A 72089-nucleotide genomic window follows, 5' to 3' on the forward strand; every position below is an offset into this window, starting at 1 on the left:
ACTTATAAGCCATATATTAAATCTCACTGCAATTTGTTTAGAGTAAATAGCATACTTTGGGGCATTTCAACGTAACGTAAGCATCTTCATACCAAGTCAATTTTATATTACACCATTTTTTATTATTCTTTAAGACCATCATACCTACTTGTCGCAGGTTAGCCACGAACAGATTTTAGAGCTTTATATTTTGATGAGTGGGCTAATTACTTCATTCTTTGAAGAACTTTTCTGCACTTCGAGTCATGTCATGTCATAAAAAACTAGTGATACCATTGTTAGGAAACATTTTCTTGCTTCATTAGAGTTTAGAACTTTTTTACTTCCTTTAGGTAGCATACTGCATACATAGATACTTAGAGAAGAAAAACACATATCGATAGTTATTTATTTCATGTGTACAGAATTTAAGTACGTACGTATTCATACATGCATCCCTGATTGTGAATATGTATGTTATTTGCAGTTACGAAAATGACCCTTGTATGCATTTCCAGGCTAACTAGTGTGGGTGATCAGTGAAACAGTTAAATGTCAAAAACCAAATAATGCAGCATTCTTCTCTGTTCTGCTTCAAAAACTGCAGCAGCTCTGTTTTCTTATGCTAATGTATGTTACACAAAATAGAACATGGCTGCTTCATCTCTTTATTTTTCTTCCAAGTACAGGCGAATTATGCATAGTGAAGTGGGATATCTTTTGTGCAAGTACTACCTTAGTATGGGAGAAAATTCAGTATCTGAGATTCAAGTTCATCGATAACATAGAATCTTCCGATTCAGCATCCTTGTTCATTTTCTTTCCAGCTACCTCAATTGCTACAGACTCGTTCAGTTCCACAAAGTGTTGTGGACAATTTGTACGAAGATAAACCCCGGTAAATGACTCATGAAGGTGAAAGGGACACCAGTATAAATATAATGTGACTTCCAACAAGCTGTTGATGATTAAAGTCATTGGAACAACCCAAAAAATTGGTGGAACATGAATAAACATGCAATTATTTGGTGATAGCAACATTAATCTAGCTACAAGTTCTGTTTCAATTACATAAACATTTGAATGTTTATAATGAAGCCAAGTAAGGTATATTAATATTTATCGATGTAACTGTTGGTTTTGAGCACGTGTAATTAATAATAACTTTGTATTGTTAGACACAATAAACAAGACACTTGAAGACACACTAGACTCTCACTTGCACTCGCCATACACAAGCACTTAGACACTGGTGTTTTCCACATGCTCAAAGCAGAACCGTGTGGGGCTATTTATAGTTGCTTAAGTCGTTGAAGAACCAGCTCTAAATCTGTCCAGAGAGATCTCCCACTTGCACTGAATGTCTTTGCTCCATGTCAATAAGATTTTCTTTGCCTTCAAGAATGAAGAGCGTGGTGAGCAAGGAATGATTCTGGACATTGCCCACCGCCATACCACTGGAGAGAGGCAGAGTTGATTTTTAACGGTAACCACAGAGTAGTCTGTTCTGCTTTGTTTTGTATTTTATCAGGCATTAAGCACAGAGTACTCTGTTCTGTTTCATAGTTATTGTTGAAGATCAACCCCAGCTCATTACAGAACCCAACCAATATTTTGATTTCAGCCAAGTAAAATAAAAGCCCAATCCATTTTATCTTATTCCAAAACAATATAAGCTTCTCAACAAATGTGGAAGAAAGATATTTTTAGAGAAAATTGTAAAATGATATAGAAAATAGATTTTTTAGGAGAAGTGTGTCGAATGTGGTAATACTGTGTGGTTATAATTATTTCTTAATTTTATATTTATGTGGTGCAGATTGCATGGTGAGGACTATAAATACCCTCCCTTGCATTTGGGTTAGGTATCCTTCAAAAATTTAGTATTTGTATTCTTAGTTTGAGTATGGTGTCTTGAGTGTGAGTTGTGAGTTTTCTTTTGAGTGTTTGTATTTCTCTTCAAATTGTGAGTGGTTTTTGAAAAGTGTCGTAGTATCTTTTATTGTAGGTATAATACAAGTAATTTGTTTACTTTTTTGGGTCCAACATTAGTAAGTTTAGAGTTGTGTACTCTAAATTTTACTCAACAGTTATTAGTTACAACTTCAGTTGTTTCAAGTTGGATAGTGGAGCTTCAGTTCACTTTGATTGTATGAAACTGAAACTCATGACCAAGAAAGGATCTCGTTGACTGTAAATTCATTTAATGAGTAGAAAAGATCAACTGACGCCCATATAAACTAGATATCACAGAAAATAAACGTGGTTTAAGACATCAAGCAAAATAGGACTACAGTTTCTTTCAATTTTATTTCTTCCTTGAAGTATACAATAACCGAACTGGAAGAAGATCTAAAACCCTGCACATGTAAACATTAGAACATTGAAATGAGTGCAGAACATGTATTGAGAAAGCACTACCTTGCAACTGGAGATAATTCAATATTCAGGTTCAGAGTGATCACTGTTGGAGTTGTCGACTACTTCAGCATTAATGGGTAACGGAGATGAATTCGGGGGTCTCGCTGCCCGGTCAGCGAGCGGGGGTCGCGGGGGTAGCGCCCCCAAGCCCGTAGGCGGTTTTGGGCTTTTCTATGTATAACCGCTGTAGGATTTCTTTTAAGTTATTAATTCCTTTTTGGGTTGGGCTTAGGAATAAGAATCCTTGTAAAACTAGGTTTAATCTCTTAAACCTAGTATATAAACATACTTTTCTCTTATTATGAGTGTGAGAGCAATTAATTCATTGTAAACGAGAGAGGTGAGGCATATTGCAATAATATTGACTCAGCTGGACGTAGCCCACATTGGGTGAACCAGGGTAAATCGCGCGTATTATTTTTCTTTGTTTACTGTTTGTTTTGTTTAACTATTATTATTTTGTTCCTGTTGTTGTCTCTATTTCATTCAATCACTGCATTATGGTCCTTTGATTTATTGTTACTGCCTGCCTTTGCACGAGCTATCTCAATTGCTAAAGATTCATTTAATTCCATTACTACCTGATGCATGGTTGGCCTTTTGGTGGAATCCCGAGAAACACAAGCCATTGCTATTTCTACAGCTTTCCAGACAGAGTTGATGTCAAAATCTCCATGTAATCTTGGATCAACAATGTTTTTAATGTCCCCCTTTGTAAGCATGAGATTCACCGATTGACTAATATGTGTCCTCTCAAAGGATTTTTCAATGACCGGTTTGCTTGTAATTATCTCTAAGAGAACCACTCCAAAGCTGTACACATCACTTTTTTCTGTTAACCTATTTGATATGTAGTATCTGAAGGACCAAATTTAAGATATGATCCAGTCTGATCTTAATTTCCAATATATCTTGAAGCTAACTTTCTTTCATTTATGGTTGTGCAGTTTAAGATTATAATAATTTATCTACTCACTCAGGGTCAAGATATCCAGGGGTTCCAGCAATATTAGTTATTGACACATGAGTTCCACTTTCAACTAGGAAGATTCTGGAAAGGCCAAAATCAGATAATTTCGCCTGAAATTTTTCATTCAATAAGATGTTGGTAGACTTCACATCTCTGTGTACAGTGGGTTGCCTACAATCGCTATGCAAATACTCGAGTCCTACGTTCAATGCATACAAGTTTGAAATCACTTGGAAGTCTAGACTGAAAGAAACCGAAAAGAAAATTGATAATCAGGTAGTTCCTTACCGTGTGCTGCCTCTGTTGCTATTCGTAGTCTCCCTTCCCATTTCAAGACATTTTCATTTTTTTTCTTCATATCCATCAAACAACATAATTTGATGAATAGATAGTATAAGGAACCGTAACAAATTAAATTGAATAAGTTATCAAGACATATGTATGAAAAGAAATATAGTAGTAAGTGAAAATAATTTTATCAAACCTGAGAGATGTGCTTCTAAGTTTCCGTTAGCCATGAACTCATAGATCAGTCCAATATTTTTGCCCTCGTCACAATACTCAACAAGACTTGTTAAATTTTTATGATGAACTTCGAGTAAAAGTTCAACCTGTACAGAAAAGTCCATATCTTAGTATATATGTAAAATAGTTTAATAGCAAAAAAATTTGTGTACCTCAGCTTGAAACTCCTTGTATCCTTGAGCTGATGATGCCGAGAGCATCTTAACAGCTACTTGAGTATTGTCCAAGTAACCATGGTAGACTGCTCCAAATCCTCCCTTCCCGAGAACCCTCTCAAAGTTATTTGTAATTGTCACCAAATCTGAGTATGTGAACCTTCTTTTTTTTAACTCCAATGACCCCTTCTTCCCCACTGAAAAAAATTCTTAGTTAGCATCAATTCTCAATTATAATATATATATATATTTTCTTTTGGTATGTTAAGGAATTGTTACTGTTGGTACCTTTTCTCCTTCTGTGGATCCACAAAATTGCCAATATTGCAGCTAAAACTACCAAAACAGAAACAACTGATGCCACCACAGGCACAATGTTAAACTTCTTTTGCTCTTTGCATGAAACCGGAGGACAAGGATTTGAATTTCCATCCACACTAGAATCAACAGAAGATGATAAGAAATTGTTGTTGTTTATGCACTGGAGTTTAACAAAGAAAAGAAAGAGAGCTAAACTGTAATATCCCACTTGAGGTACGTATTTAAGATTTGCTGTGTTAGTTAAAAGTTTATTGTTTCAGCTTCAATTGAGTTTGTTTGTTATCATGTATGTTGATTTGGTTGATTTGTTGCCTTGAAATTGGTTGGGTTTTGGTGAAGTTGGAAATCCAATCTTCGCCGGGGAGAAGAAGAAGCTTCGCCGCGGCGAGGAGGAGCTGCACCCACGGGTAGGTTCTGCCCTGTTTCGCTGGGGCGACGAAAAGTTCTTCGCCGCGGCGACGAGCCTAATACAAAGTTTCTTGAGTTTTCTAGAGAATTCTTCTTTTGGGGCACAATGACCATTCTACCCCTAATTAGTAGGAAAAGTGAGGAGTAAAATGTAAGGAAATTTAGTAGAGATTGTGTTTGGATGGGGGTGTATTTGTAAAGAATCAAAGGATATAGATGGAATTTCCAANATTGTATTTGTTAATCGCGTACCAACTAGTGGTATTGCCTTGTAGCGTTTATCGACGTTCAATGATAGTCTTTAACCAATCGAACTTGAGTGATCGGGTGAGACAGGATAGATTATACCTAGAGTGTCAGGAAACCATTTCATTGATTTACCTTGCCTTGTAGGTTTAGGGGATCGTAGAGGGTGGAGGAGAATTGTATGAGTCGGTCTCGTGTCGAACCAAAACCGTAATGGCAACATTTTTATTATAAAGTTTTTATTAGTTTTAATTGCACTATTTCATTATTTGACTTAGTTTCATTAATCCATTGCCAATTTCATTTCCGCTACTTAAAATACATTAGGTTGTTAGTCTTGCTCCCTGTGGATTCGATCCTGCTTGCCGCTGCTACGGTATTTAGGTTTAATTTTTAGACTGTGACGATCGGTGTAACAGTCATGTCATGTCATAAAAAACTAGTGATACCATTGTTTGGAAACAACTTCTTGCTTCATTAGAGGTTAGAACTTTTTTCTTCCCCTCGGTAGGAGGTACAGATATTTGGAGAAGAAAAACACATATCAATAGTTATTTGTTTCATGTGCTCAGAGTTTAAGTACGTATTCATATATGCAGCCCTGCTTGTGAATATGTATGTTATTTGCAGTCACGAAAATGACCCTTGTCTGCATTTCCAGGCTAACTAGTGTTGGTGATCAGTTAAACAGTTAAATGTCAAAAACCAAATAATGCAGCATTCTTCTCTGTTCTGCTTCAAAAACTGCAGCAGCTCTTTTTTCTTATGCTAATCTATGTTACACAAAATAGAAAATGGCTGCTTTATTTCTTTATTTTTCTTCCAAGTACATGAGAAGGTTGGTCCAACACCTGGAAAATATAAGAACATACAATTACGCATAATGAAATGGGATATCTTTTGTGAAAGTACTACCTTAGTATGGGAGAAAATTCAGTATCGAGATTCAAGTTCATCAATAACATGCAATCTTTTGATTCAGCATCCTTGCTCATTTTCTTTCCAGCTACCTCAATTGCAAAGGACTCATTCAATTCCACAAAGCGTAGTGGACAATTTTGTACGAAGAAAAACCCCAGAAAATGACTCATGAAGGTGAAAGGGACACCAGCATAAATATAATGTGACTTCCAACAAGCCGTTGATGATTAAGTCATTAGAACAAACCGAAAAATTGTTTACTGAAATGTTCCTATCATGTGTATTCATTATGATGTGCTTGCGAAATTTCAATTGCAAATATATTTGTAAAATAAATTAATGTGACTGAGTTAAACAATGACCTTAACCTAAAAGAAAGGAAAGTAAATTTCCTGCATGATCTGTGAAGGAGACTCTTGAAAAAGATTTCATCAAGTAAGGTTTCTGTAAAAAAGGAAAATTTAAGTATCAGATTTTTTACTACCAAATAATGGAGTATATTTCAAAGTCGAGTACCTAATCTGATACCACATCAACTACAAGTTGCAGGCAAAAGATCATTATTGATAATACTTGTAACAACAGTGGCTTAATAGAAAATTATTTTCTTGAGATTGTAACAAAATTTATCCATATTTGAACTTGTCAAAGTAAATAGAAAATGTGAATTCTTAAAAGCCTGAACATTACAATAATTTTTATTGTTATCTTCTGCTTATAAGATTGAATATTTCAAATGGAAATGTTTTTAATATAACATTGTCCAACATCAATGTATGGTACTGTAGAGGTTGAAATTATTCACAGATAGTTCTTGATGATCTGCTCCTGCATAAGGCGACAAACCGACTCATGGAAGTTATAGAGACATCGATGTGATGCAGTTCAAGAAACCTCTTACTCCAAGCAAGTCAGGGACAAAATGCCAAACTTTTTGTGCAACACTGTGCTCTTGACCTTTATTAGTCTTTTCAGCTTATTGTTGGGACACAGAGTAAATAATTCTTTTAGGAGAATTGATCTATGCAAGCACACTTGCATTTCATTTTGTCATTCAACCAATTTTTGCATATAGGAGTAACCAACCAACTAAGCAACAGCAAGTTGTGTTGAGATTTTACCATTTCTGATAGTTTTCAATTGCAATGGTTAGATTTCTTCTGATAACACAGGAGCAAAATCATCCAATGTAATTCTGAATTTTTTTCTGAATAACTGGTTATTATGCAGCAAATTGGAGACTAATGAGTAAATGATGACTTAATTCTGTTATTGCAAATGTACATGTAATTTAATAATATCCTGAACACAGAAGAGCTAATCATGTAGCATATCTCTATAATTTTATATGTAACCTTAAACCGAATTGATAAGATTGTGTATGAAACATGTCTTCTTTTCATAGTTTTGTATTTTTCAGTTTTTGAAGTGGTTCAATTTTGGAAACATCTAGCTACAGCTAAGAATCACTTGCGGCCAGTGGCGGACCCAGGATTTTTGCCTGGGGGGCCCCATCGCTCCGCCACTATTTGCCAAATCAACTAGTGAAACATAAGAAAATAACATCCAATTCATAAGGAAACACAAGAAAATTTTTATGTGGAAAAACTTCTTCAATGTGAAGAGATAAAAAAAACCACGGGAATCTAACGATCCACTTAAATCCAATATAATCAAAAGAGTTTACAACAACCACAAATCCACCAAAAATATTCTACACAAATTTAGAGCTCAATCACAACTCTAATAAAACTAAAATACACAAAGGTTTACAAAGAGATGGATTACAATAACTCCAAATCCAGATCCAGACGTTAACATTCTAACTCAACCGTCTAGATTAAAGATCCACACATCCTCTGCGTATTGACCCAAAAATCAAGTTAGAATGGTATACCTAAAGATCTAAATAATATGAATATTGATTATTTAAAAATAAAAGCAAGTTAGAATAGTATACCTGAAGATCTTCAATTTAACACGATTTTCCGCTTCATTATGTTCTGAAAATATTCAATGATATCTTCATTTTGAATTGTAGCAAAAACTTCCTTTTCAATGTAAACTACTAAGCAACTGTTCATCCACTCATCTCCCATTCGATTACGCAAAGTATTCTTAACAAGATTCATTTCAGAGAACACCCTTTCAACTGTTGCAGTAGCCACGGGCAAAACCAGTGCTTATTTAATAAGCAAAAAAACTTTGTCGTAAGCAACATCCTTCTTAAACTCAACCATTTTTTTTGCAAGATCAACAATCCCATAAACATGAGTGAAATTGGCGTTGGTGCTAAAATGCTCATAATAGTTTTCAAGTTGATTATTGAGCAACCAAATATCGTGTTGAGGAAAATCGACAAGATAGAACTTTGCAAACCCAAGTAATCTGTCTTTGTTAAATGCAGCAAAAGAGTTACTTGGATCAAGAGATGCCATACATTGAAGCAGCCTCATATTTACTTCATCAAGACGATTACTGAGTTCTTCTTGAATGTTATCTAAAACTGTGTACATCAATTCCACCTTAAAATAATGTTTATTCGTAATTAGCGCAATCCCTCGTTTTGTCCTCCCAAAATTATCTTCCATGTTCTCCGGGATTGGTATGTCATTATCTTTACACATATCATAAGCTTCTTTCAATAATATGTCGAAGCAAGTGTCTTCATTTCTCAATTTATGTAATCGACACTTCGAAATTTGTACAAACTGCATCGCATTAAAAAGATCTTGATCTTTTTTTTGTAATGCTTATGACAGTTCATATGTGATTCCCAATACTTTCTTCATCAAGAATAACAAAAAGACGAATTCAAAATTCTCCATGATTCGTAATAAACTCCTTGCTTGACTTTTGTTTTGCCAATAATCTCCTTCAATCTCAATCACCCTAAGCACACCAACAACAGAAGAAAATAAGTTTATGACACTATGAATTGTCCCTATGTGTGAACCCCAACGTGTATCTCCTGGTTTTTTAATAGTGCATTCTTGATTCAAACCGCGTCCCATCAGAATATCACCATTAGAAATCAAAGATATCACATATTCATGTTGTTTATCACGTAGAAGATCTCTGTGCTTGCAAGATGCTGCTACAGTGTTTGATAACATAGAAAGAGTTTGAAAAAATTCACCCAATGCTGAATGTTTACTTGCAACTTTGACTAGCGCCAATTGGAGTTGATGAGAGAAACAATGAATGTAGAAAGCAAATTTATTTCCTCTCAATATCAAAGTCTTCAAACCATTGAACTCACCCCTCATATTGCTTGCTCCATCGTAACCTTGCCCCCGCAAACTTGTCAAACTCAATCTATACTTTACAAAAAAGGCATCTATTGCAATTTTCAAAGACTTTGCAGAAGTATTCTTAACATGCACAATCCCAATAAAACGTTCAATAACACAACCTATTTTGTCCATATNTGAGAGATCTCAATTTGAGGTAGAGCCAGCAAGCTTAACAGAGCACCTTGAATAACTAGAAGCCTCTGAACCTTAAAACCCTACACTGCCCAACAATGAGGATCAAGATGAAGAAGGGGAACAACTTGAAAACTTTGATGAAGCCTAGAATGAAAACCTGGCAGAATACTAGCTAGCAAGAGATAGAGTTAGAAGGGAGATAAGGCCCTCAAACAGGTTCAGCTATGCTGACCTAATATACACAACTTTGGTTGTCGGTGTAGAGACACAAAGGTCAGAACTTGAAACCTATCAAGAAGCCATCAACTCCAAAGACAGAGACAAATGGCTGGAAGCCATGAAGGAGGAAATGAAGTCCTTAAAGCTGAACAAAACCTGGTCCTTAGTCCCAAAACCTATTGACCAAAAGCTAGTAGACTGTAAATGGCTTTACAAATTAAAGGAAGGCATAACAAGCTTAGACCTACCAAGATTCAAAGCCAAACTTGTGGCTAAGGGCTTCACACAGAGGGCAGGTATTGAGTTTATTGAAATCTTCTCACCTGTAGTTAAGTTTAAGACTATTAGGCTAATGCTATCAATTGTGGCTCATTATGATTTAGAATTGGAACAATTGGATGTTAAAACAACATTTTTGCATGGTGAATTGGAAGAGAAGATATATATGTGCCAACCTATTGGGTTTAAGGATAGGAACCTACCTGAACATGTTTGCTTATTGCATAAGTCCCTCTATGGCCTTAAACAATCCCATAGGTAGTGGGACAAGAGATTTGACTCATTCATAGTAGGAGTTGGGTTTACTAGAAGCGAATATGATAATTGTTTCTATTTTGCTTGCATAAATAACGTGNTTCTAATGGGGTTTGATTAACCTCAATATCAGTAGAGTCTCCATCAACATTTTTTGCTAGACTTTTCTTCAGTCTCTTGAAATAATTGGATATCATAATCTTATTTGTTAATGCTTTGGATTCCAAATTCGATAAACATATAATGAGTTAGTACCAAAATGGGATCCCAAAAATAAGAGTCAAAGAGATTCCTATAAAAAAAAGAAAAAAAAAAAACTAATTAATTTAGCAACTTAATTAACTTTCTCTTGAATAAGATACATGAACAAACCATGATAAATTTAAATACATGATACACAATACATAAGATATATTTTAATTTAATACACCTATTTAACACACTATACATGATAATTTAAATATTTAATTGCATCCAATGAGAGATGGAGGCCATTCGTTTTTATAGATTAGGCGCCCATAATTTGTGTGGTTTAGAAAGGAAGTTTTCAAAGTGATAATGATAATCCTTTTTCTCACGTACAAACAAGAGCTAGGAAAACAAAGATAATAGATAAAGATTTCTTTAACCTATTCTTTGTCTCACCTCACTAAAACTTTTCACCCAAACCCAATACTCTAAAACTATAGGCATTAATAAGATTCTTCAAAAACAGTAGTTTGTCATTTTCTTGCATATTTTCATGTAGTTTTCAATATAATTTTAACATCAATCTTACATACCTATTCCTTTGCCCTTTCTCCGCATTTTATAGCTTAAAGCACCCAAAATGATTAGCAGCAAAGCAGCCAGTTCTTCATCTTCTTCACTGTTCCTACAAGGCTACAACAATATAAATATTCCTGGTAAATTATAGATTTAACCATCTAAGGAGCTTATTTAAACTTAAAACTTCAATATTTTAGTAAGCTAACCTTCAGGAGACGTGAGTGAGAGAAGTTGAGAGGGAGATTTTTTTTAATTTTTATTGAGTTGTTCTGCTAATCAACCCATTCTCTAGCCTCAAGTTTTGCTTTAACTTGCAAGATACATTGGCACTTGGATTAGATAACTTCTCTAATAATCATGGTTCCGCTAATCAATCCACTCTAATCTAATGACAGACAATATTCACATCCACTATGCAAGCTTGGAGTTTATGACTTATACAAACCAAAAGCTTGAGGGGTTGTGTTGACATGCGAATATGAAAAGAAAATATGTGACATTGATTCACATATCATTTGGACATGGAATAAGAATATATGAATTATTCTTATTCCTAATTATGCTAAGATATGATTTTCTTTGCTTTATTGTTGAAATTGTATCATTAGTTGTAATATTTTATATCCTTATACAGCTATCACACGTTTGTATAAATAGGTTGTGTATTGACAACTCAAATTGAACAACTCAGTATAATTAAATTGAATTTCCCTCATATGTCTCTCGGGCATACTCCGACCAATTCAGTTGTCTCTCTTGTCCTTTCAAAGATATCTCTTATGCATACTTCGACTTTCTTTAATTGCCTCTCTTGCCCTTTCAATTTTAACAAAAAAGAGCCAGTTTGTAGGGATGTAACAATTTTCCTTTTTTCATAGTTGGCCTAATGCAATGGTACCTTTCTACTGGTTACATAAAAAACCCAAACCCTCTAATAGACCAAGTAACTGTTACCATTATCTGAGTTCTCAGGCAACAAGTTTGCGTAATTTTTTCACAAATATGATTAGTTTTTCAATTTTTCAGGTAAATTATTATCAGAAACCAACGAATCATTTATTACAACATGATTCTTTTAAATATGATAGAATCCACAAACTAATATAGTTGCAAGTTTTATTTCACTCATAAAAGTATTTGGATGTTCAAGATAGAAGAAAATTCAGAATTCAGAATCATCCTCAGTTGTCTTCGTTGTTTTTCTACATAAATTATTTATTATGTATTTATGTTTATAAGGATTCAAAGGTTGTACATCAAACCTTTATAAAGCAACAGAAGTTTAATTTTCCACACGTGTTGTAGATAATTTGTCCTCGGAAGAACCCAAGAAAATGGCTCATGAAGGTGAAAGGGACACAAGTATAAATAAAAACAAGTTGTTGACTATCAAGTCAAAGTCAATGAAACAAAAAAAAAATGGTGGAAGTTGAAAAACTAAACAAGATCAAATTATGTAGGAATGCAACTACCTTTTGATAGTTTGCCTCACGCAATGGTACATATCTTCTGTATTCTTAGAAAAATTAGACTCTCTAAATGAAAAGGTAACAGTTACATCAAGAACTTCCAAAAGGAAATTCAGAGCAAGTTAATAAGGTCAATTCAAAGTATCATTTTAGAAGTATATATTAATATTAGTGATGTAATTACAGAGTAGTCTATTTTGCTTTCTTCTATTTGTATTTTATCAGGCACTAAGAACAGAGCATTGTGTTCTACACTGATCTGTATTGATTAAATAGCAAAATTTGAAGCATTTCAACTAAAATGTCAGCATCAGAATACCATAAATTGCATATTTGTCAAATATAGAGAAACTTAATGTTGCTCGGTTCAGGTTTTAAAGTGTAGCAATTTTTCATTTCTTCAGGGAAACTTTTAACATCCAGGAATTACTGTTCCAGGGTGTTATCATTGTATTTTTGTGTTATAATTTTGCTAACACCTGTGTTATTTAGTGAAGCCTTATACACTGCCATTTTAGCTTTAATACATCTTGCATTTCTAGCCATTGATCTCCAAGCAATCCAACAGCTGAAGACTCACCTGCTGGTCAACCATATAAAAGCTAAAGTTTTTCCCCATTCTTACTCTCTCATTCAATAGAAGTCACTCAATATAAAAAAAAAAAAGAAAAAAAAAAGACAAATTACTTTGCTAGGGTTTTCTGTATAGAGCTTTGCTATTGCGTAAATCTGTGGTTAATCCAACCATCAAAGTTGCGTTTCTGTATGGGTAGAGAATCAGGTTAGAATTCTATTTAGGATTATTGATTTACAGGTATAGTAGTGAAGCTATTGTGATTCTTGTAAGTAAGGGGTTGAAGGGAGGTTTGATTGTGTGATCTGTAATCTTTGGGTGATGGTAATAATAGTGCAGCAAGCCTCCATATTCTAGAGCTCAACGTGGATGTAACTTGTTCAATCTTGAACAAGTGAACCACGGTAAAAGATCGCGTGTTCTTCTTTTATGGTTTTTCTTTCTGATCTTTGCTTGGTTGGTTTGACTCTTGATCTTGATTAGGTAGACTCGGTTTTACAACGATGGTATCAGAGCTGAGTTTATGGTTCCTCGAATTTTATATTTTACGGTTTTCTTGATTTGGGAAATTTTCTAGGGTTTTCAAAAAAAAATTGGGGCTTTTTCAATTAAGTAGTTCCAAGAGTCCTAGGGTTCCAAATACAACAAGAATCTCCAAAAAAATCTCAGAGAATCGAGTCCATAATCATAATCTTGATTCCTTAGGGTTTACTGCTAAACCCAAATCATGAGTATCACATTCATGGATCTCCCAATATATGGGAAGATTGATTTCAACACCTGGAAAAAGAAGATGAAGGCCCCCTTATCCCACAATAAGGTGGGAATTGCTCTAGAGAAGGATGACTCCAAATGGCCTAAAGAAAAGCTGAAGAAGAAGGTAGAGGTAGACGAAGAAACGTATATTTGATCATCATGAACCTATCTGATACCGTGCTACAGAAGGTGGATGGTTTGGAATCTCTAATCGATCTCTAGGGTAAACTCGAATCTTTATATGCTCTTAAGTCTGCTCTCTAATTTAGCTTTCTTAAAAGGTGCTTGTTTTCATATAAAAGGACTTCTAAATCTTTAGATGAAAACTTGGATGAGTTCTAAAGCTGACCCTAACCTTAAAAGGTACTGACCAGAACTAGGAGACTCTAGTCTTGCCATCATTCTGTTAAATTCCCTACCAGAAGAATACTCTAGTTGTAAAGAATCCTTACAGTATAGTGGCACAATACCTGTGGATTTGATAGTTTCTAGGTTAAAGTCTAGGAACTAGAACTGAGAATACAGAAGAGAAATGGTAATAATCTATTTGTTAAAGGTAGATTGGATTCTGGGCAGTTTAATAAGAACTGGTAAGAACTCTCAAAGTAACTTAGGCACTAAACCGAAAGAAGGTAGGGGAATGGGAAACCTAAGGGAGAATCTAGGAAGTCCTTCTTTTGTAATAAAACAGACATCTTAAGAAAAATTGTTACGAATCGTTAGGAAGAACAACACAGCTAGTATTGAAACCAACCTAGCTAGCACTAGTAGTAACATTGAGATCTCTGAAGCACTTACTATTTCTAACACGGATAGAGGTAATGAGTGGTGCTAGACTCAGGCTATACTTTTCATATGATCCCAGAAATTGATTCCAAAGACTTAAAACTGTGAACAGGAAACTGTATTCATGGGCAATAACCATTCCTGTGAGGTGCAAGGCATAGGTGACATAACCATTAGGCGGAATGATGGTAAGGTGGTTTTGCTCACTAGGGTTAGATACACCTGAGCTTAAGCGTAACCTGATTTCACTTGGAACATTAGATGAATCTACTGCTCTTATAAAGCACAAATGGTTACCTGGAAGTGTCAAAAATGGAAATGTATTGATAAGGGTGTTAAAAAGAATGCCTTTATATCTTATGTGGTTATACCATCCTAGTGTGTTTAATACTGCTTTACTGTCTACTAATGTTCTACTGCAGAGAAATGACATTTGAGATAGGGCCATATAGGCCAAAATAGCATGAATGCATTGAAACAACAGGTTATTTTGGTAATGACTCTGTTTTTTATTTAAGCTTTTGTGAACATGTGTTCTTGGGAAACAGCACAGGATGAGTTTCCACAAAGGAACTCATCTTGTTGCAAATGTTTTGGACTATGTGCATGTTGACCTTTGGGGTCTTGAAAAGGTCAAGTCACATGGAGGGAACACATACTTCCTCTCCATTTAGATATTATATTAAGAGGTATGGTATACCTTCTCAAGACTAAGGATAAGTCTTAACTAAATTCAAAGGTTGAAAAATCTTGGTTGAAACCAATTAGACAAAAAAGTCAAGGCCCTTAGGACTGATAATGGGTTAAGTTCTGTACCCTAGAGTTTGATACTTATTGTAGCAATCAGGGGTATTAAGGCATAGGTTTGTCAAGGGAACCCCATAATAGAATGGGATTGCAGAAAGATGAACTACAATTTCTAGAAAGGGTTAATGCCTCTTATTCTGCTGGTTTGCCCAAACTTTATAGGGAAAGCCCTAACCACTACAACTCACCTAATCAATAGAGTCCCTCAAGTTCGATGGCTTTAAAGTTCTGAAGAGAATGGTCAGGGAGGAAACCAAACCTTAATTACCTCAAGTTGTTTGGGTGTACAGCTTATGCACACACTAGATGGGAAGTTAGAGCCTAGGTCTCTTAAATGTGTTTTTTTAGGGTATCAAGAAGGACCAAAGGCTATAGGTTTGTGGAAAGGGATCCCTAGGGGTAGGATATAATCAGTTGAGATGTATTCTTTAATGAGTTCATGTTTCCTTGCAAGATTTCAAATGACAATGCAGGTAGGTCAAAGTGATCCTGAAATGCCTGATCATGAGAGATCTCAATTTGAGGTAGAGCCAGCAAGCTTAACAGAGCACTTGAATAACTAGAAGCCTCTGAACCTTAAAACCCTACACTGCCCAACAATGAGGATCAAGATGAAGAGGGAACAACTTGAAAACTTTGATAAGCCTAGAATGAAAACCTGGCGAATACTAGCTAGCAAGAGATAGAGTTAGAAGGGAGATAAGGCCCTCAAACAGGTTCACTATGCTGACCTAATATACACAACTTTGGTTGCCGTGTAGAGACACAAAGGTCAAACTTGAAACCTATCAAGAAGCCATCAGCTCCAAGACAGAGACAAATGGCTGGAAGCCATGAAGGAGAAATGAAGTCCTTAAAGCTGAACAAAACCCGGTCCTTAGTCCCAAAACCTATTGACCAAAAGCTAGTAGACTGTAAATGGCTTTACAAATTAAAGGAAGGCATACACGCTTAGACCTACCAAGATTCAAAGCCAACTTGTGGCTAAGGGCTTCACACAGAGGCAGTATTGAGTTTATTGAAATCTTCTCACCTGTAGTTAAGTTTAAGACTTAAGGCTAATGCTATCAATTGTGGCTCATTATGATTTAGATTGGAACAATTGGATGTTAAAACAACATTTTTGCATGGTGAATTGGAAGAGAAGAATATATATGTCCAACCTATTGGGTTTAAGGATAGAACCTACCTGAACATGTTTGCTTATTGCATAAGTCCCTCTATGGCCTTAAACAATCCCATAGGTAGTGGGACAGAGATTTGACTCATTCATAGTAGGAGTTGGGTTTACTAGAAGCGAATATGATAATTGTTTCTATTTTGCTTGCATAAATAACGTGCCTATATCCTACTATTGTACGTAGATGACATGCTACTAATATGCAAATCTAAGTCACAATAGATGAAATAAGCAAAACTAACTGCTGAGTTTGATATGAAGATTTAGGGTCTACAAAAAGGATTTTGGGATGATAATTGATAGGAACAAAAAAGTAAATAGGTTGAGACTTCACCAACTACCATACCTGCAAAAACTGACTTCTAGGTTTGGAATGACTAAATCTAAACCTGTTACATACCCTTGGCAAGTCACTTTACATTGAGTAAATTATAGTGCTAAAAACTAATGCTAAAAGGCTGAAATGGAAAATATCCCCTACTCAAGTGCCATAGGATTTGTCATGTACGCCATGATAAGCACAAGACCTGATCTTTCATTTGCATATCATTATTGACTAGGTTTATGTCAAATCCAGGAATAGAACATTGGGTTTGTATTAAATGGTTGCTTAGATACATTAATGGCACAATGCATGTTGGATTATACTTTTGCAAAAGAAACTCTACATTTGATCTTGTTGGGTATGTAGACTCTGATTTTGCAGGTGATCGAGACTCAGGAAGACCACTACAGCCTACTGCTCACCTTAGGTGGAAACTGCATTAGTTGGAAATCACAACCACAACCACTGGTAGCACTGTCTACAACAGAAGCTGAGTACGTGGCAGTGACTGATGCTTTCAAGGAGGCAATATGGTTGCAAGGGATCTTAAAAAAGCAAGTTTGATGGATGGACTTGTGTTGTGTGTTTCTAACAGTCAAATGTCATTCATCTAAGTAAAACCTTGTATACATGAGAGGATGAAGCACGTGGATGTGAAGTATCATTTTGTCTGAGATCAAATCACAAAAGGGAACTTGAATCTACTTAAAATACCAACTGAAAAACCCAGCTGATATGGGAACAAAAGTGGTAACTCCTGCAAAGTTCAAGCATTGATTGAACCTACTACAAATCGACTGATTGTATAGAGCTGAGAAGGAGTATGTGAGAAGCTTGTTGCACAAGTTTGTTGTTGACTAAAAAAAAAAAAAAAAAAAAAAAAAGGCTTCAAGGTGAGATTGTTATTTAGTGAAGCCTTATACGCTGCCGTTTTAGCTTTAATACACTTGCATTTCTGGCCATTAATCTCCAAGCAATCCAACGGCTGAAGACTCACCTGCTAGTCAACCATATAAAAGCTGAAGTTTTTCCCCATTCTTACTCTCTCGTTCGATAGATGTCACTCAATAAAAAAAAAAAAAAAAAATTACTCTACTAGGGTTGTCTGTATAGAACTTTTCTATTGTGTAAATCTATGGTTATACCACCCATCAAAGTTGCATTTCTGTGTGGGTAGAAATCAGTTTAGAATTCTATTAGGATTATTGATTTACGGGTATAATAGTGAAGCTATTGTGATTCTTGTAAGGGGTTGAAGGGAAGTTTGATTGTGTGATCTGTAATCTTTAGGTGACTAATAATAGTGCAACGAGCCACGTAGCTTGTTCAATCTTGAACAAGTGAACCATGGTAAAAGATCGCGTGTTCTTCTTTTATGGTTTTTCTTTCTGATCTTTGCTTGTGTTGTTTGACTCTTGATCTTGATTGGTAGACTCGGTTTTACAACAACCTGTCTCTAGAAAGTTGCATCAGAAGTGTAATTTATGCCCATTAACTTGTCAGTATATCTAGATTTTTCTTATATTCCACAATCTATGCTATAAATCCTGGGAAAAATATGGTTCAACGGAGCAAAAATATTAGTATAACCTTAAGTTATTGAATAAAAATAGAATTATGCTTAAAATTGAGTTATAAAAACCCATTGACTCTAAACATGAACCAGCTGCGTTGTGAGAGCAACCATGCAGAGGAATTCACAGATGAATGTTTAAAATCTCTATTGCTGCTTTAGCTTATTTTAGATGAGGAAAGCACACATAATCTTCATAATTAGTGTGTCATACCATGTAAAGAACCATATATTTAAAATGTGAGTAACGACCATAGCACTATGAAAATAGTCAATTGCCAATTTGGTCTTACATGGAGACTCTTACAAAAGACTTTTAAGTCAGGTTTTACATTGATCACTCTAGTAGACGTCTAATTCATTATTGGTTAGAAAGTATCAAGGGGCTTCTGTTAACCTGCTTTAAGGCAGACTTTCATGCTTGAGATCCAATTAGATGATTAACATGTCACCACATTCATATGAAATAATTTTCAAGAAACAATATGATAAGAAAAAGGGTATGCTAATTCTACAAGCTCAGGTTAATTTGTCTTTTGTCAATAATCTTAGTCTCCCACATGCAAAGAATTTAAAAATAGGGTATGCCAATCAAAGACAAATCCATCTATGTGATCAGAATTTATGATTTATCAACGTAACACTAGTCCAAGGCATAATTTGAGTGAGTGGAGCTATCAGTACCCCATTAATGTACTAAAGAGCTCCATTTCTTAAGACATCCTATTTTAAAGTTTAAAATTAAAGTTTTTTTCTTAAGCTCCTCATAAATTCCATAAATGCCCATAATTCATTTTTTTTTTTTTTAAATTTTAAAAGAGTTAACATTTCCTATTTTTTTGACTAGTTTTAACTTCAGTTATTTTAAGTTGGTAATGTCTAGTAAGCTTATTTGGATTGTATATACTGACTTTTGGGCTTACCAATTGATATCATAGCCTGCTTGTTCAAAAGAAGACCCTTTGTAGACCAAAATTGCAGGGTCCTAGAAGAAGTTTGGAGTGGCATAGAGATAAATTATTATTTCTTAGAGTGTTTGGTTATTTAGCTTATGTCACATTGACTCTACTGTTAGAACTAACGTGATACTAAATCTACGAAGTGCTTTTTCATTGGTTATGGTGATGCTAAGTTTATTTATTGTTTCTAGATGATCAAACGCAAGATTATAAGGAGTAAAGATGTCATCTTCAATGAAGATGTGATATTAGGATAGGCTCAACATGAAGTCAAAAAATCCAAGCACTGAAGTAAGAAGCATGAGGTAGTCATTTAAAGACATGCAAGACAATGACCAAGAAGATCAAAAAATATAGCTCCAGAAGTTGAACCACAACGCTGGTGTTTGAACCTAGAAAATCTTCCAAACTATAAGACCGCCACAAAGTACTCCCTTTCGTTGCACTATATTTTACTAACTGATGGTGGTGAACTAGTAGTGGTTACAAAAGCGATACAAGTTGATGACTCAATCACGTGGGAGCTAGCTATGAGGTTGAGATGGACTCACCATTAACAAATCAATCTTGACAGTTGACAAAGCTACCACAAGGAAGAATGCATTGTAAATAAATGGATTGAGTGAAAGAGAACATAATGGTAGCAAGTGATATAAGGCAAGATTAGTTGTGAAATGATTTTAGTAGAAAGAAGACATTGGCTACACTGAAATTTTCTCTCCAGTTGTTAAGTTGACTACATAAGAACAATACTTAGGTTAGGGGCCAAAGGAAACCTTCATCTTGACATTTAGATTTAAAGACATTATTTCTTCATGGAGAACTAGATGAAGAAATTTATATGCAGTAACCACAAGGTTTTAAAGTACAAGGAGACAATGGTGTGCAAACTTCAAAGAGTCTATATGGGCTAAAACAAAGGCCTAACAGTGGTACAGAAGTTTGATGAGTTTATTTGTAGTAATGGTTTCCTAAGATGCCAAACTGACCATTGCTATTATTTCAAGAATCTTGGAAACTCCTATATCATCTTATTACTATACGTAGATGACATGTTGATTGTAGGAGCTTGTAAACAAGAAATAGACAAGCTAAAAAGACAATTATCAAAGGAGTTTGCTAGTAATGATTTGGGAGCTGCTACAACAAATCCTTGGTATGAGAATTATTAGAGATAAAGCCAAAATCTTCTCGAAGTTGTCACAAAAAGAGCATGTAAGAAAGTACTCAACAGGTTCAACATGGATGGAGCAAAGCCAATAAGTACTCATTTGGCTAGTCACTAAACTATCCAAATCAATCACCTATAATAGAGAATGAGCGAGACAACATGGCCAGGTACCCTATGCATTAGTGATTGGTAGTTTATGTATGCATCAACAATTTTTTTATTTTTGTCTTGGCAGGGTTTGCTGAAGTTGTAATAGTGACTATTTTTGTTGGAGTTATATTTTTGGTGTTTTATGGAGTTTAAGGTTCTGGATCGTTTTTTTATATAACTTGTGATGGATTAGATGAACGTTTTTATGGGAGTTCAGTTTTGTAAGTGTGGGTTGAGCTTGTGAGCTTTCAAGCTAAGTTTTGATTGGGGAATTGAGGTAATTAAAATTTTACCGAATTTGCATTGTTTTATGCATATGGTTTACAAATTGAAATAGTAATAATGATGGATTAAAAATGTTATGTGCTTTCTCAAGATAAGGGTAAAATTGGTATTTAAATAAAACTGTTTCCAACTTGTTTTGGACTTGAAAAAAAAAAAAGTTATTATTTTCGTAATATATGTACAATAATTAAATATCTTTTGGAAAGCTGAAATTATCTCTAATTTCAAAAGATCTATTGTGAGTTAATTTTAGAAATGTCCTTTTCTAAAAAGTCCCAAGTCTTCAATTTTCATCATTTTATGAATGAAAAAAAAATTAAAAAAAAATGATATTTGCAAAGGTATGTCGATTGAGAAAATGTTTGGCTCAAGTCCATGGTTAATTAAGATTGATAGTTATGATGAATGAATAAGTTACCCATGTTCTCATTATGTTCTTATTAAATTATAAAAATGCTTTTTTATGTAAGATTTTACTTACTAAGTTGATGGCTCACCCCTCATCATTAATATTTTTGCACAGTAGTTTCAGAATTAGAGATTTGGGAGTGAATAATAGCTTCTTGAGGAGTACCTCTAACAAAATCGAACAATTCCATTTTAGTTTTCATTTTTCAGTTGGAGTTGTTTTTTCTTTGTAAATTTGAGATTTGAATTTCTTTAATAAGTTTATTTGGAATCTTTTTGTAAGTACTTTATAGTAGAAGCATGGGGAGTTTATTTATTTATTTTTTTGCAGCTAAACTTATTTTTTATTTTTTTTTTTTTTTTTTTTTTTTTGTTATCTCTCCATGGGGGAGTTTGTTACCTGTTTGCTACTGCTTTAGTTTTTTGTTTCTTCTGAACTCCTTAGTTATTACCTGATGTTTTATTTGTTTTATCTACTATATGTATTCACATTTGTGTTGTTTTTGGTTATTTTTGTTTGTATTGTTGTTTGTGCAAATATGTAGGTTTATTTGGTTGATTGAAACATGTTTGTACTTGATCTCTTTTATGTTCTTTGTTCATAAGTTTGACAAAGGGGGAGAATGTGGAATATTTATATTTGTCAATTCTTGGAATGTTGGTTCCTTTGCTGATGCTGGTGTGTTGCTTCAGCATTTGAAGCTTGGTGGTTCACAAGCTGTTCTTGGGTGTGTTCTTGGCATGAAGAAGATCCCAGGAATTGCTACATATTAAGGATTCAGAGTGTGGTGCTAAGTGTAAAGTTGAATAGAGAGTTCTTTTTACTGTAACTTAGATCAGCTTTGAACTATATCTTGTAATGTGTTTTTCACTTAATGGATTACTTAGATTTGGACAAGGTCCCATGGATGTAGGCTAAAAGTGGATTTAGCCAAACCATGTACATGACTGTGTTCTTTATTTTCCGCACTCATGTTTGATGTGTTCAAATTGGAATTGCATAATCAATATGGTAAATATTCCGCTGCACTTTAAAATGAGTACCTATACACCAAAGTGAGTCAACCAACTCCAACAATAGTGATAGAGTTAAGTTGAACTGTCTTAGGTATCTCCTTGGTTTGGTGTACATTTATTGTATCTCAAGGTTGGGGCGTTACATAACATCCACATCAGCCAGACAGAAAATACACCAATTCAATTTTTTTATGAAGAAAATGTTCATAAACTTAAGTAGAAGTATAGCTGCTTTCCTTTTTAGTCATCCATTGAAATACACAATAATTCATGAAGTTGAAGAAGGGGGAAAACCTGACATGCAAATGCATATATACATATACACTGAAGGAAGAGATACAATGAAAAGTTTTACTACCTTGCAAGGGGAAATAATTCAGTATGTAGATCTAAATTGACCATTCCTCTAGGATCTCTTGATTCGGTCACAGGGCTCTCTTTCTTGCGAGCTATCTCAATTTTTAAACATTCATTCAGTTCTGCCTCAACCTGATTCATGGTTGGCCTTCCACTGGAAGGTGAAGAAACACAAACCATAGCTATTTCTACAGCTCTCCAGACAGAATTAATGTCAAAGTCTCCCTGTAATCTTCGGTCAATAATGTTTCTAATATCCGCCTTTGCAATCATTGAACCCACTCGTTTGCTTATATGAATCCCCTGGGTAGCGTTTTCAATCGCACATTTACCTGTGATTATCTCTAGCAAAACCACTCCAAAACTATACACATCAAATTTTTCGGTTAACCTATGTGAGGCAAAGTACCTGCAGGAAAAAAATTGATGACTCAGTCTAAGCAAATTTGGAATAGATTATGCAACAAAGTTTCTTAAATACAATATATTAGCCTCAAAAGTTTATTAAATCTTTTTAATCACAAAAGGATATGTATAACATTAATAATCCGGTTCTCCTTACTCAGGGTCAAGGTATCCAGGGGTTCCAGCAATATTCTTTGATGACACATGAGTTCCCCCCTCAACTGGAAAACTTCTGGAGAGGCCAAAATCAGCTACTTTCGCTTCGAAATTTTCATTCAATAAGATATTTGCAGGTTTCAAATCTCTATGAATGACGGGAGGCTTACAGCCGCTATGGAGATACTCCAATCCTATATTTTGAATTAATTCAGTGCATAGACTTATTGATCATTTCAAATCATAGAAGAAAAACAAAAAATATAAACAAACTGAAAAACAAAATGCGAAATTCAGATCATATTCTCCTTTACCTTTTGCTGCATCTGTTGCTATTCGAAGTCTCCCTTCCCAACTCAAGATACCAGCTGCTTGGTTTTCTGCATATCCATGACAAGTATAANCAAAGACTTAAAACTGGTGAACAGGAAACTGTATTCATGGGCAATAACCATTCCTGTGAGGTGCAAGGCATAGGTGACATAACCATTAGGCTGAATGATGGTAAGGTGGTTTTGCTCACTAGGGTTAGATACATACCTGAGCTTAAGCGTAACCTGATTTCACTTGGAACATTAGATGAATCTAGCTGCTCTTATAAAGCACAAAATGGTTACCTGGAAGTGTACAAAAATGGAAATGTATTGATAAGGGGTGTTAAAAAGAATGGCCTTTATATCTTATGTGGTTAATACCATCCTAGTGTGTTTAATACTGCTTTACTGTCTACTAATGTATCTACTGCAGAGAAATGACATTTGAGATAGGGCCATATAGGCCAAAATAGCATGAATGCATTGAAACAACAGGGTTATTTTGGTAATGAATCTGTTTTTTATTTAAGCTTTTGTGAAACATGTGTTCTTGGGAAACAACACAGGATGAGTTTCCACAAAGGAACTCATCTTGTTGCAAAGTGTTTGGACTATGTGCATGTTGACCTTTGGGGTCTTGAAAAGGTCAAGTCACATGGAGGGAACACATACTTCCTCTCCATTGTAGATGATTATAGTAAGAAGGTATGGGTATACCTTCTCAAGACTAAGGATAAAGTCTTAACTAAATTCAAAGGTTGAAAAATCTTGGTTGAAACCCAATTAGACAAAAAAGTAAAGGCCCTTAGGACTGATAATGGGTTAGAGTTCTGTAACCTAGAGTTTGATACTTATTGTAGCAATCAGGGGGTATTAAGGCATAGGATTGTCAAGGGAACCCCACAATAGAATGGGATTGCAGAAAAGATGAACATAACATTTCTAGAAAGGGTTAGATGCCTCTTATTTACTGCTGCTTTGCCCAAAACTTTATAGGGAGAAGCCCTAACCACTACAACTCACCTAATCAATAGGAGTCCCTCAAGTTCGATAGGCTTTAAATGTTCTAAAGAGAGATGGTCAGGGAGGAAACCAAACCTTAATTACCTCAAGTTGTTTGGGTGTACAGCTTATGCACACACTAGAGATGGGAAGTTAGAGCCTAGGTCTCTTAAATGTGTTTTTTTAGGGTATCAAGAAGGACCAAAGGCTATAGGTTGTGGGAAAGGGATGCCCTAGGGGTTAGGATAATAATCAGNTAATGCCGTTAAAATGACAGAAACTGCAGCAACTGATGCTACCACTGGAACAATATACTTCTTTTTCTCTCTGCATGATGCTGAAGCACAAAGATTTGGATTCCCATCCAGACTAGAAACCAGCAGATGATTATAGAATTGTAAAACTTGAAACAAATATCAACAAATAGTTTTTCACTGATGTAGACATTTGACAATTTTCTTATTGGCCTATGAGAAAAATTTATAAGGGAATGAACGAGAAAGAAAGAAAGCAAATCGTCCGATGCTATGTCAACAAAAGTCTTAACATAGTTTTGGGACTTAAATTATACCTTAATGACAGCAAACCATTCTTCTCTTTTTCTTTGAGTCCAGCTGGGATTGAACCTTTGAGATTGTTTCCTGCCAAGTTTCTACAGAAGAATATGTATACAGATTATCTTTTGTATCAATAGAACTATATATAAGTAAACTTTCTTTGCGGTCATAATTTCAACTTACAGCATTCTCAAGTATTGCAGCTCCGATAGAAAATCTGGCACTTGTCCTGTCAAATAATTGTTTGACAAATCCCTGAAATGGTGATGAAAAAAGTTAAGCTTATTTGATTCAGTAGTTCGACGACAGACTTACAAGTTCACATCAGAATGAGATTGGGATGCTCACAGAGATTGTATGGCTGTGAGACTGAATATATAAGGAATTATCTGACCAGACAATCCACTTGATGATAAGTTCCTGCTTGTATGCCAATTAATAATTTTGTTGACAGTGTTAGGTGAAAGTTAAGAAGTAGATTTCTATTTGATTTAAAGGTATAAACTTACAGGGATATGATCCGTGGGGGTTCATAAGCAGTATAGCTGCAATCAAGACCTTGCCACATGTAAAGTTTAGGTACACATGGATCTCCTTGCCAATTTCTTTTTACTCCATATTTTCTCTTGATCATCATGATAGCATCAACTAATATTTTTAAATGCATAAGATGACAATGAAATTAAGTTATGCTGAATGTTAACTCTCCATCAAAGGGGAAATGAAAAGAAATGAAAACTTCCATAACTGACGCAAAAAGATTTGATTAAAGAACATACCATCTTGCTGGTTAGTTAGCAATTGAGAGAACTCTTTTACCCAGTATATTTCGATGGCATTCATGATGGGTGGTAGAGTTGAATTCTCAGTCTTGTCAATTTCGTAGATAATCTTCTTTCCAAGTATCGGACCTGTGCTTTCTAATGTTGTTATGTAAAGGGACGAGAGTGTAAAGGGTCCATACCAAAGCCGTCCGTTTGAATAGATGTTCATTTCTCTAGTCTGGTTGGCTTGTCTCACTTCAACTTCGGCAAAGTACAAGTAGACATAAGTCGACTTGGTTTCATTAGTTTCCCAAACGAAATCAATATAATTTTTACCACTTGCTGGCATGTAAGCAGTGCTCATGATTCTGGATGGTAAATCGTAAGCACTATTGATTAAATTGATTGACTTGGTGCTACTTTTTGTTTCCCAGCTGTTTGATCCCCAGGGCGTCCATATGCGATCATGAACATCATCTCCATACCTGTATAACCAATCGCTTAGTACCAAGATCAACATACCAAATTTAGGTTAATATAAAATTATTTCACCTGATGTTCTCATTGGTCGCTGCACCAGCATACCACCTCCCTTTGAGTTGCAAAGATCCTGATTGAGTTACATAAGTGGTGTTTTTCAAGGGCCTTAATTCTAAAGCTGAAATGAAAGGTGTTCCGGAATCTGTGTTTACAAGACACACATAAATATAATTGTTCTTGGGGGTGTGGATAATTTCCTTGTTGACGATAGTGGATGGATTTGACAATTCCACTGAATCCCACACTTCTGAATCAAGAAATAGATCAAAACTTGGTGTACTGCCTTCGCCATCGTAATTTCCATGCATGAATCTTGCCCTGATCAAAAACTTAGAATAGCCACCTTCAGGTTTTAGAGTGTAGCAATTTCTTTTACCTTCAGGGAAGCTTCTGACATACAAAAATTGCTGTTCTAGATTATCATTTTCATATGCAGATGATATTTTATTGTTGACACCAGTCTCAATGAAGTATGCATCTGACATGTAATCTATGCCTGTTATCTTGTCAGTGTAGTTGGAATCACTGGATGTTCCACAATCTAGGCTAAAAAATCCTGGAAAATAAAAACAGAGCAACAAAGAAAAAGATGATTAAAACCGCAAGATTATAAGGAGTAGAGATGTCGTCTTCAATGAAGATGTGATATTAGGATAGGCTAACATGAAGTCAAAAAATCCAAGCACTGAAGTAAAGAAGCATGAGGTAGTTCATTTAAAGACAGCAAGACAATGACCAAGAAGATCAAGAAAATATAGCTCCAGAAGTTGAACCACGAACGCTGGTGTTTGAACCTAGAAAATCTTCCAAGACTATAAGACCGCCACAAAGGTACTCCCTTCGTTGCACTATATTTACTAACTGATGGTGGTGAACTAGCTAGAGTGTTACGAGAAAGCGATACAAGTTGATGAACTCAATCACGTGGGAGCTAGCTATGAAGGTTGAGATGGACTCACCATTAACAAATCAATCTTGACAGTTGACAAAGCTACCACAGGGAAGAATGCATTGTAAAATAAATGGATTGAGTGAAAGAGGAACATAATGGTAGCAAGTGATATAAGCAAGATTAGTTGTGAAATGATTTGTTAGAAAGAAGACATTGGCTACACTGAAATTTTCTCTCTAGTTGTTAAGTTGACTACAATAAGAACAATACTTAGGTTGGGGCCAAAGGAAACCTTCACTTGAGCAGTTAGATGTAAGACATTATTTCTTCATGGAGAACTAGATGAAGAAATTTATATGAGTAACCACAAGGTTTTAAAGTACAAGGAAGGAGACAATGGTGTGCAAACTTCAAAAGAGTCTATATGGGCTAAAACAAGGCCTAAACAGTGGTACAAGAGTTTGAGAGTTTATTTGTAGTAATGGTTTCCTAAGATGCCAAACTGACTTGCATTATTTCAAGAATCTTGGAAACTCCTATATCATCTTATTACTAAGTAGATGACATGTTGATTGTAGGAGCTTGTAAACAAGAAATAGACAAGCTAAAAAGACAATTATCAAAGGAGTTTGCTAGTAATGATTTGGGAGCTGCTACAACAAATCCTTGGTATGAGAATTATTAGAGTAAAGCCAAAATCTTCTCGAAGTTGTCACAAAAAGAGCATGTAAGAAAGTACTCAACAGGTTAACATGGATGGAGCAAAGCCAATAAGTACTCATTTGGCTAGTCACTTTAAAACTATCCAAAGATAATCACTATAATAGAGAATGAGCGAGACAACATGGCCAAGGTACCTATGCATTAGTGATTGGTAGTTTATGTATGCATCAACAATTTTTTTATTTTTCGGCAGGGTTTGTGAGGTGTAATAAGTGAACTATTTGTTGGAGTTATATTTTGGTGTTTTATGGAGTTTAAGGTTCTGGATCGTTTATTTTATATAACTTGTGATGGATTAGATGAACGTTTTTATGGGAGTTCAGTTTTGTAAGTGTGGGTTGAGCTTGTGAGCTTTCAAGCTAAGTTTTGATTGGGGAATTGAGGTAAGTAAAATTTTACCGATTTGCATTGTTTATGCATATGGTTTACAAATGAAATAGTAATAAATGATGGAGTTAAAAATGTTATGTGCTTTCTTAAGATAAGGGTAAATTGGTTTTTATAGAAAACTGTTTCCAACTTGTTTTGGACTTGAAAAAAAAAAAAGTTATTATTTTGTAATATAGTACAATAATTAAATATCTTTTGGAAAACTGAAATTATCTCTAATTTCAAAAGATCTATGTGGAGTTTATTTTTAGAAATGTCCTTTTCTAAAAAGTCCCAAGTCTTCAATTTTCAATCATTTTATGAATGAAAAAAAAAAAATTAAAAAAAAATGATATTTGCAAAGGTATGTCGATTGAGAAAATGTTTTGGCTCAAGTCCATGGTTAATTAAGATGATATGTTAGAATGAATGAATAAGTTACCCATGTTCTCATGTTCTATAAATTATTAAAATGTTTTTTATGTAAGATTTTACTACTAAGTTGATGGCTCACCCCCTATCATAATATTTTTGCACAGTAGTTTCAGAATTAGAGATTGGGAGTGAATAATAGCTTCTTGAGGGTCCTCTATACAAAATCGAACAATTCCATTTTAGTTTTCATTTTTCAGTTGGAGTTGTTTTTTCTTTGTAAGGATTTGGATTTGAATTTCTTTAATAAGTTTATTTTTGGAAATCTTTTTGTAAGTACTTATAGTAGAAGCATGGGGAGTTTTTTTATTTATTTTTTGCAGCTAAACTTTAATTTTTTTTTTTTTTTTTTTTTTGTTATCTCTCCATGGGGGAGTTTGTTACCTTGTTTGCTATGCTTTAGTTTTTTGTTTCTTCTGAACTCCTTAGTTATCTTAACTGATGTTTATTTGTTTTATCTACTAACTATGTATTCACGTTTGTGTTGTTTTTGGTTATTTTTGTTTGTATGTTGTTTGTGCAAATATGTAGGTTTATTTGGTTGATTGAAACATGTTTGTACTTGATCTCTTTATGTTCTTTGTTCATAAGTTTGACAAAAGGGGAGAATGTGGAATATTATATTTGTCAAACTTATAAGTTATGTGTGCACACTAGTTGGAATCTTATAATTTGGCTTGTTTCATCTGGTGGTGTGTGCACATCATTCTGCGTGCACAATGATTGCCAAACTTGTGTCTTGGCTTGCTTCGTTTTGAGAATGTGTACACACAGGTTGTGCTTAACTCTATTTAGACATTTGCAACCTAACACGAGTTGCATGTCTATAAGTGAAAAAAAACATTGTAATCTTTGTCTCTTAATTTTAGAAACTTTTACAGTTGTCATAGTATCCCGAAGTGGTCCTAGGGAATAAAACTTTTTCTCGATTTTGTTTGTGGTCTAAACCAAAGAAGAAATACTTCCTTATATTGGACAAACATTGTCAGTCCTTGTTGGGCTAACTTGATACTAATTGTTGAGCAAGCAACCTTTCATTAATAATACTCTCTTTGCGTGTGAGGAAATAACCTTTTGACATTTTGGTTCTTTGTGCTCTAAATTTTAGAGTAGTTTCTATCTCTAAGGTTCAAGGTTCATTTCCAGTGTGTGCCAAAACCTCACCATATCAAACATAGACTTGATGGCTCTTGGAATTGTGTTCCTTGCTGAGTGCTGGTGTGTTGCTTCAGTATTGAAGCTTGGTGGTTCACAAGTGTTTTGGGTGTGTTCTTGGCATGAAGAGATCCCAAGAATTGCTACATATAAGGATTCAGAGTGTGGTGCTAAGTGTAAAGTTGAATAGAGGTTTTTTACTGTAAATTAGGTCAGCTTTGAACTATATCTTGTAATGTGTTTTTCACTTAGGGATACTTAGATTTGGACAAGGTCCATGGATGTAGGCTAAAAGTGGATTTAGCCAAACCATGTACATGACTGTGTTCTATTTTCCGCTCTCATGTTTGATGTGTTCAAATTGGAATTGCATAACAATGGTAAATATTCCGCTGCACTTTAAAATGAGTACTATACACCAAAGTGAGTCAACCAACTCCAACAATAGTGATAGAGTTAAGTTGAACTGTCTTGGGTATCTCCTTGGTTTGGTGTACATTTATTGTATCTCAAGGTTGGGGTGTTACATAACATCCACATCAGCCAGACAGAAAATACACCCATTCAATTTTTTTTATGAAGAAAATGTTCATAAACTTAAGTAGAAGTATAGCTGCTTTCCTTTTAGTCATCCATTGAAATACACAATAATTCATGAAGTGTGAAGAAGGGGGAAAACCTGACATGCAATGCATATATACATATACACTGAAGGAAGAGATACAATGAAAAGTTTTACTACCTTGCAAGGGGAAATAATTCAGTATGTAGATCTAAATTGACCATTCCTCTAGGATCTTGATTCGGTCACAGGGCTCTCTTTCTTGCAGCGTATCTCAATTTTTAAACATTCATTCAGTTCTGCCTCAACCTGATTCATGGTTGGCCTTCCACTGGAAGGTGAAGAAACACAAACCATAGCTATTTCTACAGCTCTCCAGACAGAATTAATGTCAAAGTCTCCCTGTAATCTTCGGTCAATAATGTTTCTAATATCCGCCTTTGCAACTTGAACCCACTCGTTTGTTATATGAATCCCTGGGTAGCGTTTTCAATCGCACGTTACCTGTGATTATCTCTAGCAAAACCACTCCAAAACTATACACATCAAATTTTCGGTTAACCTATGTGAGGCAAAGTACCTGCAGGAAAAAAATTGATGACTCAGTCTAAGCAATTGGAATAGATTATGCAACAAAGTTTCTTAAATACAAATATAGCCTCAAAAGTTTATTAAATCTTTTTATCACAAAAGGATATGGATAACATTAATAATCCGGTTCTCCTTACTCAGGGTCAAGGTATCCAGGGGTTCCAGCAATATTCTTGATGACACATGAGTTCCCCCCTCAACTGGAAAACTTCTGGAGAGGCCAAAATCAGCTACTTTCGCTTCGAAATTTTCATTCAATAAGATATTTGCAGGTTTCAAATCTCTATGAATGACGGGAGGCTACAGCCGCTATGGAGTACTCCAATCCTACATTTTGAATTAATTCAGTGCATAGACTATTGATCATTTCAAATCATAGAAGAAAAAAACAAAATGCGAAATTCAGATCAATTCTCCTTTACCTTTTGCTGCATCTGTTGCTATTCGAAGTCTCCCTTCCCAACTCAAGATACCAGCTGCTTGGGTTTCTGCATATCCATGACAAGTATAAGTATTTATCTGCAAAAAATTGATTTGTAGATGCTTGTACAGAAGAAAATGAACGGGGAACGTAAACCTAAGAGATGTGCCTCTAAGTTTCCATTAGCCATGAACTCATAGATCAGCCCATGTTTGTGTCCTCATCACAGTATCCAACAAGAGCTATCAAGTTTGCGTGATGAACTATCATAAGAAGTTAACCTGTAAGAAAAAAATTATCCTACACTAAACATGAAACAGCACTAATCACTGCACAAGTTAATTGCTTCATTTACAATTACCTCGGCTTGAAACTCCTTATATCCTTGAGCTGATGATGGAGAAAGCATCTTCACAGCTACTTGAGTTTCGTCTAAGTAACCATGGTAAACTGTCCCAAATCCTCCATTCCAAGAACTCTCTCAAAGTTATTGGTAATCTTACCACGTCAAGGAAAGAGAACTCTATCTTTGAACTCCAATGACCCTTTCTTGTCAACTGGAAAAAGCTTTTAATTTCAGTTACAAGAAAGTATAATTTCTGTTCTAGATATCCATGCAGTGGTGTCAATTAGTACCTGTTTCTCCATTTAAGTTTCCATAAAATTGTCACAATCTATGCTAATAAATCCTGGGAAAAATATGGTTCGACGGAGCAAAAATATTAGTATAACAGCTTATAGTTATTGAATAAAAATAGAAACTAATGCTTAAAATTGAGTTATAAAAACCCGATTGACTCTAAACATGAACCAGCCGCGTTGTGAGAGCAACCATGCAGAGGAATTCACAGATGAAATGTTTAAAAATCTCTATTGCTGCTTTAGCTTATTTTAGATGAGGAAAGCACACATAATCTTCATAAATATAGTGTCATACCATGTAAAGAACCAAGTATATTTAAAATGTGAGGTAACGACCATAGCACATATGAAAGATGAGTCAATTGCCAATTTGGTCTTACATGGGAGACTCTTACAAAAGACTTTTAAGTCATGGGGTTTTACATTGATCACTCTAGTAGACGTCTAATTCATTAATTGGTTAGAAAGTATCAAGGGGCTTCTGTTAACCATACTTTAAGGCAGACTTTCATGCTTGAGATCCAATTAGATGATTAAACATGTATCCACATTCATAATGAAATAATTTTTCAAGAAAACAATATGATAAGAAAAAGGGTATGCTAATTCTACAAGCTCAGGTTAATTTTTCTTTTTGATCAATAATTCTTAGTCATACCCACATGCAAAGAATTTAAAATAGGGTATGCCAATTCAAAGACAAATCCATCTATGTGATCAGAATTTATGATTTATCAAACGCTAACACTAGTCCAAGGCATAATTTGAGTTGAGTGGAGCTATCAGTACCCCATTAATGTACTAAAGAAGCTCCATTTCTTAAGACATCCTATTTTAAAGTTTTAAAATTAAAGTTTTTTCTTACAGCTCCTCATAAATTCCATAAATGCCCATAATTCAATTTTTTTTTTTTTAAATTTTAAAAGAGTTAACATTTCCTATTCTGTTGACTAGTTTTAACTTCAGTTATTTTAAGTTGGTAATGTCTAGTAAGCTTATTTGGATTGTATATAACTGACATTTTGGGCTTACGCAATTGATATCATAGCCTGCTTGTTCAAAAGAAGACCCTTTGCATACCAGAATTGCAGGGTCCTAGAAGAAGTTTGGAGTGGCATAGAGATAAATTATTATTTCTTAAGAGTGTTTGGTTATTTAGCTTATGTCACATTGACTCTACTGTTAGAACTAAGCTTGATACTAAATCTACGAAGTGCTTTTTCATTGGTTATGGTGATGCTAAGTTTATTTATTGTTTCTANAGATTCAATAATTTTAAGATGTGGACCTAAGTCGTGGACTTAATATCTAAACCTTAGCTCTCCCTAAACCCTAAATCCTAAAGATTTGCCATTCAAAACTCAGAACCCATGTTTACACATGCCGAGTTTTCTGGTCAACTTAAAAAGGTGAGTGCTTGTAAGTTACAATTTCCTATGAATCATTAACAACTTGCAACAAACAGTTGAGACAGTTGCACACCATTGAATTGAGTTTTAATAATTTCTCTTGTAATAACTAATAATCCACAAGAACTAGGCAATCATAATTTTTCAGAGTTTTTGTGATTTTTGGTTCAAATATTTTCTCTACTGAATATATAAATCTTACTTAATAAGGCTTTTCTTTATTTATATTGCAAGATCAAATATAGAACTCTGCTGGTAAGAAGTGTAACATACAGTCATACACTAAAAAAAGAAGGGGGTTATCATCAATAAAAGAAACATACAGTGGGATTTCGGCCCATTATTCTTTGTCGAATTTTATTGAAAGTTTGATTAATTTTTATTGATGGTCTTTCTAATATTATTATATTAAATAATACAAAAAAATGGTTGGTTGTTGGTTAGCAAACTTGCAACTGTACTAATTATTAGCATCAGGAATTAGCTGTTATAATAAATGTTGAGGGTCTCAGGTTTCTTGACTTTTAGTAGTGGTTCTATCCAGCTTTCCACTATATATGAGAGATCTAATTATTTGATCCGCCTCAGAGTCGGAGATAATTTTTTCTTTTTATTGTTAATTAATATAAGATCTTTTAAAAACTTAATGCTAACTAACACAAATTAGACAATGCAATACTACAATAATACGAATGTATAAAATTCCCTTAATAATAGCCAGAAATATTCCTAAGATTAAAAAGGCATAAAAACTTGAGCTTTTAAACAGATGGCATCCAAAATTTGTGGGATTACAGGAGTTGTTACTATCCCATGATTTGGTTCCAGTGATTTTTTCCAAGTGCTCCGATAAATCCAACAAAAGTAAAAAAAATCCAAAGTGATAGACAAAAATTTCATGCAAGGTTAACTAATCCATTTATGAGCATGAATTGATTCGCATTGGCGAATTGCAGCTACACTGCTTTGTGGCGTTGGTTATGGCCGGTCACCATAGACGGGTTTTCCTAATTCCAGATTGTGGAATATTCATAATTATTAAACTTATAAGTTGTGTGTGTGCACATCAATTCTGCGTACACACAGGTTGCCAGACTTATGTCTTGGCTTGGTTCGTTTCGAGTGTGTGTGCACAACGGTTTGTACTTACACTCTCGCTTCAGATATTTAAAACATAGCACAAGTTGCATGTCTGATAAAGTGAAAAAGATATAGCTTATCTTTGTCTCTTGCTTTTTAGGATCTTTTTACATATGTTACAATATGCTTAGGTGGTCCTAGGGAATAAAATTATCATTCTCGGTTTGTTTTGTGGTCCAAAAAAAAGAACGGATACTTTTCTTATTTAGACAAACATGGGTCAACCCTTTGTTGGCTGACGTGACACTATATTATTGAGCAAGAAACCCTTCATTATATAATACTCTTTCTTGCGTTAATAAATCTAACCTTTTGACATTTTTGTTTCTTTTTACTCTGATTTTCTTAGAGTATTCTTTCTCTTAAGGTTCAAGGTTTATTTTCCATTTTTGTGCCAAAAACCTCACCATATCAAACATAGACTTAATGGTTCTTGGAATGTGGTTCCTTTGCTGATGCTGGTGTGTTGCTTCAGCACTTGAAGCTTGGTGGTTCACAAGCTGCTTACTAGTGTGTTCCCGGTGTGAAGAAGATCCTAAGAAGTTGCTACACATTAAGGATTTAGAGTGTGGTGCTAAGTGCAAAGTTGAATAGGGAGTTCTTTTTACTGTAACTTAGATCAACTTTGAACGTTATCTTGTAATGTGTTTTTAACTTAGTGGATTGCTTCGATTTGGACAAGGTCCCATGGATGTAGGCTAAAAGTAGGGGTGGGATAAAAAATCCGAAAACTGAACCGAACCGAAAATTAGGTTTTTTTACAAACTGGTTCGGTTTTCGGTTAGTAAAATTCAAAAAACCGAAAAACCGGTTCGGTTTGAAAAAATTGCAAACCGGTTAACCGAAAACCGGTTTTTAAACCGGTTTTACCCTACATATAAAAGCAGATTTTTTTTTTTCACTCACGCAGTCACGCTACAAGCCTACAACAGCACCATCCACATTCATCTTTCACTCTCTCAGCCTCCAGTCACCAAATCTGAAAATTTCAAGATTCAAATCTCTGCACTTCGTCTGCGTCAATCGTCGTTCGCCATCACCCATCCACACTATGAGCTATTTCGTCGTTCGCCAGCACCCAGCACTCCAACAGAGTCACGCCATTGCCCCACCGTGAATAGAGTCTTCTCTCCAAGCTTCGATCTGTCGAGCTTCACGTTCACAGTCAACAGATCACTCTCCAGTCAAGCCACCGTGAGGCGTGAGCAGACTCCACCGTGAGGCTTGAGCAGACCCACCCTGAAGAGACGCCACCGTGAGCACTGAGCCACTGAGTAGACCCACTGTGAGCATACTCTTGAATCTTGATTTGAACAAGTTATTAGTTATATGCCATGCTATTTGAACTGTGGATACTCTTGAATCTTGATTTGAACTGTGTCAAGCGATGGTCCACCCTGAAGTTTTTGTTTGTTGAAAATAGACATAAAATAAGCATTTACATTGCATGTTGGCTGAAGTAACAACTTCTGCAAACCAGTGCAAGCAGAAAGTTGCACAATATGCTGATGAATTAGAACAGTAAGCCAATCTACTTTTGGTGCATGTTGTCTTGAGATGTCATATTGCTTTTAGATACTATATATTCATGATCATGTGATATAGTTCATGATAATGTAAATACAATGGGGCTTACTAAGCAGCAACATAGGCATTTAATGGAAGAAATTAAGAACAGAAGTTCAAGAGAGCTCTAGGAGAAGAATTGTGAATATAGTAAGTGAAATCTTAGGAAAACCTGAAGAAAAAGCAAGAGAGAATAAATTCAGAATATTAATTAGTTTGAAGAAATGATCTGCAGGACACGCATTAGTGTGAAAAGTGAAAAACCCTGTGAGAATAAAGTGAAAGAATAAGTTTCCAGAAAAGTAAAGTTGAAATGCTTAACAGTATTTGATTTACAAACAGATGAAATGAAATTCCCAGGTTGAATCTTGATTTAAGTTTGTATGAATGCATTTTTGTTTTTAGTTGAATTTCTTAGAATTAGTTATAAGTTAAAAGTTAAATTTTTAGTGCAACAAGTTGTTAAACTAGTCATGTTTTTAGTGTCAAATTTGAAACCAGAAAACAGGAAAGGGATCATGAGAACAATGGAAATTGCCTTTTAAGTATTCATCAAATTAGAGAATTTATTTGTGATTAATGAAACTTATTGATGGACTAGATTTTTAATTGATGTAGTGCAGCACAGATGTTTGATGTTATGCTGCAATAAAAGGTAATTGAGATAGAGATATATGCATACACAGTTTTAATTATCGTCAAGTTGTGTAATGTTAAGTGTAGAGTGGCTTTATTAATGATGATTGATTAGTGAATGAAAAAGTTGCGTAATCTAAGCAGTCAATTGAAATTCTCTGTTTTTCATATGATTTTTGGATGTTGAAAGTTACCCTTGGAAAAAGAACTTCTTTTTGGTTGCTATTTGGATTGTGTATGGTGCATGATTAAGATAATAAAAAAGTGGTTTGACTGCTTTTTGACATTTCTTTTCAGTGTTAATGAGAATTAAGATTGTGATATGCTTGCTGTATATTTTGGAGATGTGGATGTTCTTTACTTGCATATAAAATACTCTAGCTTATTCACCCATTAGATTTTATAAAATCTTTAGCATATATGCACATAATAATTTGGGCACAAACATTGATTAACATACCCTAAATTTCTTAAGATTTGAATTGTTTTCATAACTAAATTTCCTTTTATTTTTAGTTACTCAATAAATAAAAGAATATGATTATATGGATGTCTTATTTACTTACTTGATATTTACTTAATGAATTGTAGATGTCATCGGCCGCAGACAATATGGTGAGACACCGACAAGTATAACCCAACTCCAGCTCCAACTCCCACTCAACTCCAAATTCCATGGCACCCCCAACTCCTTTAGCCCCAAAAGTGCAAGGGCAACAAGTTCTAGGAAGAATAGTTCTCAAGTGTGGGATCACTTTGTTAAGAGTGATTGTGGCATAAGGATGATTGACTGCGAATGTAGTTATTGTGGGAGTGTTCTAGCATGTCCGACTAAGAGTGGTACGAGTTGTCTACGTAAACATTAAATAGATGCAAAAAGTACCTCCAAATGTGGTAGACAAGAAACAGAAGACCCTAATTTTTAACAAGGAAGTGGATACGTGATCTCTCAAGCGGCATTGCTCCCTCCACACAATCTTCATTTGGTCATGGAAATATGATCCAGATTTGATTAGAGAAGCTATAGCAAAAATGATCATTGTTGATGAGCTAACTTTAGTTTTGTGGAGCGTGAGGGGGTCGCAACTTATGAAGGTGACACAACCTAGATTTCAAGTACCTTGTCGGAGAACTGTGACTAAAGATTGCTTGAAAATATATATTGCAGAGTGCCAAAAGTTGAAGAAGTTTTTCAGCAAGTTTTGCACAGAGTTTGTCTGACAACTGAACATGGACAAGCATTAGAACCTTAATTATATGTGCCTTACTGTGCATTTCATTGATGATCACTGGCAACTACAAAAAAGAAATTTAAATTTCTGTCCAATCACTAGTCATAAAGGTATAATGATAGCAAGGCAGTTGAGAGATGTTTGCTTGATTGGGGTATTTATAAGGTATTCACAATCACAGTAGATAATGCTAGTTGAATGATGTTGGGGTAAGCTATCTGAAGACAGACTAGCAAGTTGGAAGGGAAGTGTATTGGACGGTGATTTTCTACACATGAGATGTTGTGCACATATTTGAGTTTAATTGTGAAAGAGGGATTAAAGGAAATGGATGACTCCATATTAGAATACGTTCAGCAGTGAAGTATGTAAGGTCTTCTCCAGCAAGGTTACAGAGTTTAAGGCATGTGTGGGAGAAAGAAAAAATTGCAAGTAAAAGGCATTTGGTTCTTGATGTAGAAACCCGTGGAACTCTACATACTTGATGTTGGAAGGGCATTAAAATTTCAAAAGCTTTTGAGTTGTTGGCATGGAAGATAGCAAGTATGCAGATGAACTTACTAGTGGTGATAGGTCTCGAGGTTTGCCTACGAGTACTGATAGGAGTATGCTCATTATTTGTTACCGTTCTGCAAGTATTTTACGATGCTACTCTAGTTGTCTGGGTCTCTTTATGTTACTGGTAATGCATATATGCGAGAGATTTTTGGCGTTGGGTTGAAGATTTCAACATGGTGTAAAAGTTCTGATCTTTGTACAGAATATGGCTACACGGATGAAAGAAAATTTGATAAGTATTGGTCAAATGTTGATAATATCAACATTATGTTTTCATTGCAGAGGTACTGGATCCTAGGCACAAATTGGATTATGTGGACTGGATTGTTAATCAGGCCTATGATGTTGTTGTAGCTGACAAGTTGATGAAAAAAAGTGAAAGAAACTTTGTTGTCTTTATTTGAGCAATATAGTTTGCTTATAGTGGATGACCATGAGCAGTCAAAAGAGAAATCTCAAGTCCCAATTAAATTGGTGTGCATAAGTAAATGTTGAATGAAGACTTCATAAGGGTTATGTATAAGGAGAAAAAGGCTGCAAAGAAAGCTGTTCAACATAGAACGGAGTTGGATAAGTATTCAGCAGATGATTGTGAGGATGACAACGGAACACTTTTGATATCTTGAATTGGTGGAAGATGAATTCAACAAAATATGTTGTACTCTCTATGATAGCACGAGATGTGTTGGCTATGCCTGTTCAACGGTTGCATCTGAATCGGCTTTTAGTATAGGGGGTCGTGTATTAGATCCATTTCGTAGCTCCCTTACTAGTAAGATGGTAGAGACTCTTATCTGTACACAGGATTGGATTAGGAATACACTGGTCCATTGACCATTGAGGAAAGCATGGAGGAATTATCTCGACTTGAGTCAGGTGACATTTTTTGTTAATTTTCAATATAATTATATATTTTATTCATTATTTATGATTCTAGCTAACTTGTTTGTCCAACTTTGTGCAGAGGATTTCTCTTCGGGAGTGGAAAGTAGTATAAACCATCTTGTGATTGAAGGGTATTCCAATTTCCAATATATGAGGTATATTATCATTAAAGTTATCACAGCATATGTTTTATTTTAAATTTTGGAGAGTTGCTAACTATAAGCTTATTAATGAGTTTTGACTATTGAGTAATTGAATTATACATTAGTTGCTATTTTTAGTTTTATTTTAAATTTTATTTTTTGATGTGTGAAATTTGTTGTTTCTTGTTTCCGGTTGCTTTAAGGTAGTTATGGGTTTATTAGAATCAATTGTTGGTGATTTCTTTATTATTTTGGTTTTTGTGGAGTATTGGAGTGTTAAATGTATTTGGATGGGTGCATAGAAAGCATTTGTTGGTTTTGTTTGTGGAGTATTGGAGTGTTTGAAGTGCAAATATTGATAATGTGGATAAATGGATGAGTGTAAGCGTAATGTTTGGTGATGGAGTGCATATTTTGCATTTGTTTGGATCTTAGTAGATATTGAAGTGCAAAGTTGATAATGTGGATAAATGGATGAGTGTAAGCCGTAAGGGGGCTATGAGTGTTATGATTTTAGATTTTCGGTGGAAGCATTTTGGATGGTTAAATGTTCATATGTTTTATATTTTCATTTATAGCTGTTAATTGAAGATGATGATCTTCTTCGTGTGCCATTAACAAATCCGGGGAGTGCGGAATCAAGAAACTTCATTAACACCAACATTGTGGGATGCAGATGATTTATGTTTATTAAGTTTTTTTACTTTGTAATTTTATGTTATGTATTTGAGTTTATTAATGAATATTGACTATCAATGATGTGTAATTGAATTCTTTATGTTTTTATTTCATATTCTGGTCAGTATTTGCAATAAGTAATTTAATATGTTAATGTATTTTTCATACAAAGAATACAAAATAAACAAAATAAAAGAGAAACATAATATGAAATTATATATAAAATAATAAATATTTAAATTAGGGGCTTGAATAAAACATTGAAGAATTTTATGGATTAAAAGGTATTTGAAAACCGGTTAACCGGAAACCGAACCGAAAATTCGGTTCGGTTTATATTCGGTTTTTAACCGAAACCGGTCCGGTTTCGGTTTGGATAAACCGGTTCGGTTAACCGGTTTATCCCACCCTAGCTAAAAGTGGATTTAGCTGAATCATGTTATGGCTATGTTCTTTACTTTTGCACCTATGTTTGATGTGGTTTATAAACTAGAAATCTCTTATCAACTTGGTAATATTCCGCGCACTTTAAAATGGGTAATCTAAAACCAAGGGTTTTAACCAATCCCCAACACAAATTTTAGTTAGAATTTTCAAAGCCATGAATATAATTCAAGAGAAACTAGAAGATGGATTAGTATAATTGAAAAAAAAAAAAGTGTGAAAGAGAGGGAAAAATAAGGGCAGGGTTTGGTTGTTGTTTTGTTAAAATAGTTGATGATTTGGCGATAGTGATAGATTTGAAATATATCCAACAATCAACAATTTATTTATGCTTTCACCACTTGGCCATGGCCAGTTTTTCATAAATCTTTAGACTTGCTTTGGACTTGAAAGTCTTCTTCTATGGAAAAACGGCGGTTTCAATTTTACCCAATTTACTTTCTATATCGTCATCCTATTATATGTTGTACTTCATAATCTCTTTTATAGACAAATTTAATTATATCTACTATTATTACTAGTCTTAAAATTAAAAATCGGCAATTGTTAATATGTTTCCTTAATCAGCATGCATCAATGATGCATATAAAAATAGAAAAAAAAAATTATTTATATATGACGCAGAGAGTTAGCGTAAAACAAGACTACCACTTGACTATGCCTTTAAGAGTGATAAATAAGTCTCAAACGCAGAAACTTAGTCATAAAGTTTGAAGGAAATTCTGAAAAATATTATATATCCTAAAAAACAAAAATAACATGTTTATATGTCATCACCCATAACAAAACTCCCAAAAAACAAGGAAATAAAATCCAAATTAATTAAAAAAAAAAATTCTTAATTGTTGACTAATTATAAAATAAGAAAGGACTCTAAATAAAAAAGGAAAAATGCGTGGAAAACTTAAACGGCCCAAAACATGCTAAAATAGTGGATTTTGGACTCGAAAATGACCCCCAAACTTAGAATTGGGTTGCCACATCGTCGAGCTCGAAACAAGCTTTCTATTGATATCTTATGGGCCCTATAACTCCTCCTTAATCAAAAGTTATGATTGTTTTAAGTTGGCATGCCCGTGTTTGGGCTTCTAACGCTTGACCCTCTATAGGAATTCATTTACTAGTTGTTCTACATCAGTCCCCTCCACTTGTGAAAAACTCGACCTCGAGTTAAATTGGCCATTTAGATACAAGGGCTAGTCAGAAGAATGAAATGGGTAAATATCCGCCATGTTAAACGTTTTAGAAATTCTGATTGTGTTTGGCAGATCCACAACATAGACATTGTCGTTGATCTTCTACAAAATCTGGTATGGTCCATACTTCTTAGGCTGTAACTTTTTATAAGTCACCACTAGAAACCTTTCATTTCACAGAAACACCAGCACCTGATCGCCAATTTCAAAAATCTATTTTCTGTGATGCTGGTCTGCGACTTTCTTATACCCATTAGCTTGCACTAACTTCTGTTTCACCTCTGCTTGAACATGTTGCCATTGATTAGCCATATTTTCTGTAGTTGCACTATTACCAGGAACTTTCGATAGCTTGATCAAGTCAAGAGCATGATGCAGCAGATTTGTGTACACAATAGAGAATGGAGACTTCCTCATGGTTCTATGAATAGCATTGTTGTAAGTAAATTCTACATGTGCTAATGTTTAATCCCACTACTTTGGCTTATCACCACAAATACTTCAAATCAAATTGCCAAGAGTTTTGTTCATAACTTATGTTTGGCCGTCAGTTTGTGGATGAGCAATACTACTATAATTCAAAGACATGTTTGGCCGTCAGTTTGTGGATGAGCAATACTACTATAATTGAAAGACAAATTGAACTTCTTCTACAATGTCCTCAAAAAATGGCCAAGGAATTTGCTATTTCAATTAGAAGTAATAGATTTAGGCACCCTGTGCAGACGAATAACCTCGAAAAACAATTTGGCTATTCCATTTGCGTATGATGTTTTCTTACAAGGAATAAAGTAGAAAACCGTCAACCACAACAAAAACAAAATCCACGCTCCTTTGTGTTCGAGGAAATCCATAGACAAATCCTCCTAAATATTTTCTAGAACAGGTAAATGCATATACAAACCAGTATTTTTAGACTACCCCTTTGCAGTTTGGCACATGTAACATCGTTGCACAAACCTTGTTACGTCCCTTCTCAAATGTAGCCAATAATATCTATCACCAATAGTTGCAAGCGTTTTGTCACGCCCTAAGTGACCAGCAAGACTTGCACCATGCAAATCTCTAACCAGCTTCTCTTTCAAGGAATTTTAGGAATGCAAACCTAGTTGCCTTGCATGAGAAACCCGTCATGAACGTGAAAATCTTCAGTAGGTTGGTTCGTAACACACTTCTCCCATATTTCCTAAAAATCTTCATTTGTTTCATATAATTCCTTCACTGTATTAAACCCCACAACTCCTTATCTCATGGTCACCAACAAATCTGCACGTCTACTTAATGCATCCACTACTTTATTCTATATTCCTGCTTTGTGTCTCAGTTTGAAAGGAAATTTTTGTAGAAACTAAGTCCACCTAGCATGCATGCCTCTACTAATTCGCTTCCAACTATTCAAATACTTCAAGGCTTTATGGTCAGAGTATAGAACAAATCGTGTCCCACCAAATAATCTCCCAAGTCTTCAAAGCATAAACAACAAAATAAAATTCCTTGTCATACGTAGCCGATTTACGCCACACATTATTGAGCTTCTCGTTGAAATAAGCTACTAGTCTTTTATTTTGTGAAAGTTTATCTCTTATTCCTACACCACTAGCGTCACACTCAACTTCGAACAATGCATCAAAATCTGGTAATGCTAAAACAGGAGTAGTGCATAATTTCTCTTTTAACACATCAAAACTGGTTGCAACTTCCTCACTCCACTAAACTTCTATTTCTTCAGGCATTTTGTAATAAGCACTGCAATACTACTGAAATTTCTAATGAAACACCTATAGAAAGTTGCCAACCCATGGAAACTTTGAACATCCCTTATTGTTTTTGGGGTAGACCACTCTCTTCTCTTCATCCACTTGAATGCCATCTGCACTAACTATATAGCCTAGGAACAACAACCTATTTGTCATAAAACTGCACTTTTTCAAGTTCACGTACAACTTGTTTTCCTTCAAAACTGTTAATCCCTCACGCAAGTTTTGAATATGCTCTTCGTTTGCTCGACTGTAAATCAGGATGCCATCAAAATAAATAACTACAAATTTCTCGATAAAATGTTTTAGTACTTGATTCTTTATCCTCATAAAATTACTGGGCACGTTGGTAAACCTGAATGGCATCACGAGCCACTCATACAAGCCTTCATTTGTCTTAAAAGTAGTTTTCCACTCGTCCCTAGGTCTGATTTGAATTTGTGGTATCCACTATGAAGATCAATCTTTGTGAACACCATGTAGCCTATCAAGCATATCATCTACCCTAGGAATAAAAAACTTATACCCCATAATGATTTTGTTAATGGCTCGACTATCCATACACATCCTTCAACTCTCATCCTTCTTTGGTGTTAATAAGGCAGGAATTAGCTCTCTTGGATGTACCCCTTTTGTAGTGGTTTCTCTACCTTCTCCTCCAGAATCTCGCTCTCCTTTAGACTCATCTTGTAATGAGATAGGTTCGGCAAACTAGCACATGGAATTAGATCAATATGGTGCTAAATGTCCCTCATAGGTGGTAAACCGTCAGGTAAATCTTTTGGCATCACCTCACTAAAATCTTCTAATAATGGCTTGAATGTTTCTGGATACTTTGCTATGTTCTGCTCCTCTTCAGTTGTCAATACTTGCTTCACAACCAGCGTATTCACCACCTTTGATGCCTTGAAAAAAACTTTTAACTTAAACCTAGAATGAGTAATAGTAAAGAAAGTCTGCCCTCCACTTTAGAAGCTTTGGTTTTGGAATTCCCTTTCATTAGCAACAAAGTGAATTTTACATTGTTCTTCTCCAATTTGTAAGTGTTTTCTCTCCCATCATGTTGCGTTGTGACATCAAACTATCAAGGTCTACCAAATAACAAATGACAAGCATCCATATCTACAATATCAAAATATACCTCATTCTTGTATCTGCTAATGGAAAAAGGAATTTTACATCATTTGGTCACCTGAATCTTTTTGCTGCTTTAATCTAGCCAATATTGGATGGATTGGGGTGCTTCTCAACTATTGGACCCAAACTTTCCACACCATCTTTGCTAATAATATTTTCACAACTACTACTATCAATAATCACATCAAATAAACTGTTAATGAATGTGCACTTGGTTCGAAATAATTGATGTTGGCGGGTGTTATTCTCTAGTTTCGGTGATAGCATCAGTCTCCTTACCACATCATCCTTATATTCGTCATCAACCTTATCTAGACCACAACAAACTTCATCATCCTCTTCTTCTCGCTCCACAACATGGGTTGCTTTTCTGAGGGGATACTCACTCAATCTATGACCAAGTTGATTGCATTTGAAGCACTTCCCACAGATTGGTTTGAAATAAAGGATTTACAGCTTTCTGTCCCTCATTTGAATCTGTCACCTTTTGTTTTCTAACTGCCTTTTCTTTTCTGTACCGTCATTGCATGAAGGAACATCTTGAATTGTTTTATTCTTTTCATTATTTGTTCTATAATTTTCTCCACTATCATTCTTGAGCGAGTATTATGACATTTTTTTCTCTTGCAACAACAATTCGGCCTTTAACACAAAATTTCATACTTCAACCAAATTTTGCATTACCTGCACTTCTATTTTGTCCTTGGTAACTGAGTTCAAGCCCTCCAAATATCTGGCAACAAACTAGCCTTTAGTCTCCCTCGAGTCATTAATTAATTTTCGCCAATCTCATAACTCTACAGTATAATCATGCACAGATTTCTGTCTCTAATGACATCTCTAGTACTACTGGAACAAGATCTGCTCATAATCAAGAGGAAGAAAATCCCTTTGTAATAGCTGCTTCATCCTATACCATGTTCTAATTGGTGCTTTCCCCTCACAAAATCATATGGACTGTAATCTTTCCCACCATGCAAAAGCTCGTCCCTTCAATCTACATGCAACAAGTTTCACCCTTCTCCCCGCTGGGATCTCCATATATTCAAAAAACCTATCCATTTTCACCATCCAATTCATAAAGTCTTCTATATCTAAATTTCTTGTAAAACAAGGGATATATACCTTTAATCTAAATTTATTGGCTTCTCTGTCACCATATTGATTTCTACCATATCAAAAGTGCTTTTCAGGTTCTAAATAGTAATCATCTTCTTTATCTGAATCTTCCAAGTAGACTTGATGTCTATGTCTATTTGCAAAAACAGGCCTACCAATAGGTTGTCTGTGAGTGTCATCATCCTCAGTAAGTTGCCTTTAGTCATTCATGTTTCTATTGGTATCTATGCCTAAAGCAATGAGTCAATCCATAATTTCTTCAAAGCATCATTCCAAACACTAGAATCTAAGATCCATTCGTTGCTCTAAAGCTCTCGACGCCACTCTTTTTGAGGTCTTAGTTCCCTGATCTCAACCATGAGAACTGTTGTCGCTTACAACTTCATCACCTACCATTAGATCAGATGAATTCTGCCTACTCTGATACCAACTAATGGAGCGAGTTAGCGTAAAAAAAGACTAGCACTCGACTATGCCTTTAAGAGTGATAAATAAGTCTCAAATGCAGAAACTTAAGTCATAAAGTTTGAAGGAAATTTTGAAAAATATTCTATATCTTAAAAAAAACGAATAATATGTTTATATAGGGTTGTGATAGCCAACCAAACCTCCCAATAAACAAGAAAATAAAATCCAAATTATTTTAAAAAAAAATCCTAAGTGTTGACTAATTATAAAATAAGGACTCTAAATAAAATGGGAAAAACGTGCAAAAACCTTAAATGGACACAAAGAACCAAATTGCCATGTCGTTGAGCTTGAAACAAACTTTCCGTTGATATCTTATGGATCCCATAACTCTTATTGGATCAAAAGTTATGACTATTTTAATTTGTCATACCCCTTGTTCAGGCTTCTGACGTTTGCCCTCTTCAGGAATTTATCTGCTAGACATTCTACATCAATATATAGCAAAGTGTAACCTTAATTTTTTTTGTTTTCACTAATAATAGAGTGTGCAAACTAGGATTATTGGGACTTCAAACATTTGTCTTCAATATGAATTGTTTAAAGTTTTGTTTCACTCAACTAAGTATTTATATGATAAGATTAGATATTAAACATTGACTTAATTAAGAAGTATTTTATCATCAATAAATGAAGAGCACAACATATTTTGGATTGCGCCCCATTATTCCTTCTAGGAATTTAATTGAAAGTTGCATTCATTTTTACTTATGGTCTTTCCATAATCATTGAGTCGATTGTTGGTTAGCATTAGCAAGTCTATTAATTATTAGTATCTGGAATTTTTAAAATAGAGGATATTAGGTTTCATTACCTATTCCATGGAATTTTTATAATTAGAAATTCTACTTTCAAATATTATTAATTCCCTTCCTCTTTAATCAAAATCTTTACAAAATTGATAATAATCCTATTAAAACTTATGCATGAAAAGTTAGAATTACAAAATTGGATCCTAACTAGAGGTGGGAAGTTGGGACCGGGCCCAAAACACCCACCCAAAAATGTGGGTTTAGAGGACCGATCGTATAAGGTTTGGTCCCAAAACCAGACCAGGACCGTGGAGGAGGGCTTGAGCCTTGGTTCGGTCCCTCCTCCAAGGCTTGGGCCTGGGATTGGTCCCAAGCTCGGGCCCAAACCCTTTCCCGCTTTGTCAAAAAAACCCCCTACTTTTTTTTAATAGACAATAAAAATGGAGGGTAAAATGTATTTTACCAAAAAAATTTGAAATGATCCAACTGTTGAGCAGCAAAAAATGACATGGGGGGAAAGTTTTTTTATTTTTCACTTTCCCCATCACACACCCCCACGCCCCCCGCCGCGCCCGTCCCTACCCCCCAAACACCCTTTTTTTCTTCACAACTCAACTCTCAATCTCTCTACTCCAATTCTCAAATTCTTTTCAATTCAATTTATATTTAAATTTATTCATATTATTATTTATATTATTCATTTTTTTTTTCTATTTTTCAATTTCATCTATTATTCGTATTATTATTCAATTTTGTTCATTTTAATTATTTATTATTTTATTATAAATTCAATAATGGATTCCCGAAGTTATGCATTTAGAGGATCATCCGCAAATGAGTTTTACATTCCATCCACCGAAGAAATGGAAGGGTTCGATCAATTTTCACCCTTTCTAAAGGTAGCAATTGCAATTCCACAACCACAACCGGTCGGGACTAGGTCTAGCCTAACACAAGTGAGCTACGACTCCACGACATGATTGTCAAAGAGGGCCATGTTTGAGGTATGACAATTCTTCACCAAATCAAAATGGCCAAAGCCAAATGGATTGGGGGAAGAGACGTGCAGGGAATGTAATTTTTGTCCAACCGTTATTGGCGTTGAAAATGGGACTTTGACGATGCGATGACACTTGGAGAAGAAGCACCCCTAATATATGTAGAAGTCTTGCCAGTCCGGTTCAACCTCAACCAGACCCGATAAGCAAATTCAAACTCAACTTAGTTTTAATCCACAATCCTCAACTCTCTCAACATGGCAATACAATGCAGTCAAAGCATGAGAGTGCATAACAAAATTCATATGTGCTACGAACTCTTCTATTTCTTTATCTGAAAATCCTTATTTTGTTGAAATGATTAAAAATGCTTTTTGCCCAACATTTACCCTTGTTAGTAGAGGTACAATTAGAAGGGACATACTAAGAATTTATGATAAAACAAAAGATCAACTTAAAAAGGAATTTGAAAACTTTAGGAATATATGTATTACACTTACTTTAGATATATGGTTGCTAGATCAAAAACATATTTTTTTAGTGTGACAATACATTAGCTAGATCATAATTCGCATTTACAACAAAAATTGATAGGTTTTAAAGCATTATATGAAAAACATAATGCTGACACTATTTATTTTACAATTATTGAAGTTTTGCAAGAATATTTATTATCTGAGAGAATTGTGGCGCTACCGCTTGATAATGCAATTGTTAACACCTCAACAATTTCTTTATTTGAAAAGAGATTGATCCACTTGGTGAAGGCAATTTTTTTCACCAGATATGTGCTTGCCACATCATCAATTTGATTGTTAAAGCTGTTGAACCGGTCATCACAGTCACAAAATTAAACCTAAATACCATAGTTAGCGGTAAGCAGGGTCAAATCCACAGGGAGCAAGACTAACAACCTAATGTATTTTAAGTAGCGGAAATGAAATTGGCAATTGATTAATGAAACTAAACAAACTAACTGTAAATAATAAAAGAGTGAAATTAAAACTAATAAAGACTTTATAGTAAAAATGTTGCCGTTACGGTTTTGGTTCGACACGAGACCGACTCACATAATTTTTCTCCACCCTCTACGATCCCCTAAACCTACAAGGCAAGGTAAATCAATGAAATGGTCTCCCGGCACTCTAGGTATAATCTATCCTATCTCACCCGATCACTCAAGTTCGATTGGTTAAAGACTATCATTAAATGCTGATAAACGCTACAAGACAATACCACTAGTTGGTATGCGATTAACAAATACAATTTGTCAACACGTATCTTCCAATCAACCAACTTCACAATAAACGCAACAACAGTAGAAATGAAATTAAATCTGAACACAACTCAATTACAAACGATGCGAAGTAATGAAAAGCAATATTCATCATTTAATTATTTTAAACCAATGTTTATCATTTAGCGAGTTCTATGAAAACATTAAATCACAATGGACAACAATATTCATCACAGATTATGCTCAAACCATATTAAAGTATCGAAATCAAACATGAAACGAAAACAAATATAGTCTGAAGCACAATACTACCAAATGTCCTATAATCGGGCTCATCCAACTAGTCGAGAGCTGATGAGCAGAGTCGTGGAGTCAATCTCGATCTCGCCTATGCCGTAACAGACAACCGGGAACTTAGCCGCTCATGGTGGTCATGACGGAGGCTGAAACGGTGGAAACAAAGCTGATCATGGCGGAGAGGAGTAACCAATAGTGATATGATGCGAAGAAGGGGCGAAAATGACCAACGGACAGCCCGGAATACGAACAGCCGCACTCGCCAGAAAACGTTAATTTTTCGGTGGGTCTTCCAGAAAATGGTGGCGGAAATGGGATCCGAAGTACTGATGGAAAGCTCTGATGATAGGGAGTTCAGATCAGGTCCTGGGGAGGCGAAAAGTCATTGGAAATGAGCAAGATCTAGGCTAAAAAATGAAGAGTTGCGGTGGCTAGATGGTGGATTCCTGCAGTTTTTGCAGCGGCTGAAGCTTAGGATGTGTAGATCCAGCTGTGGGGAAGAGATATCAACCTTCAGGGAGCCAAACATCTCCAGAAAATGACGAAATCTAGCTTGGAATGCGAAGAGTCGCGGTGGTGGAAGGCAAAACGTCGCGATGGTGGTGCGTGATTTGCGGTGGTGATGGCAGCTGATGAAGATCAGTGCACGGGGAAGATGGATCGTCGTCGGAGGCCGCCGGAAAAAAAGATGAGGAGTCGTCGGAAAAGATGGATGAACAACGACCTTGGTTCTGTGTAATAACTCCTTTATACTAGGATACTCATAGAAATACATAAAGTAAAATACATTTATATCAACAAAAATAGATGGGCCCAAAATTTTCTTTTAGTACATATAAACATTATTATTACCAAATAAGATATCATTTACAAAAAGTTATCAAAAACAGTGGACAGTGTAGCTATTGCTCCTCGCTTGCCGACACCAATCCGACCACGTCCTCACCTAGATCCTGTAAACACAAAGAAAAACAATGGGGTGAGCACAAAGATAATGCTCAGTAAGTAAATCTTCTACTCGTTTGTCCCCGTAACTCTTTTTCTTAATTGTTTCCTTACACACTTCTTGTCTCATTTATTTTCTCTTTCTGTTTCTCTTTCACACATCTCTCTTTTATTAATTTTCTATTGTAAGTCACGGCCTCATCTAACCGGAGGCACGGCCGGGTGGAGTTCACAAAGCACCAATCCGCTCTTCGTGACTCTACTCATTCTCTCTTTATTCTTTCTCACTTGAATGTCACGGCCTCATCTTACTGGAGGCACGACCGAGTGGAGTTCACAAAGCACCAACCCCACTCTTCGTGACTGCCGAGTGGAGTTTACAAAGCACCAACCCACTCTTTGTGTTTTTCTCATTCTCTCTACTCTTAGAGTAGTTCATTCACAAAGTTTTCTACTCTTTCTCAAGCTAATTCTCAATGCACAATTAATGTATAAGGATGGTTCATGCTTAAAACTTCTTACTTAAGGCACTTATGAACTGTGCAAATGCAATGTTGCATCAAGATAGTTGTTCTGCATAGGTCACACTCAAGTGGGCATAACTTGAGTTATGCACATCAGATTGCTACGATTTTGATCTCGTTTTAAAGCTTGGAGACAGGGCTAAAACTTTTATGTTTTGGTCTAAACCCAGTTCAATCTGTAAGATGCCCAAACATTACTCAGAAGGTCACAGCTATGACAGGGCAGTTTTCACTTAGGCTTTTCACTTATGCATTTCATCCAACAATATGTGTGCATACATAAACTCTATTTTTACTATAATTCTACTTCTTTCTTAACCATCCAAAATTGGAGTTCATCTCCTTTAAATCATCACACATCCTGCAAAGAAAACACACTTCAAATATTCCTCTCAAATTCTTCTAAAGCTATCCATACTTTTATCAAATTTTATCAACACAATCCACCCTTCTCATGGTGGAAATCTCTCCATAAAAACCAACATTGTACTCATTCATAAATCCATCAACTCATCATCAAACCATCACATACACTTCTCATATTCAAATATATCTAACAACAAGCATAATTCATCATCAATCTCATCTCAATTTCTCAATAACCATAACATATGCATACTTAAAAGAAACCTCTACTCACTTGAATTCTTAAACTTTAACTTGAATTGGATTTTGAGTGGAATTTACTTACCTTATGCTTGAGTCTTCTCTACTAAGCTCTCCACTCTTGTTGGGTTCAAAACTTCTTCTAACCCTAAGCATAAACTTCATAAGAACTCAACTTTTACACAAATAAATCATAGATAAAAAGCATGAATTCTTACCTTTTGAAGTCTTGAATCAAAACCCTATTAAAAATCATTCAAAAGCCTTCAAAATCCTTGGAGGATTGAATTAAAATTTGAGAGAAAATGGGGGAGTAGTGTGGCAGTGGAATGAAGGAAATAAGGGCTACAAACCCTTATCATCTTATTTTATAAACTCACTTTCCCATTTTGCCCTTACAATTTTTTGGAAATTCCAGCCTTGTCCCGTAGTCTATTACCATATTGCCCTCATTTTTATTGTATTCTTTATGAAATTCTACCTCTTTTTACTCCCCACTTTTTCAACTAATTTTGAGTGAAAAGACCATTTTACCCTTAATACAAGTTTAAGGCATTTTCTTCATATTCTCTTAAAATAACTTTAATAAAAATTAACTAAGGGCTATAAAACATAATTTAAATCATGTACCTCCATGTTGGGCATTACATTCTGCGACCCTTCACTTTCTTTTATACACAAAGTGAAAAATATCCCTTTGGTCCCTACACGATTGAAAAATGACAAAATCAACCTTGTAAATATGACAGTTTACCCCCTAAACAGCATAAATGAGACAAAATCACCCCTAATCTATAAACCACAATCCAATATCAACTCATATCCTTTCCAAAATCATTCCAAACACGTTAAATTCATAAGAAAAATATTAGGAAACGATTTTTGTGAATAAATTCATAAATTCTTTAATTGTCTCAATATACTTCAATTTAATCACACATGGGGTATTTTTATCACCAAAATAGGGTCACTTTTATGACTCTAACACACTCCCCAACTTACTCTTTGCTCGTGCTCGAGTAAAGTTAAAAGAACTCTTTCAACATTCTCACAAAACCATACACAACCATATTCATCAACAACCAAGGCATTCATCAAAAGATAAAGTGAAGAATTTGAACCTAACATGCAAACAACACAATCCTAAATAAAGAACTAAAGTTTCTGTCAAGATTTGCCTATCTCTAGTCAAGCTTCTCAAACACACATTTCATATTCATATCACAATGTTAAAATGTCATGCTAAACTCCCCAACTTATGTACATGCAACATAATGCTCATTTTCCACACAAGATTTTGACATATAATTTCTTTTTCATTCATCACCTTTTTTTTTTTTCTTGTCTTAACTTCTTAAGCTTTCTAGAAGGTCCGTGTAACGGGCTTTAGGTCAATGACTCCCAAACCAGATGGCTATAGGGCACTAAGTGTAGAATACTCCTCGAACTTACTCACCCGAACCAACTAGGCTACAAGTCAAGACTTTATTTCTTTATTTCTTATAAAGCTCATGATTTATATAATGACTTATTAAGCTTTCTAGAGGACCCATGTAACGAGCTTTAGGCCAACCGCTCCCAAGCTAGATAGCTTTAGGGGATTAGGTGTAGAACACCCCTCGGGCGTACTCACTCGAGTCAACTAGGCTACAAATCAAAACCAAATCATCAAGCAACATTTAAGCACTTTTAACACATGCAAGATAATAAATGAAAATTTGCTCCATGGGCATGTAAAGTATGTGGGAGACTTGCATAAACACTAAAACACATGACATTTACACAAAACAGTGTCTAACCACAATTATGGACAAACCTAGCACAAAACAGAACCAATAGTTCAATGTTTAAAACCATGTTGCACAAAAAATTTTCAAAAACCTCACAAAACCTTTCAACTAGCACTTTAATTGCTTCTAAAATGGTAATTATGCATGAATTCATGAAAAATTTTAAAAATAACTCACTTTAGTTCACTTTAACCACTTTTGGACTTACAAGAATAAGATTCAACATATTTTCAACAAAAACATCATCATGCCACAAAAATTTAAGCACACTCTCCACAAAAGCATCATCAATAACACTTCACAAAAACTCATCAACAACACTTCACAAAAATATAAAATTAAATCAACACTCCCCAACTTCAAATGTCATTGTCCTCAATGACCCACAACTACAAACATCCTCCCCAACTTAGCATCAAATGATCTCAAATGGAAATATGATCAATAATATTAAAATCGTCCAACATATTTGAGAAACAAGAAATCTAACAATAACAGCATATAAGGTGGAGAGATACAACCTGAGGAACAATGGTGGGGCTATCATCAACAGAGTTTGTAGAGCATGCATAAGCGTAGCCTTGGACTAGTTAATGAGTTTCCAAACAAGACAGTCCTGCTAAGACAAAAACATAAAAGCAGTAAAAACATATTTACAAAGGTGGGTTGCTTCCCACAAGCGCTAAGTTTAAAGTCTTCAGCCAGACTCAGTGCACTGACATGGCTAATGTGGTTCTAATAAAGAACACTCCTCAATCACCTCTCCATCATTAATGCCATCGACATAAGGTTTAAGTCTTTGGCCATTCACCTTAAAAGCTTGTCCCGTTTTTGGGTTTCGGATTTCAATAGCTCCGTGAGGGAAAACATTACGAACAATAAAAAGGCCATCCCATCGTGACCGAAGCTTTCCTGGAAAGAGACGAAGCTTAGAGTTAAAGAGCACACTTTTTAATTATGAGAGAATGACTTCCTAACAATGTGTTTATCGTGAAAAGCTTTAGTCTTCTCTTTAGAGATGCGAGAGTTCTCATAAGCTTCGTGTCTTAGCTCATCTAACTCCGAAAGTTGGAGTTTCCTATGGTCACTGGCCGTGGTCATATCAAAATTGAATTTCCTTGTGGCCCAATATGCTCTATGTTCAAGTTCTACAGGTAAATGCATGATTTCCCAAAAACTAACCGATAAGGGGACATGTCAATAAGGGTACGATATGTGGCTCGATAGGCCCAAAGTGCATCATTCAGACGGATTGACCAATCCTTACGATCGGGCCATACCATTTTCTCTAAGATAGTCGTAATTTCCCTATTAGCACGTTCCACTTGTCCACTAGTTTGAGGGTGATAAGGTGTGGCAACTCGATGGGTGATTGAGTACTTTTTCAATAGTGAGCTAAAATGCCTATTGGTGAAATGTGAGCCACCATCACTGAGGATAGCGCGCAGATGACCGAAATTGCTAAAGATGTACGATTGAACAAAGTTGACGACCACCCTATGATCATTGGCCCTAGTGGCAACGGCTTCTACCCATTTAGACACATAATCCACTACAAGCAAGATATATTCAAAGCCAAAAGATGAGGGAAATGGACCCATGAAATCAATACCCCGCACATCAAACACTTCCACAATCAAAATAGGATTCAAGGGCATCATATCTCATCTACCAATATTCCCTACTTTTTGACATGAAGTACAAGCACGGTAATAAAAGAATGCATCACAAAAAAGAGAGGGCCAATAGAAACCACACTGGAGGACCTTTAAAACAGACCTCTTGCCACTAAAATAACCACCACAAGCATAAGAATGAAAAAATGCAAGTACACTACTAAACTCGTGGTCGGGAACACATCTCCTGGCTATCTGGTCTGTACACACCCTGAAAAGGTCTGGATCTTCCCAAAAATAATGCTTGATGGTTGCAAAGAAATGATCTTTCTGAGTTTTGGTCCACCCTAATGCTAATTGTCCTACGGCCAAGTAATTGACTATATGGGCATACCAAGGTGCTTTGGATTGGGATATCGCAAATGGTTGCTCATCCGGGAAAGATTCATTCAAACATTGATCAGGGACATACTCTGTAAAGAGTCTAGACAAGTGGTCGGCGACCATATTATCACTACCCTTTTTATCTTTGATTTCTAGATCAAACTCTTGCAACAACAAAATCCATCAAATTAGTCTAGGCTTAATGTCTTTCTTGGCTAACAAATATCTAACTGCAACGTGGTCTGTAAAGACAACTATCCTAGACCCAAGAAGATAAGACCGAAACTTATCAAGGGAAAACACTACTGCAAGCAACTCTTTCTGCGTAGTGGTGTAATAACATTGAGCATCGGAGAGGGTTTTGCTTGTATAGTAGATCACAACAGGCTTTTTATTCCCCCATTGGCCAAGGACTGCACCAATGGCATAGTCCGATGCGTCACACATCAATTCAAAAGGTAGGTTCCAATCAGGAGGTTGCATGATGGATGCTGTGGTCAATGCTTCCTTCAAAATGGTAAAGGCAATCATACAAGAGTCATAAAAAACAAGTGGCACATCTTTAGCAAGCAAATCACACAAAGGCTTGGAGATCTTGCTAAAATTCTGGATGAAATGCCTATAAAATCCTGCATGGCCTAGGAAAGATCAAATTTGTTTGACCGACGAAGGCGGTGGTAGTTGAGAAATCAACTCTACCTTTGCCTTATCCACTGCTATCCCCTCCTTGGAAACTACATGACCTAAGATAATTCCCTCTTGAACCATGAAATGGCTCTTTTCCCAACTAAGAACAAGATTTGTCTCTTTGCAACGTTTTAACACTAACTCAAGTTTTTTAAGACAATCATCAAAAGATGCACCAAACACAGAAAAATCATTCATGAAGACTTCAAGGAATTGACCCACCATGTCATAAAATATCGATAACATACACCTTTAAAACGTTGCCGGTGCATTGCACAACCCAAAGGGCATGTGACGAAAGGCAAACGTACCAAAAAGACATGTGAATGTGGTCTTTTCCTGGTCTTCGGGGGCAACTAGTACTTGGTTATATCCGGAATAGCCATCTAGAAAATAATAGAAAGCTTGCCCTACAAGTTTTTCTAGGATTTGGTCAATAAATAGGAGCGGGAAATGATCTTTCCTAGTGGCTAGGTTGAGCTTCCTATAGTCAATGCAAACTCTCCATCCCGGTGAGACCACTCTTCTTAGGTACAACATGGGTTGGACTCACCCATTGGTTGTCGGATATAGGGTAGATAATACCCGCATCAAGCCATTTTATCACCTCTTTCTTCACCATTTCCTTCATGTTTGAGTTTAACCTTTTTTGAGCTTCATGCACCGGTTTAGCATTCTTCTCATAAAATATGTGATACATGCACAAAGAAGGGCTAATCCCACGCAAATCGGCTACCAACCAACCGATTGCTTCCTTATGTGTTGTTAAGACCGCCACTAATCTCTCCTCTTGCTTACTATCTAAGTTGGCAGCAATGATCATGGGTAAAGTCTTATTGGGTCCTAGGAAAACATACTTTAGAGTATCAGGCAAGGCCTTCAACTCTAAGACTGGTGGAGACTCAATTGACCTCGGTTGTGTTGTCTTAAACAAAGGTGGTAAGGGTTTATACTTGATGTTCCAAGGTCGACGCTCTAGAGTGAGCGACCTAGCTATATACGTACTAACCTCCTGAATCTCAAACTCGACACTCAAGCTAGATATCTCCTCAACAAACGGATTCATAAGAGTGTAAATTGCATCATCACATAACATCTGTGGGGCGTAAGCCTCCACTAGACTGTCAATAGCATCAACCATGAAACACTCGTTATCGTCCTCACGCATCAGTCCTAAACCAGCATTAAACACATTAAGTCTCAGTTTCCTATTCCCAAAAGACACTTCCATCTCTCTTGATCTACAGTTAATGCATGCATTTGCAGTTGCTAGAAAAGGTCTCCCTAAATTAATCGGCGGCATACTTCCACTGTTCGTATACTCCATGTCTAAGACAAGAAAATCCACCAAAAAATATAGTTCCTCAACCTTAACTAACACGTCCTCAATTAGGCCACTAAGAATTTTGAACGATCGGTAAGCTAACTGAAGTATGACTTCAGTCGACTTGAGCTCACCTAAGTTAAACTGTTCATACACGGAAGTGGGTAATAAGTTCACGCTCGCCCCTAAGTCTAAGAGTGCTCTATCAATCGTGACATTACCTATCACACAAGAAATAATAGGAGCTCTAAGATCCTTTAACTTCGGGGGAATGCGGTTTGAGACAACCGCACTTACATTTTCCGATAAATGTACAGTCTTAGGTGTATGAGATTTCATTCGCCTCTTTTGCGTGCACAAGTCTTTGAGGAATTTGGCATAAGCAAGTACTTGCTTAATGGCATCTAAGTGTGGAATGTTAATCTGTACCTGCTTAAACAACTCAATCATTTCCTCCATCTTAGCACTTTTCCTAGTAGTGGGAACATTTGGGGGCTCTAAGCACTAAGGAAAGGGTGCTCTCGGTACATACAAAGAAGGGGATGGTTCATTCTCCCCAACTTTCTCCTTACCTGGTCTTTAAACACTTGACTCTACAAATGGCTCACTCTCACTCTCTTTGGCTTGGTCCCTGCCTAGACTTTTCTCTTCTCTACCTTGGATTTTTACTTCCCTCTCAGGCCTAATTAGCTCTCGGCCACTCCGAAGAGTCATCACAGTCTTAGCTTGTTTGGAAAACTCTCTCTGCTAAGAAGAACCACTAGGGTTACCTATGACTTGACTAGGCAATTGGCCTTGTTCCCTCCTATTGATTGCTTCAGCTATTTGACCAATCTAGGTCTCTAGCTTACTAATAGATTGGGAATGGGAATGTAGAAGTTGGGTATTCTGCTCTAAATCCTGGAACCTAGCGTTCATGTCGGCTTTTTGTTCCTGCATGGTTTGGAGCATTTGAGCCATCATTGATTCTAGTGAACTCGGCACTAGAGTAGGCTGCTGAACGGGAGGTGGGATCCTAGGTTAGATGGGTGGTTGGATTGAAGGTTGCTCCCTATAATTACCTTGCTGATTGGAAGGATTGTTCCTGTATGGCATATTATTAGGGACATTCTGAGGTGGTTGTGGCTTCCATGAAAAATTAGGGTGGTTATGCTACCCAGGATTGTACGTGTTCGAGTATGGATCGCTCCGTCTCTAGAAGCCTTGTGCAACCTGCACTTGTTCCTCAAAAGGGTCAGGGGCGGGTTCCTCAATTGGATGGTCAAGAGTGGAGTGCATGGCAAAAACATCCTGATTAGCCCTATTCTGAGATGATTGTGAAGAGGGTTGCCTTTGTATAGATACAAACTTGTCAAACCAGTGGGGCAACATCTCTAGCTTGGAATTAATGTCATCTAACCGTGACACCTCATAAATGCCACCCTTCTTGGATGGCTGCCCTGAGATAGGCATTCTAGACGCAGAAATGTGGTGCATTGAATTTTCACTTAAGGTCTCGAAGAGTTGCCATAACTCATTCTCGTCCTTGTGCATAAATGTTCCTCCACAAGAGATGTCTACCATATTCTTATGCCTCTCAGTAAGTCAATCATAAAAACAACAAACTAATTGCCACCTAGGGACTGCGTGATGGGGACACTTCCTAAGCATTTCCTTCAAACGTTCCCAACTCTCATAAAATTCCTCGCCATCTAGTTGAGTGAAACTAGTGATGGCTCGTCTTATACTGTTAGTTTTACCAATGGGATAATACTTTTTTAGGAATCCTTGTTGGATTTGGGCCCAAGAGATAATGGACCTTGTTGCCAAAGAATTGAGCCACTGTTTGGCTCGATCCTTAAGTGAGAATGGGAATAAAATTAAGCGCATGACATCTTCATTCACATGTTGAAGTCTAACTGTGGAGCAAACCTCTAAAAATTCATCTAAGTGTTTGTATGGCTCCTCATTTAAATTCCCATAATAATTTGGCAGTAATTGGATGACACTAGTTTTGATCTCATAGTGTTGTGTCTAGACATTAGGGATACGGATACATGAGGCTGAAGTGTAGGTGGTGGGTGCGAAATGTTTGCTAAGGGGCACATGTGCGGGTTCATACTGGTTAGCCATCCTACGTGCTTGTTTTCTATTCCTCTTACAAGTGCATTCAATTTCAAGATTCAAAGGTAGTAACTCGTCGTTACAAGACCTTCTAGTTTGCATTCATCAATCAAACACACAAAAGGCTTAACAAGTAACGCAACAACAATCTCAAAAAAAAATTAACTAAATGCAAATCCTAAAAAACAAATTTTAATAAGCACACGAAACAAAACTAAAACAAATCTAAAATCTAACAAAAGTATACCCAACAAAATTTCACACAACAAATATGCTTAATCAAAACTAAAGTTATCAATGCAACCTAAAAGAATTTAATACTAAGAACAAAAATTAAATCCTAGGAATAAAAAAAAAAAAAAAATCAAAGGTTAAGAGAATTTCACAATCGAGTCGTGCATGATCTTTAAAGCTCACGACACGCTGAAGCGTTTTCCTAATTGCAATTTTCCTGCAAAACAAAAACAAACACAATTGAAACTATTCCAATGAAAATAAAATAAAACGAAGTAAAAATGAAATTACACAAACAACCTAAAAAGAAAATAATTAACTAACAATGCAAAGAGACAAACTAAACGGAACACAAAAATTAAACAATTCACCCAAACGAAGTAATCACTACAAAGAAAATAACACAAACAAAACAACAAAGACTAAAATAAACCTAGAATAAAAATTAATGACTACCCAAACACACAAAGTCAAAAGCACGTTGCTCCCTGGCAACGGCGCCAAAATTTTGTTGAACCGGTCATCACAGTCACAAAATTAAACCTAAATACTATAGTTGGCGGTAAGCAGGGTCGAATCCACAGGGAGCAAGACTAACAACCTAATGTATTTTGAGTAGCGGAAATGAAATTGGCAACTGATTAATGAAACTAAACAAACTAAATGCAAATAATAAAAGAGTGAAATTAAAACTAATAAAGACTTTATAATAAAAATGTTGTCGTTACGGTTTTGGTTCGACACGAGATCGACTCACACAATTCTTCTCCACCCTCTACGATCCCCTAAACCTACAAGGCAAGGTAAATCAATGAAATGGCCTCCCGGCACTCTAGGTATAATCTATCATGTCTCACCCAATCACTGAAGTTCGATTGGTTAAAGACTATCATTAAATACTGATAAACGCTACAAGACAATACCACTAGTTGGTACGCGATTAACAAATACAATTTGTCAACACGTATCTTCCAATCAACCAACTTCACAATAAACGCAATAACAGTAGAAATAAAATTAAATCCGAACACAACTCAATTACAATCGATGCGAAGTAATGAAAAGCAATGTTCATCATTTAATTATTTCAAACCAACGTTTATCATTTAGTGAGTTCTATGAAAACATTAAATCACAATGGACAACAATATTCATCACATATTATGCTCAAACCATATTAAAGTATCGAAATCAAACATGAAACGAAAAAAAATATAATCCGAAGCACAATACTACCAAATGTCCTATAATTGGGCTCATCCAACTAGTCGAGAGCTGATGAGCAGAGTTGTGGAGTCAATCTCGATCTCGCTTATGTCGTAACAGACAACTGGGAACTTAGCCGCTCATGGTAGTAATGATGGAGGCTGAAATGGTGGAAACGAAGCTGATCATGGCAGAGAGGAGGTAATCGACAGCGATATGATGTAAAGAAGGGGGAAAACGACCAATGGACAGCCCGAAATACGAACAGCTGCACTCGCCGAAAAATATTAATTTTCCGATAGGTCTTCCGAAAAATGGTGGCGGAAATGGGATCCGAAGGTACTGATGGAAAGCTCTGGTGATGGGGAGTTCAGATCAGGTCCTGGGGAGGTGAAAAGTTGCTAAAAATGAGCAAGATCTGGGCTAGAAGATGAAGAGTCGCGGTGGCTAGATGGCAGATTCCAGCGGTTGAAGCTTGGGATGTGTAGATCCGGCCGTGGGAAAGGGAGATCAACCTTCAGGGAGCCCAAACGTTGTCAGAAAACGGTGAAATCTGGCCTGAATGCGAAGAGTCGCGATGGTGGAAGGCGAAACGTCACAGTGGTGGTGCGTGATTTGCGGTGGTGATGGCGGCTGATGAAGATCGGTGCACAGGGAAGATGGATCGTCACCGGAGGCCACCGAAAAAGAATATGAGGAGTCGCCGGAAAAGATGGATGAACAGCGTCCCTGGTTCTGTGACCTTTCACTTTCTTTTATACATAAAAGTGAAAAATATCACTTTGGTCCCTACATGATTGAAAAATAACAAAATCAACCCTTGTATATATGACAGTTTACCCCCTAAACAGCATAAATGAGACAAAATCACCCCTAATCCATAAACCACAACCTAATATCAACTCATATCCTTTCCAAAATCATTCCAAACACGTTAAATTCATAAGAAAAATATTAAGAAGCGATTTTCGTGAATAAATTCATAAATTCTTTAATTGTCTCAATATACTTCAATTTAATCAGACATGGGGTATTTTTATCACCAAAATAGTGTCACTTTTATGACTCTAACAAAAGCAGGTTTAAAGGCTATACATTCGAGGATTAAAAGAGTGCGCATGGCTATCAGATTCATTGTCGATAGCAATTGAAGATGGACTGAGTTCCATAAATAATGTCGCTAAGAGGATTCGCCGATTGAACCAAAGAAGCTATGTATGGATATGCCTGTCCATTGGAACTCCATGTACATGATGTTGCAAAAAGCTATACCAACCGCAAGACAAATTATAAATGGAAAGCCTTTTTTCTTTGTATCAGACTAGGTACAATGGAGCGTCCAACGCCAGCAGAGACGAGTAGCAAGACCTTCATGAAGAACAAGGATCGAGCATCTGGACGATCCTGGAACGCAACAGTGGTGGTGGTGGTAGCAGCTCATAAAACTTGGACCAAATGAGTTGCATCGGTACCTACAAATGGACATGTCCTACATGACCAAGAAGGAGAAACGTGAGATGGATGTGCTTCAATGGTGGAACTACAATGCAAGTCAATTCCCTACAGTAGCCCAAATGGCACGTGACATTTTATCTGCACCAATTTCGACAATTGCATCTAAGTAAACATTTTCAATTAGTGGTCGCATTGTTAAAGAGAGAAGATGCTCTTTAATTAATGAGATGGTTGAAGTCATAACACGTTTACGAGATTGGACTCATGCAAAAAGAAGAGATCAACAACACATTGTTAAAGAGAGAAGATGCTCTTTAACAAATGAGATGGTTGAAGTCATAACATGTTTACGGGATTGAACTCATGCAAAAAGAAGAGATCAACAACACCCTGAAGATCCTGAACTACTTAACCTCTTCAGAAACATAGATTTGGAGGATGTAAATATTGTTGACGATCTAAATTAATAATTTAATAAAATCAAATTTATTTAAATGTTTATTTTTAAAGTGTGATTGTGTGAATATTATATTTATGTTAAAATTAAATTATTATTATCTCCTTAAAGTTTAAACTAAAAACACCCTAACTTTTTAACCAATTAAGAATCAAGTCATTAACATTTAACCATTTATTTATATTTAATTATTTATTTACTAATTAATTAAAAAAATTTACAAATTACCCCTAAAAATTTACTAAACCCCCCCACATAATTTTGATTAAGTCCCTAAATTGATAAAAAAACTAGGGGAAGGGGTAAATGAAAATTTTCAGGCCCATGGGACTGGTCCTAGGCCGATCCTATGTGCCTAGGACTGGTCCTAGCTAGGGACCAGTTTGGGCCCTAAAAGTTTTCATGGACCTGGGACCCATTTGAGACTGGTCCCAAATAGGACCAATCCCATTGGGACCAATCCCAGTCTAACCTCTAATCCTAACTAACATAGTTACTAATGTATTAACACCACATTGATTATAAGAAAGTAATCCACTAATCGTCCAATCTTATTATCTTATAATCAATATCATGCTCGTAAATAAGAAGTCACGTCAGTTTAAAAACTAAAGATGGAAGTCACGTTAGTACTATCTCAAAAATGGTTCCAAACTTATACTTAAACTCGATTCTAGTACATTTTTTTTTTTTAAGGAATAATTTGATGATTATAAAGGATATATGAAACTATATAATAACAATAAATAAATTTTATATTGCTCGAAATATATCCTTCATAATATATCCTTCGTAGATATAGCATTATGATTTTAAATGTTTAATAATGAAGATAACCTCAACTCCAAACCAAGTCTAAATGTTGTCTAATTAACTTGTCAAGCTCATGATGTTAGAAAATCTTGAGAAACATTATGCATAGACATAATGCTTAAACAAACATCAATAACATAATTGAAGATCTTGAACATGCAATTCTCACAATCATTTCAATTAGGAAGCGTACCTGATGCGGAATAAGAACATGCCATCAACAATTGGTCAATATTGATCTCCTAGATAAATTGATTTCTCTCTCTTGACCTTCACTTGATGTTACACAAACCTTAGATGAATCAGTTTTTTATCTGTATTTCTATATGTAACCATGCATAGTAGGCAGAGATTGGACTAATTTATATGTATCTTCCTTAAATCTGGTATGTCCATCAAATAGTAGGATGTACAAACAAGATTTATTTGCTACTAAATCATTAATATTAATGCCCCCTAAAATCGGGCCACCAAATTTTGAATAAAATCTTACATTCTCCCACTTGGCCGATGATTAAAGACACTAAAAGTTTAATAGCATAAACGTTAAGTGCACATAGAGTAAATAAATCTCTTCTATAATGTCCATCATAATTACCATTCCATAAAAAATTACAAAATACGGGTTAGGGCAGTTGTACACTATTTAGATCGTATACTCCCTTCCATACACCACAATACCTGCAACTTATCACAATTGGTCCATAAGTGATATATAAATTCCATCATGATCCACAATAATGTCTCATATAGACCTTCCTGTTAACATCAACTCAAAGCAAATTATGTGTACACCATTATGAGAAATAGGAAATTCATTAATGTATATCAGAAACACATTAATGAGCTTAGAGTGTCATTAATATCATAATCACATCATTTATCACCACAACCAAGACCCAATCTATGTACATGTTCTTTAAATGTCTTGGGTGGTAAACCTTTAGTCAACAGATCTGCAATCATGCGATCTATTATAATATTCTTAATAGACACTTTTTGTTTTTGAATCTCCTCTTTAACGACATAATACTTAAATTCCATATGTTTGGCACCTCTAGAATATTTGTCATCTTGGAGAAGAATACTTCTGCAGAGTTATCACAGTAAATTTTCAACGACTTGGTAATGGTGTCAACTACCCCAAGTCCTGAAATAAAGTTCTGCAGCCATAATGCATGAATTGTGGCCTCAAAACATGCCACAAACATTGCTTCCATAATGGATGAAGCAATGACAGTATATTTCTTTAACATGATAATGCTCCTTCAACCAAAAAGAACAGATAACCAAATGTAGACTTTATATTGTCAAGGCATCCAACAAAAACCAAATCTGAGTATCCAATCACGTCTAAGTGGTTAGACTTCCTATACATAAGCATGTAATTCTTTGTTCCTTACAGGTACCTTAAAACTTTCTTTGCAGCCTTCCAGTGATCAATTCCTGGATTGCTTTGATACATTAAATTGCCCACAACAGAAGCATATGGAATTGATTCCATTTCCTTATATTTTACATCATTCTTTGGAATTGCATGAGACTAAATTTATCTGTTTCCTATATGGGAACAAATTATGTTGAACATTTATCCATATTAAATCTCTCAAGAATTCTTTGATATAACCTTTTTGTGACAATCTCAACAATTCATGTGATCTATCACGGAATGTTTCAGTTCCTTTCACATCGGACACCTCTCCCATATCTTTCATTTCAAAATTCCTTGAGAGAAAATCTTTTATCTCATGCAACATGCTTAAATCATTAGCAACAAGTAAAATGTCATCAACTTATAGATCTAGGAAAATAAACTTACTCCCACTAACCTTTTGGTATATATACACAAGTCAACGACATTTTCTATAAAACCAAAGGATGTTATGGTATCATTAAACTTAATATACCACTGCAGGGAAGCTTGTTTAAGTCCTTATATTGACTTCTTAAGCTTACGCACCATTTGACCTTTTCCTTTAATGGAGAAACCTTCAAGTTGGTCAATATAAATTTCCTCCTCAAGTTATTCTTTAAGAAAGGGTATTTTCACATCAATTTGGTGTAACTCTAAATTATAATGAGCCACCAACGCCATGATAATCCTTAAAGAGTCCTTATTTGAGACAAACAAACAATCTCTTTATAATCAACACCATCTTTTCGAAGTGTAACCCTTGGCACTAAGCTTTATACCATTCGACATTGTCATTCGAGTCATGCTTGGTCTTGAAGACACATTTATACCGACTCTTTACATCCTTCTGGCAATTCGACGAGGTTCTAGACTCCATTCTATTCCATGGATTTCAACTCATCTTTCATGGCATCGAACCATTTTTCAGACTCAGTGCTTTCTATGGCTTGTGAAAAAGAAATTGGATCCTTATTGATTCCAATATAAAAAACCGATTCTTAAAAATAAACCACATAATCATCCAGAATAGTCAATCTCTATTTGATCTTCTTAATGGCATTCCCTGTGATTCATTTCAATAAGATCTTTGAGTGTTAGTTTTTTTCGGGAGCGTATCCTCATTCAAAAGTTGTCCAATGTTGTAAGAATGTTCTTCAACAGCCAAAACAAAATTTGAAGTAGTTGTGGATAAGGAAACATTTATGGGTACAAGAAGATATAGCTTAATTTTCCTCTATGTTCACAACTCGTCATTCATCACTTGCACTAACTTCACCATTTTCCAGAAGCATAACCAATCTCTACAATTCTCGGACTATGGTTTGGACATCAAAACCTATAAAGTAACCATTGACCATTCGGGAATATAATTTATTTTCATGTAGCTTGTAAATTCTTGTTCCCGCTTGGCAACCTCTAACGTGCAGGTGCCTTAAACTAAGTTTCCTTCTAGTCTACAATTAAAAAGGAGTTTTGAGACTGCCTTACTAGGAACCCTATTCATTAAGTATGCAGTGGTTTTCAAAGCATGCATCCACAAGATATAGGTAATGATTAACTAATCATTACCTATATCTTGTGGATGCATGCTTTGAAAACCACTGCATACTTTAATCATTACCTATATCTTGTGCCACACCATTTTATTAAGGTGTGTTTGGCATAGCATATTGTGTGCATATGCCACGACTTTCAAGGAACTTTGTAAATGGACCTAGACCTTGTCTTCAATCAGTATGTTTCCCATAGTGTTCACCACCTCTATCAAATCTTACTATTTTCACTTTTATATCTAATTGCCTCTCAACCTCATTTAAGTACAACTCAGGTGCATCCATGGATTGAGATTTTTCATTAAGCAAGTAAATATATCCGTAACGTGAAAAATCATCAGTATAAGTTATGAAATACTTTTCTCCACTAAAAGATGGAGCATCAAAGGTTTACATATATTGATGCGTGTAAAATTTCAAGAAGCCAAGAACTTCTTGTGGCACCTTTCTTAGTGTGTTTGGGTTGCTTTCCCTTAATGCAATCCACACATATTCCAAGAGCAGTAAAATCCAAATTTGGAAAAATCTCATTCTTTACTAACCTTTGTAACCCTTCTTTGGATATATGATCCAAACGTTTATACCACAAGTAAGTAGAACTTTCATTAAGCATGCTACATTTAATTCCAACATTGTTGTGAATAGTAAGGATTTAGCAAAAACATTATATCCAGAAACATCAAGTTTTGAAAGGGAAACTAGGTTCCTAGAAATTAATTGAAGGCACATAATGAGTCTTTAATAAGTCCAAATGATAGCCAGTACTAGGACTAAACAATAAGTCTTTATGCCTTCAATTAGAGCCTTCATATGATTTCCAAAAACAAAAAATCTTTAGTTGAATTTGTAGTTGGATCATAAGGGAACCCTGTATTATGTTGGAAATATAAGTAGTTGCATACATACAATTTCATACAACAATCATTCGTGATAAAAAGAATAAACAAAACTTTAGAACAGGAACAAGAACACTCATTCCAAAAAGAGAGACTGTCGTTCCATTGAATAGGAACACTCATTCCATGCTTAAGGGCATCTCCAACCCACGCCAAAGCGCCAATAATTTTTTTTTTTTTAATTTTGCTTTTTTTTTTTTTTTTTTTTTTTTAATTTTGTTAAGTTAATTTGAGCATTAAATTTTACACCAAATTTGATTATTTGTATTTAATTTAATTTTATTATTATTTATAATAATAAATTCATAATAATGATATAATTCAAAAAATGAAGAAAAATTAAAAATAGGACTTTATTCAATGCAAATATTAAACTACAATAACTCAAAATAAAAATTAACACTAATTTAAAAACACTAAAATTAAAAAAAAAAAATACAACATAAACTAAAATAACAATTTAGTATTCCGGTAGATTAGTTCCGGATCCAGTAAGATCATCAAAACATTGAAAAGAACTAAAGTTATTTTGAGATCCTTGACCTTGTTGTTGAGCTCTTTTTTGCATAATTCTTGATTGCTCATTTTGAAAAAACTCACATAGGCTTGGATCGGTTATAGAATTCAAATCCTTGAATAAAATTTTGTTAATATATACAAAAATGTAATGTTTATTTGATTAATAAATGCTTAATTTTATTAAATTAGTATAATTTTCAAAATAATTATTATTTAATAAAAATATAAATCCCAATATTTAATTAATATATACAAAAATAATGAGTGAAATAGATTAATTGTTGATTATTACAATAAAAGAAAAAAAAAGAATATTCTAAAGAATATTCTTTTTGGTGTAATATTTGGTGTTGTGGGTTGGAGATGGAATAGTATTTTACACCAAAATTTGCACCAATTTGGTACAAAATTGCACCAAATTGGTGTAATAGGTTGGAGATGGTTTAAGCCGTTCCTTAGAGGAACAGTCCCGTTCTAGTGACTGACTGTTTTGGAATTTAATTGGTTAAAAGAGAGAAATAGGAACGTCCGTTCTAAACATTAGGAACACCCATTCCTGAATCCTCAAGTCGTTACCCAGACGAACAGTCCCATTCTAGTTCCTTTACCCACAAGGTTAATAGAATGACTCCCTCAATTTTCCAGTCTTATTTCCTCCTGAACAAACATATTGGCCAATTAGATAACATTGCACTTATCCTAACATTGCACTTATCCTTAATAGTGTTATAACTTATTTGAAAAAGCCCATACTTCGGAGGAAGTTAGTTTAGAACGAACTGCATCAAAAAATGAGTCATCCCCTATCATCCTCAAGGTCTTTAACCTTGTTGCAACATTAGTCATCTCAATGGTATACTCTTGCACCCTTCTCGACCCATCAACTTTATAATTGTGAGTTGTTCCGTTAAAATACAAGTGAGTGATTTGTCTGCAAAACAAAAACATTCTTCCACAAACTCAAGTTACTCATTTGCTCTCTCTGTTTATGGAATAGTGGTCTTAATGTTGTTGGCAATAGTCATTCACAAAAACATAAGACTTGGTCTGCTAGACGATTCCAATGCTTTATGGTATAACATCTTTTCCTCATTGCTTGAATCTGTAATAGCGGGAGGTTTATCTTCCAGTAAAGGTAAGTCAAGATCCAAAACACCTAAATAAAACTTGATTTGTTTGCACCATTCAGAGAAATTTAACCCATTAAATACGGTAACAGACGAAGCTTGCGAATAAAGTTAAACAGTTGATGATGCGGATAATAATACATAAATGCTCAAATTAAAATATATTTGCGTCATAGATTCAAATAATTTAAACAATAAAAACACACCACAGTTCTCCTTTGGGTAGAAACTACAGTATACTATCATAAATTAAATGCCAATAAAAAACTTTATGAGACAACCAACATTTCCAATCAAACATACATGTTATCTTTGGATATACAAGTATATTTGATCAAAAACTATCAATATGCCTCCATAATGCCTACTAATCATAGGATAATTAATTTACCTTCAGGTAAATCCTGAAATTCTCTAATGATTAGTGAGCGTCAACTTATCCACTTATTTTTCATTAATAGGCATTTCATTAATATCATGGATAATTGATAATTCCATGCATGTAAATTTATTCATCATTCTAGTTTGACCACTTTGGTGACTAACAAACTATATAAAGACATAAAACATTTATGTAAATAATAATCCTTAATGCATAAAAATCCCATGACATTCATGTATGCAATAATAATCAATCATACCAATAGAACCGTAATCATTCATAATTAATAAATCAACAATTATAATAAGACATTACATAATGAGAAACCATTTAGGAGCATCAAGTCCATTCATTTGTTAAAAGTAACTTCAATAGCATTTTAGGACTAATCTATCAGTTCTAAAAGTTTTTATGGGCTATTTTACAAATCAGACTTTCAAGGGGTATAAATGAAAATATATGGTACACGTAGATCAATTGAATTTGTTGATAAATTACCATACAATCCCATATATCCTGTAAACTATTATTTTAGTCCCTGAAACACAAAACCGGCACGCGCCTTCATCCTTCAGCACCATTAGGTCCATTACGGGCCTCCACTGCCGTTGCAACTTCCAGCCACCAAATATAGGCTTTCTGACGCGCCTTTATGCTAGAAAACATGGGGTTCTGCATTTTTACACATCTTAATCAACATAAAACTGAAAAAACAACATAAAATCTTCATATCTAGGAAAAAAAAAAAAAAAAAAACTTCATACAAAACCCACATATTTATACCCTTAAAAACCCAGATTTAATCCTTCATAAAAACTGTTGATTTGTTTCAAATCAATATGAAGCATCATTAGAAAACACCCAAAATCATAACATAAAACATCATACTCAAATAAATCATTAAATCAAACTTTCTAATTAACTTTCTGGAGAGATTATAGGGTCAATAACCTAGTGCTCTGATACCAGCTATTAGAAAATCTTGAGAAACATTATGCATAGACATCATGCTTAAACAAACATCAACAACATAATTCAGGATCTTGGACATACAATTCTCACAATCATTGCAATTAGGAAGCGTACCTAATGCGGAATAAGAACATGCCATTAACAATTTTTCAATATTGATCTCTTAGATCAATTGATTTCTCTCTGTTGACCTTCACTTGATGTTACACAAACCTTAGATGGAATCAGTTTTTCATCTGTATTTCTATATGTAACCATAATAGGTAGAGAGATGACCAATTTATATATATCTTCCTTAAATTCGGTATGTCCATAAAATAGCTGGATGTACTGACAAGATTTATCTGCTATTAAATCATTAATATTAATGTCCCCTAAAATTGAGCCACTTAATTTTGATTAAAATCTTACACATGATTCACAAACCAGATAGAACATCCATTAAAGTAAAACCTTGTTCTAAGTCTTGGATTCATTTAATATCGTCTTCATCATCTATTTAAACTCAAACAACGACATCAGATTACAACACCCGAATTAGTCCTGCAGTTGTCTTTGTCTTTCTAGTTTTCAGGTTCCTTGCCTTCATTAACATTCAACCCGTTTTTTTTTTTTTTTTTTTTTTTTGTCCCTGCCTAAACTTTTAACTGAGACTAGTGAGTGCTTGTAAGTTATAATTTTCTGGCCAGCTTATGCTTGTAGGTTATGCAATTTCTGGTCAGCTTGGACCCGAAATTCACTTGAAACTTTTGCAGACTATTGATTTGAGTATTAACGATTTCTTTGGTAATATACGAGAAGAGCTAGGCCATTGCAGTGCACTTGAGTACTTGGATTTTATTGAGATTGTAGAGCCAAATTCAATCCAAATTTGTATTGCATTAGGACATGGGTTTTCCTATTATGTGTTTATGTAGAATTTAGGAATAGAAATATAATTGTATTAGAAATTAAAATAAAATTCGTATTAGAATATGAGATTTGAGTCTTATTAGGAATACTTTCCTATGTATTACCTATAAAAAATTGTTAAGTCCTAGAGTTAAAAAAAAAAAAAAAAAAGCAGAAAGAAAAGCAACAATAGAGATTGAGAGCCACTAAAAAGGGTGTAGTGAGTGAGTGAGCTAATTTGTGAAGTTTGAGAGATTCTTGTAATTTTTCTTCTTCTTCATAGTGTAATTCCACAGTGA

General features: G+C 35.2%; 1 protein-coding gene, 1 long non-coding RNA gene and 1 pseudogene across 2 annotated transcripts; 1 reads left to right on the forward strand and 2 right to left on the reverse strand.

Moving 5' to 3' along the window:
* Window positions 1-2882: 2882 nt before the first annotated feature.
* On the reverse strand, window positions 2883-28883 carry LOC116144726 (putative leucine-rich repeat receptor-like protein kinase At2g19210). The gene is made up of 13 exons (XM_031430163.1): window positions 28880-28883; window positions 26466-27009; window positions 25929-26398; window positions 25659-25797; window positions 25498-25569; window positions 25333-25404; window positions 25164-25244; window positions 4339-4487; window positions 4048-4247; window positions 3854-3981; window positions 3659-3720; window positions 3377-3569; window positions 2883-3258 (listed from the first exon to the last, which is right to left on the reverse strand). The coding sequence occupies exons 1-13, from the start codon at window positions 28881-28883 to the stop codon at window positions 2883-2885; spliced, it is 2490 nt and encodes an 829-aa protein (XP_031286023.1).
* A 2596-nt stretch (window positions 28884-31479) lies between these two features.
* LOC116144734 lies at window positions 31480-31873 on the reverse strand. Its single transcript, XR_004130315.1, has 3 exons — window positions 31755-31873; window positions 31600-31665; window positions 31480-31504 (listed from the first exon to the last, which is right to left on the reverse strand). It is a non-coding gene; the product is annotated as an uncharacterized LOC116144734 (long non-coding RNA).
* A 37550-nt stretch (window positions 31874-69423) lies between these two features.
* LOC116144727 overlaps window positions 69424-72089 on the forward strand; it is a 7190-nt pseudogene continuing 4524 nt past the window's right edge.

Source organism: Pistacia vera, unplaced genomic scaffold (assembly GCF_008641045.1).
Source record: "Pistacia vera cultivar Batoury unplaced genomic scaffold, PisVer_v2 Contig454, whole genome shotgun sequence".
Classification (NCBI taxonomy): Eukaryota; Viridiplantae; Streptophyta; class Magnoliopsida; order Sapindales; family Anacardiaceae; genus Pistacia; species Pistacia vera.

Bases quoted from the DNA above. Each gene is read 5' to 3' on its own strand.
- LOC116144726 (XM_031430163.1), bottom strand. The intron at 25,245-25,332 runs GTAAGTTGAAAT...ATTCTTCTGTAG, and splicing joins CTGCAATACTTGAGAATGCT to AAACTTGGCAGGAAACAATC. The intron at 3,721-3,853 runs TTTGATAAAATT...GGATATGAAGAA, and splicing joins TTAGAAGCACATCTCTCAGG to AAAAAATGAAAATGTCTTGA.